Source organism: Triticum dicoccoides, chromosome 1A (genome assembly GCF_002162155.2).
Source record: "Triticum dicoccoides isolate Atlit2015 ecotype Zavitan chromosome 1A, WEW_v2.0, whole genome shotgun sequence".
NCBI classification, from domain to species: domain Eukaryota; kingdom Viridiplantae; phylum Streptophyta; class Magnoliopsida; order Poales; family Poaceae; genus Triticum; species Triticum dicoccoides.
This window is the reverse complement of record NC_041380.1, coordinates 502,868,758-502,940,846: the sequence shown is the minus strand read 5'-3', so window position 1 is coordinate 502,940,846 and position 72,089 is coordinate 502,868,758. Positions and strand designations below refer to the sequence as shown.

The 72,089-nt window shown below is 42.6% G+C and overlaps 3 protein-coding genes and 1 long non-coding RNA gene across 17 annotated transcripts; 3 read left to right on the top strand and 1 right to left on the bottom strand.

Annotated features, from left to right (window-relative positions):
• Window positions 1–41,757: 41,757 nt before the first annotated feature.
• Window positions 41,758–48,068, top strand: LOC119283264. Of its 14 annotated transcripts, none has more exons than XR_005139040.1 (6): window positions 41,758–42,130; window positions 44,345–44,543; window positions 44,631–44,745; window positions 45,596–45,643; window positions 46,648–46,806; window positions 47,633–48,068. XR_005139040.1 is itself a non-coding variant. In XM_037562928.1 (4 exons), the coding sequence occupies exons 1-4, from the start codon at window positions 42,042–42,044 to the stop codon at window positions 46,139–46,141; spliced, it is 477 nt and encodes a 158-aa protein (XP_037418825.1). In that variant the 5' UTR covers window positions 41,758–42,041; the 3' UTR covers window positions 46,142–46,640. The 14 variants fall into 14 exon arrangements, 4 of the variants coding, with proteins under 4 accessions (XP_037418825.1, XP_037418826.1, XP_037418823.1 ...); XR_005139035.1 differs by having other exon boundaries at window positions 44,631–45,298; XR_005139032.1 differs by having other exon boundaries at window positions 44,631–45,315.
• A 22-nt stretch (window positions 48,069–48,090) lies between these two features.
• On the bottom strand, window positions 48,091–54,283 carry LOC119283248. Its single transcript, XM_037562925.1, has 4 exons — window positions 54,169–54,283; window positions 53,030–54,085; window positions 52,401–52,869; window positions 48,091–48,301 (listed from the first exon to the last, which is right to left on the bottom strand). Exons 2-3 carry the CDS (start codon window positions 54,006–54,008, stop codon window positions 52,706–52,708), a joined length of 1,143 nt encoding a protein of 380 aa, XP_037418822.1. The 5' UTR covers window positions 54,009–54,085; window positions 54,169–54,283; the 3' UTR covers window positions 48,091–48,301; window positions 52,401–52,705.
• On the top strand, window positions 48,131–49,172 carry LOC119283357. Its single transcript, XR_005139041.1, has 3 exons — window positions 48,131–48,242; window positions 48,741–48,951; window positions 49,026–49,172. It is a non-coding gene; the product is annotated as an uncharacterized LOC119283357 (long non-coding RNA).
• On the top strand, window positions 49,751–52,187 carry LOC119354114 (protein FAR1-RELATED SEQUENCE 5-like). The gene is made up of 6 exons (XM_037620821.1): window positions 49,751–50,753; window positions 50,832–50,951; window positions 51,026–51,091; window positions 51,202–51,389; window positions 51,463–51,594; window positions 51,676–52,187. Exons 1-6 carry the CDS (start codon window positions 49,751–49,753, stop codon window positions 52,063–52,065), a joined length of 1,899 nt encoding a protein of 632 aa, XP_037476718.1. The 3' UTR covers window positions 52,066–52,187.
• Window positions 54,284–72,089: the final 17,806 nt, after the last annotated feature.

Below are 72,089 nucleotides of genomic sequence, written 5' to 3'. Positions count from 1 at the left end.
AACTTCTGGTAGGCCAACCCAGAGTTGCCCCTGGTGGCCACCGGCGGCTAACAGGTTGGACCAACACTCAGAGGAGCACTGGCCCGAGGGGGTTAAAATAAAGATGACCCTCGGGCTCCGGAAACCCAAGGGAAAAAAGGCTAGGTTGTTAGTGCAAATGTAAAACCAAGGTTGGGCCTTGCTGGAGGAGTTTTATTCAAGGCGAACTGTCAAGGGGTTCCCATTATAACCCAACCGCGTAAGGAACGCAAAATGAAGGAACATAACGCCGGAATGACAAAAACTACGGCGGCAAGAGCGGAACAAAACACCAGGCATAAGGCCGAGCCTTCCATCCTTTACCAAGTATATAGATGCATTAATTAAATAAGAGATATTGTGATATCCCAACAATAATCATGTTCCAACATGGAACAAACTCCATCTTCACCTGCAACTAGCAACGCTATAAGATGGGCTGAGCAAAGCGGTAACATAGCCAAACAACGGTTTGCTACGACAAGGTGGGTTAGAGGCTGGGCATGGCAATATGGGAGGCATGATATAGCAAGTGGTAGGTATCGCATCATAGCAATAGAGCGAGCAACTAGCAAGCAAAGATAGAAGTGATTTCGAGGGTATGGTCATCTTGCCTGAGATCCCGCAAGGAAGAAGAACGATTCCATGAAGCAGACAAACAGACGTAGGCGAATGGATCCTCACAAACATGATGTTATCAAAACTAATCCGAAGAAGCATCACCGGAAAGAAGCAAACAACATGGTAAACAACCATCACATAATCATGGCATGATGCACAACCAAGTATGATGCATGTCCGGTTTAATGAGGCATGGCATTGCAAAGTGCACAAACAAATACTACAAGTTAAGTGGAGCTCAATATGCAACGAGTTGCATATTGACGAAACACCACGTGACTTATTTAGTTCTCTCCCGTTTATGTACTCAACAATATTAAATGTTGGTTAGTGATACGTCTCCGTCGTATCTACTTTTCCAAACACTTTTGCCCTTGTTTTGGACACTAAATTGTATGATTTGAATGGAACTAACCCGGAATGACGCTGTTTTCAGCAGAATTGCCATGATGTTGTTTTATGTGCAGAAAACAAAAGTTCTCGTAATGACCTGAAACTCCACGGAATATCTTACAATAAATAATAAAAAATCCTCGCCAAAGATGAAGACCAGGGGGCCCACACCCTTCTCACGAGGGTGGGGGGAGCCCCCCCTAGGGCGCGCCCCCTACCTCGTGGGCCCCCTGGAGACCTCCCGACTCCAACTCCAACTCTATATAACTGTTTTCGGGGAGAAAAAAATAAGAGAGAAGAAATCATCGCGTTTTATGATACGGAGCCGCCGCCAAGCCCTAAAACCTCTCGGGAGGGCTGATCTGGAGTCCGTTCGGGGCTCCGGAGAGGGGGATTCGTCGCCGTCGTCATCATCAACCATCCTCCACCACCAATTTCATGATGCTCACCGCCGTGTGTGAGTAATTCCACCGTAGGCTTGCTGGACGGTGATGGGTTGGATGAGATTTATCATGTAATCGAGTTAGTTTTGTTAGGGTTTGATCCCTAGTATCCACTATGTTCTGAGATAGATGTTTCTATGACTTTGCTATGCTTAATGCTTGTCACTAGGGCCCGAGTGCCATGATTTCAGATCTGAACCTATTATGTTTTCATAAATATATGAGAGTTCTAGATCCTATCTTGCAAGTCTATAGTCACCTATTATGTGTTATGATCCGTTAACCCAAAGTGACAATAATCGGGATACTTACCGGTGATGACCGTAGTTTGAGGAGTTCATGTATTCACTATGTGTTAATGCTTTGTTCCAGTTCTCTATTAAAAGGAGGCCTTAATATCCCTTAGTTTCCATTCGGACCCCGCTGCCACGGGAGGGTAGGACAAAAGATGTCATGCAAGTTCTTTTCCATAAGCACGTATGACTATATTCGGAATACATGCCTACATTACATTGACGAATTGGATCTAGTTCTGTGTCACCCTATGTTATGATTGTTACATGATGAACCGCATCCGGCATAATTATCCATCATTGATCCAATTCCTACGAGCTTTCCATATACTGGTTTACGTTTATTTACTTTCCCGTTGCTATTGTTACAATCACTACAAAATACCAAAAACATTACTTTGCTTTCGTTACTCTTTTGTTACTGTTACCATCACTATCATATTACTTTGCTACTAAACACTTTGCTGTAGATACTAAGTTTCCAGGTGTGGTTGAATTGACAACTCGGCTGCTAATACTTGGGAACATTCTTTGGCTCCCCTTGTGTCGAATCAATAAATTTGGGTTGAATACTCTAGCCACGAAAGTTGTTGCGATCCCCTATACTTGTGGGTTATCAAGACTAATTTCTGGCGCCGTTGCCGGGGAGCATAGATCTATTCTTTGAGTCACTTGGGATTTATATCTGTTGGACACTATGAAGAACTTGAGAGATCCAAAAACCAAGATCTATCCCTCAACTACGAGGGGAGGTAAGGAACTGCCATCTAGCTCTGCACTTGATTCACCTTCTGTTATGAGTAAGCTTGCGACACCTAAACCTGCTTCTGCTATTCGTTCTGATATGTCGCAATGTTATTAATGATGCTACTTCTGCTATACATGATACTTATGATGAAACTACCTCTATGCCTGACACTGCTATGCCACTTAGTGATTTTCTCGAGGAACGACTTGCTAGGGCTAGAGAGATTGAAAATATTGAATCTGATTATGAAGATGAAAGTGATGATGAAGAATCACTTGTTATTCCTGAGGGTTATTTATTTGATCAAGATGCTTCTTTAGCTATTTTAGCTTGCAAAGATAGATATGAACTCAAAAGGTTATTAGCTAAATGGAATAAGCAATCTCTAAATGCTAGGATGAGACTTGACCCTGCTTTTCCTACTTCACCTATATGTGTTACTGATAATGTCGTGGAATTGTCACGGCAGATGTCCTAGTGTAAGGACTTAGTCGCGAGGCCAACGCATCTATGTGGTAGCTTGAAGGGGTTGAGCGGAATCAAGAGGCGCAACACACAAGACGAGGATTTAGACAGCTTCGGGCCCCGGGAAACATCATCCGGTAATAACCCTACATGCTGTTTGTGGCTAGGTCTCATTATGATTATGAGGGAGTCGCCGTAAGCCGGCTCTCCTCTTTGTGTCTAGCCCTAGATATTGTTTCTTGTTGCTTGTCCCTCTTTGGGGAGCCCTGCCCCTCCTTATATAAGTTGAAGAGGCGGCTTACATATAGAGTCCTAGTAGGATTAGAACTAACTTATTCTCTATTACAAGTCGGATACAAGTATGGGTCTTACTTCCTTGTAAAGGAAATATTTCTCATGCCTTCCGTCTTAAGCCGGCCCACAATAACATGAGTCGGCCTACTGGGCCTTGGGCCCTTGTCATCCGTCTGACCCGCCGGGTCACCAATGAGTCTTCAGGCTCGTGAGTCGTCACACCAGTGAACCGCCAGACACGTAAGTCTCCAATTCTCTGGCGGGTTACCAATGAAACGCCAAGTCTGGCCGGGTCATATATCCGGCCGGGTCATACCGCGGGGTATATCCCCGACATTAGCCCCCAGTTTAATTTGGATTTATCCATGTTAAACTGATCTGCAATATAAACACAAGAGCAAATTTGACAGGTTGTGATCCGGGTTAAATATTCTTGTAAGCCGGCTCTTGATCATCCTTAAGTCTTTGTCATTTCTAGAAAATCCGGGTCAATAGGACGGCTTCATAATCAACTTGCTTGTAGAAGAAATATTGTAAATAAAGAATCCATTTGAGTCAGTCTTCAATGCTCTTACTTGACAAAAATATTGGTCTTCAAATATTCAACTGATATTAGCCGGCTTGTAGAACTTGCTGGTTTATCATTGCCAAAACATCCAGTTGTAAATATTGATAGCACCGGGTCATAATTGTTGCCAGCATCGGGTCATAGTTATTGGTGACGCTGGGTCAATCTGGTTTACTCAAAACTGAGAATTTGAAGATGTTTCTCCCTTATATCCATATTACCTATAGCCCCCAAGTGTCGGGTTGTCATGCTTGCATCAACCTGGGACTTGTAATTGTCTTATGCTCACAAAAACTTCAGCCGGTGTAGCCCCCAAGGGCCGGGTCATTATGCAATAATGAGCAGGGACTTTGTAGATGTAGACTTGAGCAGCAATATGTAGCCCCCAAGGGCCGGCTCAGTAAGATAATATTGAGCTGGGACTTTATATATGATTCATTGATAATAACATCATATGATGTAATCTCCACCATGGGGCTTGAACCCACGTCCACAAGGTTAAGAGCTTTGTACCCTACCAACTGAGTAGTGGATCTTTCAATATAATTGATTAAGGCTTGTGTACCTTGAATTTCCGACAGGAGCAATTGGTAGCCCCCAAGGGCCGGCTCATTACAATGTGATGACTCGGGTCTTCAATAAGGCCAGTAAAAATGACTTTGCATTAGCCCCCAAGTGCCATGGTGCATGCTGGCAGTGACATGGGACTTGCATATTTGATGTAATCTCAACTTGAATAATGTAGCCCCCAAGTGCCGGGTCGTAAGCCTGCAGCGACTCGGGACTATTCCTTCCATTGTAAAATAAATCATATCCATTGATAAAAATAATAGCCGTTGCGCTAAAGCAAGTTTGAAAACCTCAATCATAACACTGGTTATTGATAATCACAATAGAAATCCAGCCATGTTGGCTATTCAAGATTTGAATAATATAATCCGGTATGAAAACCTCAATCATTCAATATCATCATGAAAATCCAGCCAATTTTGGCTATTAAAGATTTGAATACCTCATCGGTTGACAAGTAAATCCGGAGTTTAAATACTTGGCGGCTCTTGGCCGATGATGACCTAATGCGCATTCATTGTAAGCCAGAATTTTTGTAACCCTATGGCCTATAGCCCTTGAGAAAATCAATAATTGATAACCCTTTTGAGACACCAATTTCAGTGATGAGCTTGGACTGAAGCATTTATATAAGTCATAATTCTGCAAATCATGCACAGAGTTTAAACAACATATGCCCTGGCGACTAAACGTCAAGAGCCAGGGCGGGTAACCACCCAAATGTAGTCTTACCCTGCACACAAGTAGATCACAAGAACCCTTGGTGGTTTACCGCAGGGCGGGTCATAATACCTCACATATAACCATTGTGATATTTAATTTGTACTGCCGGTTTACATGACCTGTGCAGTAAGGGTGATAACCCAATCCTTAGAAGCCAATACTTCCAAATATATGATGATTGTCATATGCTGGCGACTTATCGTCCAAAGCCAAGCAGGGTTTAAACGAAACCACACTTATATGCTTCAGATATGAGCAAAAAGTCTCAAAACCCAAAAGATTGTTTGAAAAAAATTTAAACCAAATAAAAATCGAGGTTTCTGATTCGAATACGATCAGTAAACCGTTCCAAAGGGGTTAAGCTAGGATTCTAATATGATCATGTAGCCCCCAGTGGCTTTGGCGTTGCGCCGATCAAGAGGGTACCGACAGCTATGTTCTCTTTGGTTCGAATACGACCTATGTTTGAACAGGAAGCCCCTAAATGACCTTGAGAGGTTTTTAATGACCCTGATTCGAATACGATCCAAGTGGGACCCAAAAGGGGTTAAGCTATGATTCGGATACGATTAAGAAGCCCCCTAGTGAGTTTCGCTTTGCATCGATCAAAAGGGTTACGACAGCTATGTTCTCTTTGGTTTGAATACGACCTATGTTTGAACAGGAAGCCCCCAAGTGACCATAATAAGGTAAGCCGTAAGGCAGGTTACCTATGTTTGAACCGCGCATCATGGCAGCAAGTTCTTTTTGGCAACCTTTAATTTTTTTTAGAACTCGAACTTGCGAGAGATTAATTCTTTTTGAACCAGAACTTTAAACCAGATTTGAAAGCTTCAAAAATTTGTGAGGGACAAATTTACCTTGAGCCAGATTTTGAACCGGATTTGAGAGCTTCAAAAATTGTGAGGGACAAATTTACCTCGGGCCGGATTTTGAACCGGATTTGAGAGCTTTAGTGCTTTGTGGGAGAAAGATGTCTCTTGAACCGGATTTTAAACCAGAATCCTTATTTTGAGCCGGAAATCTTCTGATGGCTTTTAAATTTTCATCGATCTAGCAGTAATCTCCGGGGCCGGGTTTTTTTCCTTCAATGACCCGAGTTCTTGAATTTATTTAAACCGGTTAATTTTGTCGAGTCATACCATTATAGCCCCCGAGTCTCAAGACGACTCAAGGAGTTGGCTTGAGATTCTCCATATTTGACCATAGCAGAAGGTGTATATCATTGGCGTTGATAGGGTGATGTGAATCTACAGAAGGTTGAGGTGACTGTGGCGGGTTATAAATGATCCTGTATGAGCCGTGTCAGCAATTCGGCCAATGGCTCCTTCCAACGGGCTGTTTGAAGTTTAACCAAACTGTAGTGGCGGCGACTTATGCGACTGCCCATTGAACCATCCAGTGCAGATGGTGGCTAATAATATATGATAATTTTGCTCCAAATTGTTGGAAGAAAACCGAGCTTCCCAAGTAGTGACTTGCTCATATTCAATAAACAGCTCATCCAGACAAGTGCGGCCCGGCGTGTTGATGTAGACCAGGCCGCGAGAAACGGACGGCAAAGACAACCGTAACATCAGAGGCGACACAGACAGATGAGTCGGCCGTGGCACTGTAAGCCGGTGCGGGCGAGCTAACCACGTCGTTTTGATGTAGTGGACAATTGTCTTGCATCAACAGTATTGCAGACCAAGGCAAAGATAAACCGCTATTTGACAAAAATAATATGCGCCAATAAGATATATTTTAGATGGATAACACCTGACTTGTCCGGATAGTAAATGAGTCGCATGCGGCGTTGTAAGCCGGTGCGGACGGAAGAGTCGACCGCAGTGCTGTAAGCCAGCGCGGACGAGCGAGTCGGCCGCCGCGTTGGAAGCAGCGCAGACGCGTGCGAATCGGCCGCGGGCGCGGACGATGAGTCAACCGCGTGCGTTGATGTAGCGGGGGTGACGACTCTCTCGTCCGCGCTAGTGCAAAAGATAATATTGGCGCACGTCCCTTTGCGACACCTTTGTAACGAATAATAGTCCTGCGAAAAAATTGCACAGACCAGAGTAATTGTTCTCAAACAATTTAATATGTGCTATTTAAAATAGTATGGACGGATATTACCTGATGTATTCGGACTTTATGATCCCCACCGGTGTCCGTTAGTCAACCCGACACGTTGAATAAGCCAGACCGTAGGGCGGATAGTAAAACGACCGCAGCATCAGAGGCGGCTCGGACAGATGAGTCGGCTATGGCGTTGTAAGCCGGTGCAGACAGATGAGCCGGCAACAGTGTTGGAAACGGTTTGGTCGCGGGTGCGGATGATGAGTCAATCGTGGGCGCGGTTAGCCGCACGAATGACCAGTTAATCGTGGGCGCGATCCTAGCGAGTTGATGTAGATCGAATTGCATGGGCGGCGGTTTGCGCACACTCGTCCAATGCAAACAATGAATCATTGTCCTGCATATATAAAAATACACAGACAAAGTAGTTGTTTTTTGACAAAAAAACAATATGTACTAGAAATAGACTTGGATGAATATCACCTCATATTTTTTTATCGGATGATACTGACGCACAAACCAAGTTTAGATAGCCAGACCAAACAAGCATCGAGGTTTGTGCTTATTGCCTTTGTTGAATTACTGGCTCTTCGGCGTGTTTGAAGTAGATTGTACCAATAGAATGTACTGTAGGGGCGGTGGTTTACACACCTGACCAACGTGCATGCCTGCTCGTCGGGCAGCTTTACTGACACTGACGCGAGGTCTTTGATGTAAACTCAAATGACAGGAGCCACGAGATTAAGAGAACAGCTCACTAAAACCCGTGCTCCTTTTTGTGTTTGGCATAATGGTCTTTGAACCAATCATGCGTATATGCACTTCTCCTCCATGTGAATGTTCCAATGGAAAGAAAATCAGACTTGACTAGTACTCCCTGTGCTCAGTATATAGTACGCGTAGCTTCACACACAAATACCAATCAGTGACCATCTACTCCAAGCAATGCACGCTCGACGGGTGCATGTCCTAAAACAAGTGCTTGTGAGCTGCACACAAAATACTCTGAAGAACAGCTCATGTCTGGAAATATATTATGTAGATAATGTCTTTCATTCAGACCAACCAACTTTCAGTGAGCGATACCCAGGCGGAGCACCCGGCCTTGGGCAGGGCAACCAGACGGAGTCAAGCCATCAAGCGAGCGGCTCGGGGACGGGTGCACAGGCGCAGCAACCAAGGCAGGGCAGAGCCCGTGGACAAACTGCGAGGCAGGGGCGCAAGGCCAGCCAAAGGCAGAGGCGGACTAGTGCGGTAGGTGGCCACATGGCTGGGCGGCTCACGGCGCGGGTGGCCTAGAGGCGAGGTCGCGCGGTGGCTGATTGAAAAAGTGAGGTGACGGATGCGACCCGTCGTCTGGCGGGTCAGAAACCGGTAGCAACTTGAATCAGGCACAAAGCCGGATAGTGACGTCGACTTGCCGCAAAGCTGTGGGAGCGGCGCCAGACGGTCGGCTTGACGCGACGGGGCTGATCAGAAGGCCCGTGACGGGGCGGGTCACGGTGGCGACTCGGACAGCCGCCAGCGCGGCGGACGGCGACTCGGCTGCAGAGTTGAAGACGGAGTCCAAATCTGGATCGTGTAGACCAACGTTGATCGTATGCTTGTTCTCCTGACACGGCGACAATATTTCCATCGGATGTGCTTTTTACTCCCTTTTGATTTTGACTTGCCTTGGAGGACGTACGTGTGTACATTGCTTGGCTGCATTAGTATGCATGCTTGAGATTGCATTGACTTGCTTGACTCCTCTCCATATGCCGCTGTTGGACGATACACAGGCATAGGTTTCCAACTATTCTGCAGGCTTCGGCCTTAGTACTTGGCTGATCAATGTTACGTGTTTCAATTAGAACATAAGTCGCCGTATTTGCTTTTGAGTCGGCGAAGAAAATTCCTTTTGCCTCCATGACAGAAAACAATCTGTCAAAACGCGTGTGACTGCTGCTGCTTGACTCTTGCGCCCGTATCAAAGACCCGTTGAACTGTTGAATTTCCAAGCCGGCTTCTCCTCATCCAGAAACTTGTGAACTTCTCGAAACCCTAAAAAAATCCCTCCAAGAACTCAACACCACCGTGCGCCAGCTCCACGATGGGCGCCAACTGTCGTGAAATTGTCACGGCAGATATCCTAGTGTAAGGACTTAGTCGCGAGGCCAACGCATCTATGTGGTAGCTTGAAGGGGTTGAGCGGAATCGAGAGACGCAACACACAAGACGAAGATTTAGACAGCTTCGTGCCCCGGGAAACATCATCCGGTAATAACCCTACATGTTATTTGTGGCTAGGTCTCATTATGATTATGAGAGAGTTGCCGTAAGCCGGCTCTCCTCTTTGTGTCTAGCCCTAGATATTGTTTCTTGTTGCTTGTCCCTCTTTGGGGAGCCCTGCCCCTCCGTATATAAGTTGAAAAGGCGGCTTACATACAGAGTTCTAATAGGATTAGAACTAACTTATTCTCTATTACAAGTCGGATACAAGTACGGGTCTTACTTCCTTGTAAAGGAAATATTTCTCATGCCTTCCGTCTTAAGCCGGCCCACAATAACATGAGTCGGCCTACTGGGCCTTGGGCCCTTGTCATCCGTCTGACCCGCCGGGTCACCAATGAGTCTTCAGGCTCGTGAGTCGTCACACTAGTGAACCGCCAGACACGTAAGTCGTCAATCCTCTGGCTGGTTACCAATGAAACGCCAAGTCTGGCCGGGTCATATATCCGGCCGGATCATACCGCGGGGTATATCCCCGACAGATAAGGATTATGAATTCTTTGTCGATCCTGATATAATTACTTTGGTTGAATCTGATCCTTTTCATGGTTATGAATCTGAAACTGTTGTGGCACATCTTACTAAATTAAATGATATAGCCACCCTATTCATTAATGATGAGAGATCTTGCTACTTTTATATCCTTAAAATATTTCCGTTCTCATTAAAGGGTGATGCTAAGATATGGTTTAATTCCCTTGATCCTGGTTGTGTGCGTAGTCCCCAGGATATGATTTACTACTTCTCTGCTAAATATTTCCCTGCTCATAAGAAACAAGCTGCTTTAAAGGAAATATACAACTTTGTGTAAATTAAAGAAGAGAGTCTCCCACAAGCTTGAGGGAGGCTTCTCAAGTTAATTAATGCTTTGCCTGATCATCCTCTTAAGAAAAATGAAATACTTGATATCTTTTATAATGGACTAACCGATGCTTCCAGAGATTACCTGGATATTTGTGTTGGTTCTCTTTTCAGGGAAAGAACACCGGATGAAGCTTAAATCTTATTGAATAATATGTTGACAAATGAAAATAATTGGGCACCTCCTGAGCCAGCTCTTGCTCCAATTAATGATCCTATTCCTAAACCAACTCCGAAGAAGAGAGGTATTCTATTTCTCAGTCCTGAAGATATGCAAGAGGCAAAGAAATCTATGAAAAAAAGGTATTAAAGATGAAGATGTTAAGAATTTACCTCCTATTGAAGAAATACATGGTCTTAATTTACCGCCCATTGAAGAAACATATGGTCTTGATCCTTTATTTATTGAAGAACCTCCAGACCCCGATAACCTGACACAGGTAGTAAAGGTAAATTCTCTCTATAGATATGATAAAGCTGAAATCCCTCCTACTAAAATTGCTAGTCAATGCTTGGATGAGTTTGATAATTTTATGTTTAAGCAAGAAGACTTCAATGCTTATTTTGGTAGACAATTAAAACAAGATGCTGATATGATTAAATACTTGGGTGATTATATGGCTAATATTAGAGGTGAACTTAAACTTGTTAGCAAACATGCTTCTATGGTTACCACTCAAGTAGAACAAGTACTTAAAGCTCAAAAATAATTGCTCAATGAGATGAATAGTAAGAAAAATGATTATGCCGTTAAAGTGGCTACTAGAACTGGTAGAATGACTCGAGAACCTTTGTATCCTGAAGGCCACCCTAAGAGAATTGAGTAAGATTCTCAGAGAAATAAAATTGATGCACCTAGTTCTTCTAAAAAGAAGAAAAAGAAAAATGATAGAACTGTGCAAACTTCTAGTGAACCTATAGCTGAACCACCTGATAATCCAAATTATATTTATATTTCTGATGCTGAAACTGAATCTGGTAATGAACATGAACCTAATGGAAATGTTAATGATGATGTCCATAATAATGCTCAACCTAGTAATGATAATGATGTAGAAATTGAACCTGCTGTTGATCTTGATAACCCACAATCAAAGAATCAACGCTATGATAAGAAAGACTTTGTTGCTAGGAAACATGGTAAAGAAAGAGAACCTTGGGTTCAGAAACCCATGCCTTTTCCTACCAAACCATCCAAGAAAAAGGATGATGAGGATTTTGAGCGCTTTGCTGAAATGATTAGACCTATCTTTTTGCGTATGCGATTAACTGATATACTCAAAACCAATCCTTATGCTAAGTACATGGAAGATAGTATTACAAATAAAAGAAAGATACCGAAACCTGAAATTTCCACCATGCTTGCTAATTATACTTTTAAGGGTGGAATACCAAAGAAACTTGGAGATCCAGGAGTACCTACTATACCATGCTCCATTAAAAGAAACTATGTTAAAACTGCTTTATGTGATCTTGGAGCCTGTGTTAGTGTTATGCCTCTCTCTTTATATCATAGACTTGATTTGAATAAGTTTGCAAATATCTTTAACACCTACTGAAATATCTTTGCAAATGGCTGATAAATCAACTTCCATACCTGTCGGTATTTGTGAGGATGTGCCTGTTGTAGTTGCAAATGTTACTATTTTAACGGACTTTGTTATTCTTGATATTCCTGAGGACGATAGTATGTCTATTATTCTTGGAAGACCTTTTCTTAATACTGCAGGGGCTGTTATTGATTGCAACAAAGGCAATATAACTTTTCATGTTAATGGTAATGAGCATACGGTACACTTTCCGAGGAAACAACCTCAAGTTCATAGTATCAATTCTATCGGAAAAATTCCATCGATTATATTTAGAGGTTTTGAATTTCCTCTTCCTACTGTCAAGAAGAAATATGATATACTTATTATTGGGCATGTGCATATCCCCGTTGAGGTAACCTAGTGTTATTCGAAATTTCTCCGATTTCATGATAATCGGAATGAGTTTGTTAACAAGACTTGATCAACCTTGTTAGTGGATTCCTTTTGACGAGCATGAGATGGATGAAACTAGAAGCACAACCTTCTGTACCCTCTCTATACTTTCTGTTATTTAAGTTGAGATAAAATAAAAATAAATAATTTTCTGTCTCTTATCTGATTATCCGTGCAATATAAAAATACCTCGAAAATAAAAGTTCTCCAAATGCCCTGAAAATTAAATATGATTTTTTATAGAATATTTGAGGATTTATGGAACAAAGAACACACCAGGGGGCCAACCACCTTGCCACGAGGGTGGAGGGCGCGCCCCTGCCTCGTGGGCCCTTGGTGGCCCTCCTCCACTTATTCTTTCAGCCACACACTTCATCTTCCTCCCCCAAACACGAAAAAACAACTCAAGCACGAGTTCCAGCCCTCTTTGCTGCCATTTTCGATCTCCTTGCTCAAAGCACCTCTCAGAAAACTGCTTGGGGAGATTGTTCCTTGGTATGTGACTCCTCCATTGGTCCAATTAGTTTTTGTTCTAGTGCTTTATTCATTGCAAATTTTTGCTGCTTAGGTGACCCTGTTCTTGAGCTTGCATGTCAAATTTATATGGTCAAAAGTAGTTTTGATGCATGATATAGGCCCTAGGCACTTGTAGGAGTAGTTGCTATCAATATTATTGAGTTTGGTTTACTTTTATTTTGAAGTTACTAAAAAATTTTCAGAATTTTTCAGAAAATGATGAGGAGATTATTGAGGGGCTCATCGAGCCAAAGCTCGAAGGAAAAGGCATCGAAGCCTAAGTATAATTTGCCGCGCACCGCGGAGGTTCGAGCATGTGAATGGCCTTCCGATGATTTCTTTAGAGCAGCCGGGATTTATGAAGATTTTCATGAATTGGCTCATAATGCAGGCCTCACCGCTTTCCTCCATGACCAATGCAATCAGTATCTCTTACTCACAAATACCTTTGTGCAAAACTTTCATTTTCATTCTAGGAACTCACCACCTACGGTGGAGTTTCATTTATATGATGAGCATAAGGAGATGCCACTTTATGATTTCTGTCGGATTTGTTTAGTCCCTTTTGGGGGCAAGACAGAAGAACCACATCATGATGATGTGGAGGGGTTTATTGATACTATCACTGTAGGAGAAACTAGAAAGGTTTCCGATGCATGAATCACTAGCATACATTTTCCTGCTTACGTTACTTTGCATTATTTGCTAGTCGTTGCTTAATTGGACGCGGAAACTGTGGAAACCTTAGTATCCCTGATATAATTATTTTGCTCCAAGGTTTATACAGTGATAACACTTTTAGTATGGGCGGCATTATTGCTAGACGGTTAAGTATGAACCGTACTAAGGGTCCCATCTTTGGAGGCATCTATTCTACACGCCTAGCTGCACATTTTAACATACCTATTAGGCATGCTGAGAAGGAAGAAAAAGTGTTGCCTCATGTTTATTTAGATTATAAAAGTATGGTGCACATGATTTTATTGTTAAGAATAGGGCATGAGAGCTTAAATATCAATTGTTCTTTAATAAACATCATCCTGAGACTATTACCTTGCCTGCTTTGTTTGATTTGACTGTAGGAAAGTATCTTGTTCCGTTGACGGCTATCCACGCCTACCGGAACCCTGCACCAGCCGAGGAGCCAGAACCGGAACCACAATTTGATCCTTCACGATAGTCTAACTATCAGTGGGATCCGGAGATGATTGCCAGCCAGTGGCAATCAGAGCTTTCTTCTTCATCATCACAGTACGACCCCAACAATTATTATTATGGATATCAGCCAGGCCAGGCGTGGCCATAGACCAACTTAGGCCAAAAGCCTAAGCTTGGGGGAGTGCGTATTTCTCACCGACATTACATTTATGTTCAGACACACTCATTGCTAGATGTCGGTGCTCATACTTTTTCATTGTATCACCCATACTAGTTTATTTCCTTTTATGCTTTATTCTTGTGTGTTTAATAAACCTTAAGAAAAACCAAAAAAATTAGTTGTAGCTTTTAATTAATTTACTTTCCATGCCTGTAGTAGTAATTAAAAAGAAAAGCCAAAAATATTTCCTGTTCTTCTTTTGCTTGCTGGTAGCTTTCCCGTGTAAATAGTTTTATTTCTTTTCTTTCTTTGGGGGTCAGTAGAAGAAGACTATGATTAAATTGTTGAAATGGCTCTTATATGCATTATTGTTTATCTGACAAAAGAGCCCATATTGCTTTGTCTTCTCCTGTTTACTGAATGCTCGCACATTCCAGCTTAGTCCAATGCACGTGCACTCTTATTATTATTCACATCGTTCGATCATGCAAGTGAAAGGCAATTATGATGATATATGATGGACTGACTAAGATAAGAAAAACTGGTACGAACTCGACCTCTTTTGTTTTTGTAAATACGATGAGTTCATCGTTCTTGATTCAGCTTGCTATGAATAAACATGTTTGCAGTGACAATTAGAGATCATAGTTGCTTATGCCATGCTTGATTATCTATGAGTTATAATGGTTTACCTTGCGTGCCAACATGCTATTAAAATGGTTATGATGTGGTATGATAGGGTGGTATCCTCCTCTGAATGATTCAAGTAACTTGACTTGGCACATGTTCACGCATGTAGTTGAAACAAATCAACATAGCCTTCACGATATTTATGTTCATGGTGGATTATATCCTACTCATTCTTGCATCCAATGTTTATTAATTTTAATGCATGTACATGGCTGTTGTCCCTCTCTAGTTGGTCGCTTCCCAGTCTTTTGCTAGCCTTCACCTGTACTAAGCGGGAATACTACTTGTGCATTCAAATCCCTTAAACCCCAAAGTTAATCCAGATGAGTCCACTATACCTTCCTATATGCGGTATCTACCTGCCGTTCCAAGTAAATTTGTATGTGCCAAACTCTAAACCTTCAAATAAATATCCTGTTTTGTATGCTCGAATAGCTCATGTATCAACTAGGGATGTCTGCATCTTCCATGTTAGGCGGGTTATTCTCAGAGGAGTGGACTCCGCTCCTCACTCACGAGATAAATGGCTGGTCACCGGGATGCCCAGTCCCATGCTTTATGCAAACTAAATCAAAATAATTGCAAACAAAACTCCCCCTGGGACCTGATATATGTTGGAGGCACTTGTTGTTTCGAGCAAGCCATGGATTGATGTTTGTTGGTGGAGGTGGAGTATAAACTTTACCATTCTGTTTGGGAACCGCCTATAATGTGTGTAGCATGGAAGATATCGCCATCTCTTGGTTGTTATGTTGACAATGAAAGTATACCGCTCAAAGTATTATTCACCTCTATTTCAAAACCGAGCTCTGGCACCTCTACAAATCCCTGCTTCCCTCTGCGAAGGGCCTATCTATTTATTTTTATGCTGAGTCATCACCCTCCTATTAAAAAGCACTAGCTGGAGAGCACATCTGTCATTTGCATTCATTATTGTTAGTTTACATTGGGTGTGACTAGGATTGGATCTCTTTTACCATGAATTACAATGTCTAGTCAGTCCTTGATCTTTAAAGGTGCTCTGCATTTATGTTTTGCGGTCTCAGAAAGGGCTAGCGAGATACCATCTTGTTATATCATATTATGATTGTTTTGAGAAAGTGTTGTCATCCGAGATTTATTATTATGGCTTGCTAGTTGATTATGTTATTGATATGGGTAATCACGAGACCTGAGAATTATTGCAAATATGGTTAGTCATAATCTTTGCTGAAAACTTGAATGCTAGCTTGACATATTTATAACAACAAGAGCAAACAGAGTTTGTAAAAGTTTTTCTTTATTTCTTTCAGTTTGTCAACTAAATTGCTTGAGGACAAGCAAGGGTTTAAGCTTGGGGGAGTTGATACGTCTCCGTCGTACCTACTTTTCCAAACAGTTTTGCCCTTGTTTTGGACTCTAACTTGTATGATTTGAATGGAACTAACCTGGACTGACGCTGTTTTCAGCAGAATTGCCATGATGTTGTTTTATGTGCAGAAAACAAAAGTTCTCGGAATGAACTGAAACTCCACAGAATATCTTACAATAAATAATAAAAAATCCTCGCCAAAGATGAAGACCAGGGGGCCCACACCCTTCTCACGAGAGTGGGGGGAGCCCCCCCCCTAGGGCGTGCCCCCTACCTCGTGGGCCCCCTGGAGACCTCCTGACTCCAACTCCAACTCTATATAACTGCTTTTGGGGAGAAAAAAAATAGGAGAGAAGAAATCATCGTGTTTTGCAATATGGAGCCGCCTCTCGGGAGGGCTGATCTGGAGTCCGTTCGGGGCTCCGGAGAGGGGGATTCGTCGTCGTCGTCATCATCAACCATCCTCCATCACCAATTTCATGATGCTCACTGCCGTGCGTGAGTAATTCCATCGTAGGCTTGCTGGACGGTGACGGGTTGGATGAGATTTATCATGTAAGCAAGTTAGTTTTGTTAGGGTTTGATCCCTAGTATCCACTATGTTCTGAGATTGATGTTGCTATGACTTTGCTATGCTTAATGCTTGCCACTAGGGCCCAAGTGCCATGATTTCAGATCTGAACCTATTATGTTTTCATCAATATATGAGAGTTCTAGATCCTATCTTGCAAGTCTATAGTCACCTATTATGTGTTATGATCCGTTAACCCCGAAGTGACAATAATCGAGATACTTACCGGTGATGACCGTAGTTTGAGGAGTTCATGTATTCACTATGTGCTAATGCTTTGTTCCGGTTCTCTATGAAAAGGAGGCCTTAATATCCATTAGTTTCCATTAGGACCCCGCTGCCACAGGAGGGTAGGACAAAATATGTCATGCAAGTTCTTTTCCGTAAGCACGTATGACTATATTCGGAATACATGCCTACATTACATTGACGAATTGGAGCTAGTTCTGTGTCACCCTATGTTATGATTGTTACATGATGAACCGCATCCGGCATAATTATCCATCATTGATCCAATGCCTACGAGCTTTCCATATACTGGTTTACGTTTATTTACTTTCCCGTTGCTATTGTTACAATCACTACAAAATACCAAAAACATTACTTTGCTTTCGTTACTCTTTTGTTACTGTTACCATCACTATCATATTACTTTGCTACTAAACACTCTGCTGCAGATACTAAGTTTCCAGGTGTGGTTGAATTGACAACTCAACTGCTAATACTTGAGAATATTCTTTGGCTCCCCTTGTGTCGAATCAATAAATTTGGGTTGAATACTCTACCCTCGAAAGCTGTTGCGATCCCCTATACTTGTGGGTTATCAGTTAGCATGGCAAGAGGTGGAGCAAAAGAAAACTACCTATCTAGGCAAGTTTAAATGAGGCCGGAACAACAAACAACAAGTCCGGTAAATCCCCATATGCATTTAGCAATTTGGTGCAACAACAATTAAACATTCTTGAAGTTGTTATCATGATGCGGATGTCATTGCAAGTTTTAAGCAATTTTATGAAAATGTTGGCATGTTATAAGATATGGGGCATTTTGTCACCGTGGTGGAAAGAAAGGGTGCCACGATGATGAATCCGAAAATGATGTCACGACACCATATCGGTTCCGGAAGCTCACGGAGATACCGGTGCAAAAGGAAGTGGGTGTGAGTGTGTCATGCAAGATTGATGGGGTGCTCCCGGAAACCGGGTTCCCACATGATGGTGGTAAGGAAACAAGGAACGCTATGGACACGGTGCAGACAAAGGGTGCATCTCACACAACACAAGCAATCGTTCTCGGACGGTCGTCTCGGGGTTATACCTTCGAAGCGTGCATTATCGGAACAGGTCAAGTTCATAGAGGGAAGTAGGCGTTCTCACGACAGCGGTAGTGGAAGTAGTCGTTCTCGCTTTGCAGATGTTCACACTCCATAGGTGTTCGGGGTCAAAACAAGTTACTTGATGTCCACGGGTCTTCGAGGGTCGACAGTACATGTTCTGTAGACGTTCGAGCGGTGGTAGTGGTACACGTTCACGGAGTAGTCGTACACGTCGTCAGTAGTTTGTTCACTCAATGACCTTCATCGGCGGTAGTGGAAGTAGTTGTACATGGTTGCGACGGTAACCGAACTTGGCGATCTGACGGGTTACACTGGTCGTCGTGGGAACTTAGTGAATCCGAGGTCTTCGGGGTCAACGGTAGTTGTACATCTCATAGTGGAACTTGACGGATCCGATGCCTCTGGATGTAGTGGTACATGTTCATTTTTCGGAGAGGTACTTGGCGTTCTTCGGTCATAGGTACTTGACGTTTTTGCTACCGGGGTCTTCGGCGACGGTAGTCGTACACTCTCCGAAGATGTTCCGGGTCGTCACCGATCATAGTCGATGTAGTTGAACTTGATGGTCGTCGACATCATGGTACTTGGTATCTTGGCGCCCTCTTGGGCTTGACATCGATGAAACGGACGTGACGATGGATACTCCGTGTCCAGCGACAGCAACAAGATGGTACACAGGGCAGGGGTCTTCACTGGTCATTGTTGCACTTCGGGTACCACTTACTGAAGGTGACCCCTGAGGATTCGATGAAGGCACTAACCACGGAGATGCATAGATGGTGCTTGGAGGCAGCAACGGGTGGTAACCAAACGAGCAAGGCAGGCGGCATAGGAGGTGAGGGAGAAAGCCTGCTGCTGGGGGCAGCCCCGTCCATGGCGAGGTGGAGATCGAACGGTGGTGGAGCTCGGTGCAAGGCATGCGCAGAGACAAAGCAGGCGCGGTGGTGGCCTACTGCAAGGGCACATGGATGACGACGGGGTTGGGGTGGTCCGGTGAGGTGGAGATGGGGCCGGCGACGATGTGCAGAAGGACGGCGAGGTGGAGCTCGGGGAAGGAGCACGACGCAGCAGAGGAGGGTCCACAGCGTGCGGGGTAGCTGCCTGGAGCTCGCCGGAGTAGCTGTAGGGGAGGCATGGCGGCACTCGGAGGAGGTTGAGGATGGCAGGGGCGCGCGCGAGGAAGACCCATGGGGAAGAAGATCCGGCGGGGCGCGAGGGAGCCGGGCGGCGGCCTGCAGGATCCGGCGAGGGGCGATGAAGATCGAGAGGGAGGAGGTGGTTCGAACGCGGTCCTCCTGGCGCTCGTTGGGCGTGCGTGCGGCGCTGTGAGAAGAACAGGGCGATGTAGAATCGGGCGCAGGGGCTCCTGGCGGCGAGAGGGAAAGACCGATAGGAAGGGGTCGGGCCTAGGGTTAGGTGGGGATCAGGCAGGCCTGGCTCTCTCTTCTCACTTCTCTTCTCACTTTTTCCATTTTTTAAAACAAAACAGAAAAAGAGAAAAAAAAGAAAGAGAAGGTAGGGGTGGAAACTGGGCATGGGGATAATATTCACGGACTTGCAAAAATGCGCATGTTCCAAGAAAAATGGAGTGGGCATTTTTGAAAGTTTAAATTCAAACTCATTTGATTTAAAATCAAATGGTTTGAATAGGAAGTGAGGGTTAGGAAGGTCCAAAAATGGTCGGATTATTGGTGGAGCTCCGGAAAATGGAGAAAGGATAAATAGCAAAGTTAGAGGCCAAGAGTTGTGATAAAAAATGCATTGGGATTTTGCAAGTGTGTTATGGTGAATTTCAAATTAAAGAAATATTTTAATATAGCTCCCTACTATCGGGAGGATATGTTATAAAGAGAAGTCACCCTTCCCTCGATTTAAATAGATCAAAGATCTATGCATTTTCTTTAGTTGAGTTAAAAAAAATAACATGATGCAATGCAAACAAACAAAAAAATAACACAGCTGACAGCAAGACATGGAAGGCATCTGGAGCATCGGTCTCGGGGCGTCACAAGTTATGAGGAAGGTTTTCCCTTTATCTTTGAAGGGAAAAGCATTGGCATGGTATAGGTTATGTGATGATATTGGATCTTGGAATTGGAATCGTTTGAAATTGGAGTTCTGCCAAAAAATTTATCCTATGCATCTAGTTCATCGTGATTGAAATTATATATATATAATTTTTGGCCTCGTGAAGGAGAAAGTACCGCTCTAGCTTGTGGGAGGCTTAAGTCAATGTTATATTCATGACCCAGTCATGAGCTCTCAAGAGAAATTATTATCCGGAATTTTTATGCTCGGCTTTCTTGTAATGATCAAACCATGCTTGATACTTCTTGTGCTGGTTCTTTTATGAAGAAGATATTGAATTCCGGTGGGATCTTTTAGAAAGAATTAAATGCAACTCGGAAGATTGGGAACTCGACGAAGGTAAAGAGTCAGGTATTAAAATTAAGTATGATTGTGTTAAAACCTTTATGGATACCGATGCTTTTCAAAAGTTTAGCACTAAATATGGAGTTGACTCTGAGATAGTAGCCTCCTTTTTTGAATCATTTGCTACTCATGTTGAACTCCCTAAAGAGAAGTGGTTTAAATATCACCCACCTATTAAAGAAGAAATTAAAGAACTGGTACCAGTTAAAGAAGAAATTATACTTTTTAATGTTGATCAAGTTGTTCCTTCTGCTTATATTGAGAAACCACCTTTCCCTGTTAGGATAAAGGAACATGCTAAAGTTTCAACTATGGTTAACAAAAGCTATGTTAGAACACCTAAACCTGATGAGCAAATTAAAGTTGAACCTAGTATTGCTATGGTTAAAGATCTCTTGGAAGAAGATATAGATGGGCATGTTATTTACTTATGTGAAGAAGCTGCTAGAATTGCCAAACCTGATAAAAAGGATAAACATAGACCTATTGTTGGCATGCCTGTTGTCTTAGTTAAAATAGGAGATCACTGTTATCATGGTTTATGTGACATGGGTGCTAGTGTGAGTGCTATTCCTTACACCTTACATCAAGAAATTATGAAAGACATAGCACCTGCAGAAATAGAAGAAATAGATGTTACTATTAAACTTCCTAATAGAGACATGCTACGTCTCCAACGTATCTATAATTTTTGACTGTTCCATGCTATTTTATTATCAATCTTGGATGTTTTATAATAATTTTATATCATTTTTTGGTACTAACCTATTGACATAGTGCCAAGTGCCAGTTGCTGTTTTTCCCATATTTTTACATCGTAGGAAATCAATATCAAACGGAGTCCAAATGCCAAGAAACTCCATGATGATTTTTTATGGGCCAGAAGGAAGGCAATGGGCCCTGGTTGCACCTGGGGGGTGCCCCGAGGGGGGCACAACCCACCAGGGCACGCCAGGAGGCCCAAGCGCGCCCTGGTGGGTTGTGCCCACCTTGGGTGCCCCCGTACCGCCTCTTTGCTCTATAAATACCCCAAAAATACTAGAACCCTAGAAGCGTCGACGAAATATTCATCCAGCCGCTGCAGTGTCTAGAACCACCAGATCCAATCTAGACACCATCACGGAGGGGTTCACCACTTCCATTGGTGCCTCTCAGATGATGCGTGAGTAGTCCTATGTAGACCTTCGGTTCGTAGTTAGTAGCTAGATGGGTTTCTCTCTCTCTCTCTCGCTGAATTCTCAATACAATGGTCTCTTGGAGATCCATATGATGTAACTTTTTTGTGGTGTGTTTGTTGGGATCTGATGAACTTTGAGTTTGTGATCAGTTATATCTTTTTATATCCATGAAAAATATTTGAGTTTCTTTGATCTCTTATAGCCTCGTATTTCTTCTCCGATATTTGGGTTTTGTTTGGCCAACTTGATCTATTTATCTTGCAATGGGAAGAGGTGCCCGGTAGTGGGTTCGATCTTACGGTGCTCGATCCCAGTGACAGAAAGGGAAACGACACGTATGTATCGTTGCTACTAAGGATAAAAAGATGAGATCTATATCTATCGCCATATAGATAAACTGATCTTGTCTACATCATGCCATCGTTATTATTGCATTACTCCATTTTCCCATGAACTTAATACACTAGATGCATGCTGGATAGCGGTCGATGTGTGGAGTAATAGTAGTAGATGCAGGCAGGAGTCGGTCTACTAATCTTGGACGTGATGCCTATGTAATGATCATTTCCTGGATATCGTCATAATTATTTGAAGTTCTATCAATTGCCCAACAGTAATTTTCTTACCCACCGTTTGCTATTTTTCTCGAGAGAAGCCACTAGTGAAACCTACGGTCCCCGGGTCTTCTTTCTCATATATTTGCCTTGCATCTACTTCTCCTTTGCATTTTTATTCACATCTATTAAACCAAAAATACAAAAATACCTTGCTAGACTTTTATTTATTTGTGATCTATTTATTCAATCTATTACAATTTTCCCCCATCCACGCACCAATTTCTGGCACCGTTACTCGAAAGGGATTGACAAGCCCTTTAACACGTCGGGTTACGAGGTGTTGTTGTTTGTATGCAGGTGTTTCTTACGTTGTGTTGCTTAGTATTCCTACTGGTTCGATACCTTGGTTTCATAACTGAGGCAAATACCTACCGTCGCTGTGCTACATCATCCCTCCCTTTCCGGGGAAATATCGACGTAGTTCCAGCTACCATCAAGACACCATATCACCAATTGGGATTGTTAGAGATGTTGAAGTCTTGTGTGGGAAAATAAAATACCCTACTGATTTTCTTGTTCTTGGTTCCCCACAAGATGACTTTTGTCCCATTATCTTTGGTAGACCTTCCTTGAATACAGTTAATGCTAAGATAAACTGTAAGAAACAAATTGTTGGTGTCAACTTTGGTGATGAGTCTCATGAGTTTAATTTTTCCAAGTTTAGTAGAAATCTTCATGAAAAAGAATTGCCTAGTAAGGATGAATTTATTCGTCTTGCTTCTATTGTTGTACCACCTACTGGTCCTTTAGAACAATATTTGCTATACCATGAAAATGATTTACATATGCATGAAAGAAATGAAATAGATAAGATTTTCTTCGAACAACGTCCTCTGTTTAAACACAATTTGCCTATTGAAACTCTGGGAGGTCCACCTCCACCTAAATGTGATCCTATGTTTGAATTAAAACAATTGCCAGACACTTTGAGATATGCTTATCTTGATGAAAAGAAGATATATCCTTTTATTATTAGTGCTAACCTTTTAGAACATGAAGACGAAAGATTATTGAAAGTTCTAAGGAAGCACCGAGCTGCTATTGGATATAATCTTGGTGATTTAAAGGGCATTAGTCCCACTCTATGTCAGCACAAAATTAATATGGAACCTGATGCTAAACCCGTTGTTGATCACCAACGTCGGTTAAATCCGAAGATGAAGGAAGTGGCAAGAACGGAAATATTAAAACTTCTTGAAGCAGGTATAATCTATCCTATAGCTGATAGTAGATGGCTAAGTCATGTTCATTGTGTTCCTAAAAAAGGAGGTATTATTGTTGTTCCTAATGATAAGAATGAACTTATTCCACAAAGAATTGTTACAGGCTATAGAATGGTAATTGATTTTAGAAAACTAAACAAAGCAACTAGAAAAGATCATTACCCCTTGCCTTAATTGATCAAATGCTTGAAAGATTATCTATCACACACACTTTTGCTTCCTTGAAGCCTTGGTCGTTTAATCCTCCTCCCAGGGGGATTGGAGTGGATTGGAGAGGATTTTGGCTTGTAGGGGATCTAATCCCCCTCAAACCCTGCCATTCCCCTTCAAAAACCACCTCAACCGAACAAGGCCTGATGGATATTCTGGCTTTTCACAAATTCTTGTTTCTCAACCTGATCAAGAAAAGACCACTTTTACTTGTCCCTTTGGAACCTATGCTTATAGACGTATGCCTTTTGGTTTATGTAATGCACCTGCTACCTTTCAAAGATGTATGACTACTATATTCTCTGACTTTTGTGAAAAGATTGTTGGGTTTTCATGGATGATTTCTCTGTTTATGGGAAGTCTTTTGATGATTGTTTAAGCAATCTTGAGCGAGTTTTGTAGAGATGTGAACAAACAAATCTTGTCTTGAATTGGGAGAAGTGCCACTTTATGGTTAATAAAGGCATTGTCTTGGGTCATAAAATTTCTAAAAGATGTATTAAAGTGGATCAAGCTAAGGTTGATGAAATCGAGAAAATGCCATGTCCTAAAGATATAAAAGGTATTCGTAGTTTCCTAGGTCATGCTGGTTTCTATAGGAGATTTATCAAAGACTTTTCTAAAATTTCTAGGCCTCTTACTAGTCTCTTGCAAAAGGATATTCCCTTTGTTTTTTATGATGATTGTTTAGAAGCCTTTCAAACACTCGAGAAAGCCTTAATTTCTGCACCTATTGTTCAATCACTTGATTGGAACTTGCCCTTTGAAATTATGTGCGATGCTAGTGATTATGCTGTTGGTGCTGTTCTAGGACAAAGAGTTGGTAAGAAACTGAATGTTATTCATCATGCTAGTAAAAATCTAGACAATGCTCAAAGAAATTATGCTACTACTGAAAAAGAAGTCCTAGCAGTGGTGTTTGCTTGTGATAAATTTAGACCTTACATTGTTGATTCCAAAGTAACTGTTCACACAGGCCATGCTGCTATTAAATATCTTATGGAAAAGAAAGATGCTAAACCTAGACTTATTAAATGGGTTCTCTTGTTACAAGAATTTGATTTACATATCATTGATAGAAAGGGAGCTGAGAACCCAGTAGCTGATAATTTATCTAGGCTTGAAAATGTGCTTGATGACCCACTACCTATTGATGATAGTTTTCCTGATGAGCAGTTAGCTGCAATAAATGTTGCTCACAATACTCCTTGGTATGCTGATTATGCTAATTACATTGTTGCTAAATATTTACCACCTAGCTTTACATACCAACAAAAGAAAATATTCTTCTATGATTTAAGACATTACTTTTGGGATGACCCACATCTTTATAAAGAAGGAGTGGATGCTATTATTAGACGTTGTGTACCTGAGCATGAACAGGGACAAATCCTACGGAAATTGTTGCGAGTCGATTTTAGAGCGAGAGACAAATGAATCAAACTATTGATCTCTCTCATTAATGATTAGGCTTATATACAATCTGAGAGGACGCAACAGAGGGACGCGTCCATTCCCAAATAGCGCATCGAGGGATGCGGTTGTTGCGGAGGGACAGTTAGGACAAGGGGAGATTTCCCTTCAATTAAGTGTATTAATTAAATCCTAACACTCCTCCTAATCTACTCTTGTCCATGCCATATCATCATGTTGAAAAAGAGCCTCCTCCGAAAACCCTGTGGAAAAAATGTGAGGAGTATAATATGTTGCCAAAACTCCTTCAAACCCAGTGGGAAAAATAAGGAGAAAATTATGCAACATATAATGGTTATTGTCTCCTTTAACTCAATACGAGAGAACTCGTAGAATCAAGAGAACAATAAATATGTCGTATATACTTTCCTAAAAAACCCGGTGGGAAAAACTGAAAGTATGACATATGATCTTAATTATGTTGATATTACCTCATTAAAAACCTTTATGAGAACCTGTATAGTAAACTCATGAAGGGAAAAAGAGTATAATATGATGCATTGAACAGGAACGATTCAGGAAGATACTCCCCCTGATTCTTGCAAATTTCGAAGCCGTCACATACCAATTCCAAGAACATATATCTGGAATGTAGAAGTTGGTAGAGACTTCGTGAACAAACTAGTCATATGGTTTGACTTGCAAGATATGCAATATAGCAATATTGCTTATTATGTAATCTATTTGCATCCGAGCAACACAAGAAACATTATCGTTGAGATAATGGTTGGTGGATGTAGCCATGAGGTCTGTTTCGAAGACTCTCCATAAAAGGGCTACCACACGTAGTAGGAACACTAAGCTTGTCTACAACCTGACATAGTGGGGATCTGATCAATGTATCCAATGATATCGGTGTTCACATTTCTGTGAGACTGAAAAACCAAGATAATTTGTTTGATGCCTTGGAGATATCGAAATATATTCTTGAGTACCAACCAATTGTGTTTGGTGGATCCAATGGCATTATGGAACGTTGAGTCCCAATATCTCATTTCCATCATCTCTTGGTCTAAATAGATCTTTCTCTACGTCTAGAGAATGAACTACCATGAGAGTTATGGATGGATAAGATTTTTCCACAATGAATTTCTCCAATATATTATGGATATAGACAACATAGTATACCATAATGTATGAATGAAGGTCCTCAATTTGTAGTAACGAGCGGTATTTTGGTTTACCCAAATCCTTCATTTTAAACTCCGTCATTTAGATGATTACATGTGTCGTCATTGCACACACACAAACATGGATAATCATCATTGTAGGAGTAATCCTTGTGTATAAGGATCTCACTACGTCAGTTGTACCATATGTACCGACAATAATAAGTCGTATGGTGACTTAATGAATTTACACAATGTATGTTGCATTTTGTATTTCGATTCAGAATTGAGATTCCATCAGGAATCAATCATATATGTCTGAATCTAGTGATCCACATGGATATGTAATCACTACATCTACCAACTACAAAGATAGACGATTTTGTACTGCCAATGATATAAGTTATCGGAAAGAGATTCCACCTCTGGAGAATAGTTGGGTATCTGCGTGAACCCTTGTGCTACAATACTTGCTCTTTGTTTCACCACCTCGTTGTTCTCAATTCCGTTTCCAGAAGAAAACTGGTGTAGGTATTGCTTATGAACACCTTCCCATTATTGAGCAAGATCATTTCTACCTAGATTATACCCTTTGCTTGAGTTCAGTCTGAGTGTTGTTCACACTTTGCCATGGCCATGGTCTTTGGATCTGAATCACTTGAAAGGTTTTTTCAATCTAGTTGAGAAATGTATGTCGACAATTGTAGACTTCCGGTTATATGATTCTCCGGAATCTATATATCAATATATAGTTGATGGAAATATCGTTACCCATGGTGACTGCTCGTGATTTCCCAATGCGATTGAGTCAGGTATTCTGATGTCCCAGTCATTGTGTGCACTATGACCTGGATTGGTGGAGGTTTCCCGTCCACTGGGTGTATACTACCCATCAGGTGTCTCTCAACGTGAAGTTGACTTGCATTTACTGATTCACAGGCCTTGATATCCTTGCTTGCGAGAAGCTGAATCCTGATGTACTATTGCCGTACTTCTCCCCCTGTTGCTTTGAACGGGGAGTTGAGTGGTTTTAGTTGGTACCTCCACTCTTTCCGACATATTTTCCAGGATTGTAGGATTGTATGACACCTTTATATTCAGTAAATGAATCTGGTAGGTTATTTGCAATGTGTTGCAAATCTTCTGAACGCATGGTTCAGATCTTTGAGTACGTGGATTTGAGGCAGAAATGTGTTGAACATTCCACTAATTTCCTAGCATTCTTTATGGTACTTGAAATCTCCCCCTAATGCCTGGAAATGTTCCTCATTGAATCAGCATACTGGCCTTGAATAACTCCCCATGCGAGGGGCTTGAGGTATTGACGGAAATACGGTTATTCCTCACATAGATCCCAACTATATGTTGAGGGGCCAATGATGTATGCCGGGTGGTGATATCCGTATGCAACCAAATTACCGCAGATAGGAAATACTTGGTAGATATCCACATATCAAAGATAGAGGGGTATAAGATTATGCAGTTCTGTCATGAGCATGTCAAACTGCATGACTCCAATGTAAAGTTGGTAAGTTGCAATTCCAAAGTAAAAATAATGCAATGAGCTTGACTCTTTGGATAGGATTCTACCAAACCATTTTGAGTCTAGACATTAGGACAAATTGCTAAACTTCAATCCAAGGGCCATAGAGAAAGGCACTCAAGGAGAATTCTGCAATGTTATCCATTCAATTTGCTTGAAATCGATGTCAGGATAATGAACCAATGGTTTCGTGTGAATAACGCACACACTTAAGACTATCATGTAGATATGTCTTTTAGAACCATGGAATACCTGAATAGTCTAATAAATGCATGGGAAGAGCCACTTACCTCAACTTGATGAATTCAAGGAGTCTAAGTGGTCCAGCGTAGACTTTAAGGTGTGTGAGCCTTAAAATTAGCTTCCCTATGTCACTTGTAGTGCACATAAAATCCAAATGTTGTTAAAATTTAGCATCATAATAATCATAAACTATTGGAATTGCTGATAGTTTCAGTTTCAACCCAATGTCTCGATGACCAAGGCGAGTATGCCAAGTTTGTCATGTACAAGACACTTTGGAAAAAACTATCTCATACGCAACATGTGCTACGGGTTGTATTGTATGTGTAGTACAATCCAGATGATACACAAAGAATGTGCTTGCCATATCCGTGAAAGAGAAGTTGTTTCTCTTTGTTGTCATCATAAGTTTCGCTATGGAAACTATTTTGACGAATACCTCCATAGTTTAGTAGGATACGAGTTAAAACCGGAAGCAATAAAGCATCCTGACGTTACTCGAGTACCCATAGGGACAGTAAATATGACTCGAGTTGAGCCAACAAATACCTCATCGCGTCTAGCAATTTTAAAATATCTCCTTTTTCTCAACGAGAGTGGAAACATTTCACTTCCCTGAGTATAGAGTTCGTGGTGCGTATGTCCACATGGCACAAATCATCTTTCATCAGATTGACCCCCGTAGAAATCTATATATAGACATGAACATTCTCAAGAAAATCACTGTTAGATATATAGAATACATACAAATGAATATGTACCAAAGTGCTGATACAATATATGATGACAACAATACTTACGTTCTTATTAGAACATAAGAAATGGACGTAAATAATACTGACCACTAAGGAGATTGAGAGACTAGACGAAGTCTTCAAACATGTTAGTTGAGGCATATTCAACCTTCACGTTCTCCATGCCCATAGGATCCCGTCACCGCTGGTGATGTCGGGTTAAAGGGTGAAGTAAGATTCAAACCTTTGCCCTTGAGGTTCATTGTATCCCAGAGATTGCTGATACAGAATAACCAGATACTGAGATCTGAATCTAATGCCTTATGATATATAAGACATCATTTTTCTATTAGCGGTGTGATCCTGACTAGAGGTGAATCCAGGATTGCACAGATTATCCCACGAGACACAAGAGCGATCATGATGTCCATGGCCCAGATAGGGTAGTGGTGGCCATTGAGGGTGAATGCCTCAAACTCTATAGCCATATGTTACCTCTATGGGTAAACCAGAGACAATTAATTTACAACTAGTAAATTAAAGACCATCATGGTTGATGTTGTAATGAACTTAGCAAAATCAATGGGTATTTCAAGAAGTTATCTTGAAACCATTAGTGTGAATCTCAAATTGCTAAATATGACACCTTGAAGATAATCTCCAAAATGGAGTAGATCTCGCGGCACTAGAGAGTATAATCTGATGAAATTAGTAGATACTCACTCGTAATGCCTTATGTCATGACTTAGTAAAATGTGTGGGAGAGCACTTCGTAAAGTAATTATAATGGGTTTAACAGTAGTCATTGATAATGTGCGAAGGCAGTAGATCTACATGACTACCTTGTGATCCCAACACATCAATTTGAAGAAATCACTTTGAATTTTGCATTCTTATTTGCAAGAAATAAAAAAAATCTCAATTGCAAAATAGACGTATTAATCTCGACATGTAGCGAACATGGAGATACATACATTCTGGAATACATCATACTGATAACGTGTTGCGAGTCGATTTTAGAGCGAGAGACAAATGAATCGAACTATTGATCTCTCTCATTAATGATTAGGCTTATATACAATCTGAGAGGACGCAACAGAGGGACGCGTCCATTCCCAAACAGCGCATCGAGGGATGCGGTTGTTGCGGAGGGACAGTTAGGACAAGGGGAGATTTCCCTTCAATTAAGTGTATTAATTAAATCCTAACAGAAATGTCACTCTGAAGCTTATGGAGGGCATCATGCTGGAGATAGAACTGCTCATAAGGTATTGCAGTCTGGATTTTATTGGCCTACTCTCTTCAAGGATGCCCGTAAGTCGTCTTATCTTGTGATGAATGTCAAAGAATAGGTAATATCGGTAAGCGCCAAGTAATGCCTATGAATTATTCACTTGCTGTTGAACCATTTGATGTCCGGGGATTTGACTACATGGGACCTTTTCCTTCCTCCAATGGGTATACACATATTTTGGTTGCTGTTGATTATGTTACTAAATGGATAGAAGCTATTCCAAAGTTATTTTCCCAAGGTTTGGAGTCCCTAGATATTTAATGACCGATGGTGGTTCACACTTTATTCATGATGCTTTCCGTAAAATGCTTGCCAAGCATGATGTTAACCATAGAATTGTATCACCTTATCATCCTTAGTCTAGTGGTCAAGTTGAGCTTAGCAATAGAGAAATAAAATTAATTTTGCAAAAGACTGTTAATAGGTCCAGGAAGAATTGGTGTAAGAAATTAGATGATGCACTTTGGCTTATAGAACAGCATATAAAAATCCTATGGGTATGTCTCCGTATAAAATGGTTTATGGAAAATCTTATCATTTGTCTCTTGAGTTAGAACATAAAGCACTTTGGGCAGTTAAAGAACTCAATTATGATTTCAAACTTGCTGGTGAAAAGAGGTTATTTGATATTAGCTCTCTAGCTGAGTGGAGAACCCAAGCTTATGAAAATGCAAAATTATTCAAAGAAAAGGTTAAAAGATGGCATGACAAAAGAATTCAAAAGCATGAGTTTAAAACGGGGATCGACCGGAGGAGCGGGTTCCAGGCCCAGCCGGCCGAGCTGCGCGAGGGGATCGGCGGAGACACGGGATGCGGGTGAAGAAAGCCGCCCCGTGGTCTCCCAGATCCAGCCGAGAGGCTCGCGATTCAGGGCGGGCGGCCGACCAGGTGGCCTTCCGGGCGATGCCACGAGGCAGTTCCCAGGGCAGCAGACCGTCCGTTGTCGATTCGACTCTGTCGTTTCAGTAATTGAATCACGGTTACAAGAGGCCAGTAATGGCAATCGATGTGTTCGGGTCAGTTACGTTGTCGGTTCACGCTCCTCCTTTAATCTCGCGTCCATATAATGTCCACTGTCTACCCTCTTTGCTCCTTGCTTCTGCAAAACCTTAAACGATAGCCATGGTTGACACCCAGGTCGTTCATCTTCCCTCTTCTGCCAATGGCCCCTCCACCATCCCCCCCCCCGAATTCTGCATTACAGATTATATTTCTATTGATATTGTTCTTTGTGCTCTCAAATAAACACAGGTTCTCTAGCTTGACCAATTAGACCTCAGTTCCAATTGGTTGGTTGATTCTGCTGCATTGCAAGGTGAGTCACTGCTTTCACCTTCAATGATTTCTTGGCTGAGATTAATATGCTTAAACACAGCATCTTCGAATTGCTCATAGTTCTAATCGTTACAATGTGAGATTATTTACTCGGGTCTAATATTCTTTCACACAGTGCAGAGTTGACTTAGAGTAACCACCATCTATTCAGCTTTTCTATTCTAAATGAACGACGTGAGGACGGTGCATATCAGAGTCATCTATTTGAAGGTATTTCTTTCATCACAGATCAATTCTTGTTTGTCCTATAATTTTCAAGTCCTCTCTGTATTTGGGCATGCCTCACTTTGTAGGAATGCAAATGTGAAGGTATGATACTTTTCTTAGTTCTCATTTGATGCATGTATTTTGATTGATTGTAGCGAGTGATTTTCAAAATTGAATTATTCATCAGAACTAAATTATAAGCCCATCGTTCAAAATGAGGAAATAGAAAAACCATAGAGCAAAGCACCTGTTAATGGTATTTATGATGGCGCGCGTTGCTGCGCCCGTCTATTTGTAGAGTAACATAGAATGTTACCAAAATCATCACAAAATAATAATGGTATATATGATGGAAAAAAGTAAGTGGCATGACTCACAGAATCTTATCCCTTGTTAGTCATAAATCATGAAAGCCATATATTGTAAATTTGTAAAACATTGTTGTTCTCCTAAGCTTCTTATTTGGAACTGACATTCAACTTCAGAGCATGTTTGGGAGGATATATATGAACAAAGCCTGACATACCACATACATGATCATGCATGATTGACTTGAGAATTTCAATTTTGTTGAGCTTCTAGCCACAAGAATGCTTCTTGATAATATTATATGTATGTAGAAATGATCAACTTGGGATGTCTATGAGCAAAGTCGTTGATACATAAGCATACATGATCTGGGTGTTCTCACAACTTTGCCTCCGTTATCACACTTTTCACAAGAACAACAAAAAGAACCAAAAAGGTTTAGACCAATTACACAACTCAGGAGCTCAACCCTCACATATTTCATTCATTCTAGTTATATCTACTACCATTACAAAAGCACGAGAGGGCGGAGAACCAATTCATCCTATCCATTAATGCAGCAGATCATAGGGCTCAAAATCATCCCGTGTTTAACGCTAAACAAACGCCGGTCTCCCCGCTGCCCACCTCCACTCGCCCTTAAAAAAAGAAAAAAAACCGCTCCTGCCTCCTCTCTCGCACGACCCCCACGCGCCCGCCGCCGCCGCCCCTCCCTCGAACGAAACTCATGCGGCAGGCGGCTCTCGCATGCCTCCCCCTCCCTGCGTCTCACCGGCGAAGAGGGATACGTGCCGTGCCCGGCCGCCGCCCCGTGCGGTTGATTCCAGCGAGGGTGCTCCCTTAGTCTGGTCGACGCTGCACTCTCACGTCTCCTCCCTGACCCTTTCTTCCTCTTCCTCGGCACAGGACGCTGGGTCGCTGTATTGCCGTATTGGGAAGCAGTTCGCCGCTACACCGCATGAGGAGGGCGATGCTTGGGCCGCCACTGAGCCAGGCGAGGTCTCCGTCCGGGTCTGCTGCCAAGCTTGTGGCCGGCCACTTGGCTCGCCGCCCGTCTCACCTTACAGCAAGCACCACTAGGAGTCTGGGACTCCCCATCCAGCTCGCTCTTTGCTACATCTTGCCGCTCCCAATCCAGGTCGCCACATGCCTCTGGACCAAGTATTTAATACTACAGGATTAATGTCTTGCAACTGCACATAGAAATTGATATTGCTCGATCTGGTATTTAAGGAACTCTCACTGATGCGTACAAAATATTCAATTGGTAGCTACTAGCTACCTGAAATAGAGGTTGAATCTTGTGCACGAGTTTGGCTTATTGGGTTTCATTTTGTTTTGCTTTGTACAATTCTTCCAATGGAAATGCTGAACATTTGTAGATGGATAGATTTTCACCTAATGTTTTGTTGTAGCATACACATTGAAGCAAGCTAACATCGACAAGCAGAAATCGGATGCCTCAAGTTCACGAAGTTAATGGCAAAAAAGAGAACTTACTAGACTTGATGACTGCACAATGGAATTATTGTTTTTTATGTGTGCCATTCAAAAGATGTTGCGGCTTTAACTAAAACATATCTGTAAGCCTTGGAGCTTGAACATTGGCTTATCCCAAGAAGAATCAAGTTTGATTGTACAGTACATGTTATTTCTCTATGCAGAATTCCAAAGGTACTTCATATACGACTCTTCATGATGCAAAAAATAATAATATTTATGGCTGGACCACTAATTTTATAGTTTGGTTAAAAATCATTTAGTAGACTGTAGCAACCTTGATTTTAGGTTTTGAAGTATCCTGACATTGGAAGCACATTGTAGCAACCTTGTACTAACTTGTTGATAAAAAATGATTGCCTTTCAAAGTTTCAATGAACTTCTCACTGGACATTTTGTCGCATTGGCCTGAATCTGTATGTTGCATCATTTGTTCACAATGAAAACTATATGTACCTGCATTGGATGGTGTATTTGTAGGAAGGTTATCCTTTCTTCAAGGACTGTAAGTTTCCTGGGAAGTGCTCCTTTTTCTGAAAAACTCTGTGTTTGTCCACTGTAATATTTTGTTTACATAAGGTTTCTCTTTCCTTTTGTGGGCATAATGTCGAGACAATAATATTCAGAAAGTTGTTGTTTTAGGGAAACTGCTAACTCCATATGTCAGACCCATATAATTGTTCAGCATGCATAGTGTTCCTATGTCTATGATGTTTTTGTTTCCTTTTATATCACAGTACTCTTCATTTTGGCCATGCCTTCAAACTGAACCAAAAATGGTTTGTCTGATGACATGTTTCAGGAGATTGTTGATATCAAACAGTAGATATGAGGGTGACCATTTTTTGCAAGTTTTGCCTGAGGAATCTTTTTGCAGTTGATAAGACATGGGCTAGACTTACTTCCGTCTGCAATATTTTTGCTAAAGTGATTCAAGGTATGTTCGATTGCTTACTTAGGATGGTTATACTGAACCTCTTCAGGAACCAAGAAAGACATTATGTATGTACAAATAACATGGGCATAAAGTTCGTTTTTACATTGAAAATCTATATGTGCAATTTTCTGTAACAATCGAAAATTCATTCATTCACTTTGTGAGATGTCACACAACGCCATGCTCCAAATTGTTGTCTATTTGATCCTTGTGTCAGAATCATAGACTCGTGCTTAATTGCATATATACTATGACTGGGCGCCAGTACATTTGCAACATTCTAAAGGTAGTTTGTTGTGATTTTTTTACCAAAACTTTTCTTCTACAATTTATATGCATGCAGAGGATCTTCAATTGGTTTCATCATTTATCTAGGCTATATATGGAAGGTTGCGTAATCATAGATGGTCTTACTTATGGGTAGGGGAGTTTCTAAAGGGTTAATAGGGCGTGCCAAACCCCTTTTTGTGGCCATGTTCATGTCTGAGCATGAAAAAGAAACACCAAGGCCCTATTTTGATTATCGTTTTTCTTTTAAATACACAGTTACCATGGCATGAATGTCCTTGTGATGACGGTGGTGTGTGTGATTGCATGAGGACTGCAGGTCTGCAACAATGATGATGGCAATGCCAATTCAGTTGTGGTTGCAGAGTATTGATCTAATACTCATCTGAGTTTTTTTCTTAAATCTAATAAGCAAATAGATGATCATGAAGGGATGTTTAACTATAAACACGTGAACTCATTTCTTGGTATACTGAAGTGTTATTCTGACAGGTGACTATGTGGAGCTTTTGAAGGAAAAGGATAAACCAAGAAGCCTGGGCGATCGTCTATTGGCGGCAACCTGGTATACATGACCTCATTGACCTGCCTGAATCTTTTGATGATAGATCATTAATATGTCATAGAGGTAAAAAAAGAAATTCTGCACTCGGTACAACTGAGCATTTTATTATGGAAGTGATGGACAATCTCTTGCATTGTCTTGTGGCTGGCCATGTACGTATTTCACCTATAAGCATAACACATAGGCTGGCATAATTCTAGAGAGGTTATTTTTAGTCTAAAAGCATATGTATTTTTTACACTCCTAACACTTACAATTCATGTTTTTTGTATTTATAGTAGTCAAGATGTGCATTTCGTGTGCTTAACTACTGTATAAAGAGTGCTAGCTTGCTCCTACGTTTTGTTCAATTTTGGTTAGAACATCTAGATGGTGATAAAAAAAGAAGAGAGTACTTTTTTTCCGTGAATATACATGTTGCGTACTATTCCATTGATAGAGGCAATTAAGAGGGTTGTGTTCCTTGAGCTGAGCTGCGTACACTGCATGGCGCAGACAAGGACACGGTTAAGCAGAATGCATGGGGATGCTCAGCCCCAAGAGTCATAGAATCAGATGACAGGCAAGATCATGTTCAATGCTTCTATGTGTAAAATTGAATGACATTGTGATCAGTTAGATTGGTGAGTTGTTTCGCGGCCCCGCACAATTATAACTGATGATTCATGTAGTATTCAAAGCCTTCACGTGACATTGTTCTGCTTATTAAGGTTGAAGTTTATTTGTGAATCTGCCGTTATTCTCATCCATGTATGACATGAGCTTGTTCTTAAATCAGATAATATATTATCCATTTTTCCTTATATTTTTGGGAAAATTTGTGGTCCACGTAATAACTATGAAGAATCATATTATGATTTTACTTCTTTTGTTCACTGCTTTAAAAGCCAGTGTTTATCTCATGCCACAGTATATGGCCTTTATGAGTTATACCTCTGAGAAACTTTACAATTTTGTTCCAAGTTTGCATCTCGGCCATGTTCATTTGGACAATTCTTACATGTTCCATAATTACTATGAAGTTTGCATTATAGAATATAGACATTCTAGGATATTTGACTCTTTTTTTACTATGCACTAGACTAAATAGCCTATGCCTCTATCTTCTCTATGGAGAAGTTCAACCAGTTGATTGTCGTTGATGTGTGACATATACATTTGATTGCGAGACTTTTTTTTATTTTACATAGTTCCCTGCCAATTGTGACAAAGGACGAAATTCTTTCCTATGATTATACGTGTGTTACACATGCACGCTTACTAGTATTATTTAAAAGAAACAAAGCACTCACTTCTTGTTTCCGAAACAGGCACACTGCAACAACAAAATAACTATGTCGTCTTTTTCTCCTGAAAGCCAGGCTATTCTGATGTTAAGTTCCACTAATAACTCTGGGCTTTGTCCTTACCTACGAAAAAATGAGATCTTTGGCCTACTAAGAAGAGAGAATTAACACAGCAAATCTCACTAACTGGTAACTGGATAACAGATGGTACAGTTATAAGAAAAAGGATGGAAGTCGCTTGGAAGAAAATGTGGTACGCAGTTATTGAAGAATAGTAATACCTAATGGTAGCTGCAGGGACCAAAAACATAAGTCCATTGAGCACCTCCATAGGACAAACAGATTGTCTCTCAAACGGCAGTTTGAAAGCCCCTCATATTGTCCCTTTGCTATGATGTAATCGGTACAATAATTCACGCAGTGATTGTTGCTACTATAGTGTAGCAAAACTATTGACATGCAAAGCACAAAGTTAAATATTATTTTTACTCTAGCACAAAATAGCAAATGCCTATATAGGGCATACAGAGGAATAAAAAACCATTATACTACTGTTTGTCGCAGATCTAGTCGAACAAAATGGGGGGATCAAACGATAATAAACTTCTAGGCATCTTAGCTCCCACTCTCTCTATATATATATATTGCTCAAATTAAAACTGGCAGTCGCCAAAGGAAATATACATTGCTAGCTCCCAGAATGAGTCAATTTAAAACTACATGAGAATTTTCTTACCAAATTAAAATGCATGACAAAAAAACTGAAGCATGTTGTAAATTAGATCGTCTATTTTATGCAAGCGGGTGACAACTACTCAGTTCTTGTAAATTTTAAGCAAATTGACGAACTACCTTTTCCCCAAATTAGAAGGAATACAGTTCTCAGTTCTCACCATGACTATAATTTGGATTGCAGCTTGCAAACTTACATTATTATGTATCGTATTGTTAGTCAATGGTAATGGAGGAGGCCAGGAGTGGAGGAACACACAATGGCATAAGAAGGGTCTGTAGAATCAAGAAATTCAGACTGGTAGAGTTTAATGCAGTGAGATGAGAACAAAACTAACTGCTAACAGAAATGTTGAATTAAACAATAAACTTAGAATTGTTATTGTGGTAAGTTTACAAAATACGACTTTTAGAAGTGTGCATACAAATCCAATGAAAATTGGGGTAGTGCTAATAAATAATTAAACCAAAATCATGTTTCTGCAAAAGCTAAGGAATTTTTTTGATGTAAATACATACTTTGTTGTGCAGGGAAATTCCCTGTGCCAGGAAAATAAAAATTGTTGTTCCGTTTGCCTTTGATAGTTCAAGCAATCCAGAATCTTGCTCCAGCAGAAGGTTCACTACATCGTGGTGGCCTCTAATCACCGCAGTTATTAGAGGAGTCACATTCTGATTGGCCAGATGTTTTCCCAAGGGATCGATCATGGTCCAGGAGTACCTTCACAATATCTACAAGCAGTGTCAGATGTCCATCTTTCTTGCTCATTAGCTTGTGTAGGCAATGGTACACTGCAGTTATCATACAGATCAGGTAAATTTCAATCGGGTCCATGGAGATTGATCAAAGACCCAAAAAACCATGGCAATCAATTAATCTAGAAATCCATGAACCCCTTTCTTCATGCAAACTATGGGATTCTAGTCTAGACACAAGGTCCAAAGCTACCCTGTTCCCATGTAATCAAAAGTGGTTTAGTATTGAAGTGTTTGTCAGTGTTCACCTCCGTGGCCTTCCTTTGCAGTGATGTGCAGAGCATCGAATCCTGATTTGTTCTTCCTCGCAAGGCTCTCCTTGTCAGAGTTCTTGAGCAACTCGACAACGATGTCGACGAACCCTTTCTCAGCGACGATGAGTAGCGTGGCCTCCCACCTCGTTGGGCTCGTTTGTTGACCAAGGCAGCGCAGATCTCTGCCTCGCTGTCGAACTCCTCCCTGGTCAGGCCGGTCATCTGTTTTGGGTAAGATTTAATTCAACGGCGATAGTCCAAACTGTATATACATAGCCAGCAGCATCAACCGTATAAATCATGGACGTAGATGCTTGGATAATAAGATGAAATGTATGAGAACATGGAAGCTAACGTGGCCAGCAGACATTGGAAATCGTGAGCTTTAGGATTAGAATACCTCAACTGAGATCTAAGAGCAACTGCAGAAAAATTACAGAGCCAAACCCGATTGTATGGATTTTTTTTGCAAATCAGCCTTAGTCCTTAGGATTTCCTAAACAAATACACCAGAACTAACGCCCTGTGGCCGATTGGAAGGAAAAAATAGAATCAATCAGAAGGGATCTAACCATGGCCGCCTCCACCGGCTAGGGTTCCGCCTGCACCTCCCACGTCACTCACCCTTGAGTTGGCCTTCACACCCTAACCAGCTGCAGTATTTGAGTTGGCCTTCACACCCTTGTTCTCTCCCACCAGGGATGTCGCCGCTTCAGCCCATCCTCCATGAGGAAGGAAAGAAAGGACGTGAAGGTCCGGCCACCGCATCTCTTTCCTGGCCTGATCCGCATCGATGGGATAGGATGATTTGCCGTCGTCCCCGCTCACTTTGCCTTTGTCGGTCCGGACCTCCAGGTTCCAGCGGCGGCGTGGATGGGGGATGACAAACGTCAGCATGGGTGGGGGATGCAGGGGCGGCAGCGTGGGCGATGGTGCAATTGGGGGGCGATGCTAGGCAGGGCGGTGTGGACAATGACACTGGGCAGGGGCACTGGGAGGCGCGACGACAACAGGGATGGTGAGTACGGCGGCTGAGACGAACTCATTGGGACTGGATGGTCGACGCAGACCATCGCTCCTCTGAATCCCTCGTCAGCTAAAATGGGCTGCCCGACGGCCCAGTTAACCACAGGGCTTCCTTTCGGCCCCGAGAGCAGCTGCCCAAAGAACGTGATCCGACGACCAGAAATGCTTAGATCGTGAAAATGGACGGTCAGGAACGTGAATTGCTGAGAGTGCTCGCTTTAGGTTCAGTTTCAAACATCACAACGTAACTGGGTGATCATAAAGATGTTCTACATGTATCTCCGAAGGTGTCTGTTGAGTTGGCATAGATCGAGATTGAGATTTGTCACTCCGTGCATCGGACAGGTATCTCTGGGCCCTCTCAGTAATACACATCACAAGAAGCTTGCAAGCAAATTGACTAAGGAGTTAGTTACGAGATGATATATTACGGAACGAGTAAAGAGACTTGCCGGTAACGAGAACCGAGCCTAAACCGAGCTCTCTCCCACCCTCATCAATTTTAGCCGTCAGATTTTATGTTTGAATGGATTCTGGCCGTCAGATACGCCTCCTTTCGCTCATGGGCTGCTCTTGGGCCGACTGTCCCGAGGGCAGTTGCTCTGTCTGGAAGCAAAATCGAGGCCCTCTCGTTTGCATGTACGATGGAACGTCCGATCTGGGATGGACGGTCATTGAGCATTTCCTCCCATTCCTGATTCCACCCCGACCTCTCCTCTCTCTCGTTCAGTTCCCACTCCCATATCTTCTCTTTCTCGCCGACGCAGAGGTTGCGCTGCCACCATCATCGCTTGGCCCTTCCTCTTGATCTAGCCATTCTTCTCTCCCCTGCACATCAGTTTGTCCCCTCTCGAAACCTCCCGTCCAAGCGACCTGGAGGAAACAGCCGCCCTGACAGCACCGCCGCTGTAGGAACCTCAAGGAGCGCCCCTCCCCCTTATCTAGCTCTCTCCACGCCGGGCCACCTTGCCCCGGCACCAGCGGGCGCGGGCCCCCGGCGGCCTCCCCCTGGAGGATCGGGCCGAACGCCGTGCCGAGCACCTCAGGGACGACGACGGTGGAGCGCAGGGCCAGGCGAGGCGGGGAGGACGACGCCGATGAGGAAGCAGAGCCTGAAAGGGAAACCCTAGATGCCATCGAGAGGGTGGGCGCCGGCACCAGAGCGGTGGACAGAGCAAGGAGGTTGCCGGCGGCGCAGAGGAAGGGAGAGGCGCTAGATCTTTGTGGACTAAATGTTGCATTCTTTGTTGATGGCATAAAAACAAAACACTTGTTTTATTTAATTGAGCTGAAGCAATGCCAGTTATGTTGGAAAAGCCATTGGATCTATTGAGTACTCAATGTAACGGAAATGCTAATCAGCTTGCTATCTTACAAACACATATTTCTTCTGTTTAAAAGTCATTTATGTGTCTTGCAGCAGTTTTTCATTGTCATATGATCCTCCACCCCCGTTGTTTTGTTCAAACGAACTGATCTTGATGCAGAGGAGGCAAACCACATGTAGAGGGAGAGAGGAGTTCCTCACGGGAGGGACATGTTGGTCCCTGGCACCTGGGAGAATAAGCGTTCAAGCTTGACTCCATAATTGGTACCTAACTAGTTTTGTTCTGTTGTCAAAAAGACAAAGCAATAAGGGTGATTTTCTTAAGTCAAGTTTATAGACCAGCCCCTTAGCTATAGATAAACTAATCCATGTTTTCTAATGAGATCTTCATATCAACTTCTTTTCTTGTCGTCATACATGTTCCTTCATCAAGTAACTCTTGAAATAACGAAGATGTATCTTACAGGAATCTCCATGGCACGAGGAGTACAACTTGAAAATGCATCTCTTATTTCAATTTGGTTCGTTGTTTCATGTCAGCACTATCTTATAAAGCGCCATGGACAGATTATGATATTGTATTGAGTTTGATTTGATGCCACTCACTGAAGTCCATTCATTCCATATTTGTACTAGCTTATGGTCTATGTTCTCATTACCAGCCGTTTCAAGCTATATATAGCAATATCATTGTACTAAAACATGTTTCCCGTATATTTGCGAGGGCAACATGTTTCATGCTCCCAACACTTTTGCAGATTTCTATAATTTTTCTGAAATAGTGGACGGGCGCAGCAACGCGCGCCGGCCTGGTCTAGTTATTATTAAAACCAAGCCTAAACCGAGCTCTCTCCCATCCTCGTCGATTTTAGCCGTCAGATTTTATGTTTGAATGGATTCTGACCGTCAGATGCGCCTCCTTTCGCTCGTGGGCTGCTTTGGGCCGACTGTCCTGAGGGCAGCTGCTCTGTCTGGAAGCAAAATCGAGGCCCTCTCGTTTGCCTGTACGATGGAACGTCCGATCTGGGATGGACGGTCATCGAGCATTTCCTCCCATTCCTGATTCCACCCCGACCTCTCCTCTCTCTCGTTCAGTTCCCACTCCCATCTCTTCTCTTTCTCGCCGACGCAGAGGTTGCGCCGCCACCATCATCGCTCGGCCCCTTCCTCTCGATCTAGCCAATCTTCTCTCCCCTGCACATCTGTTCGTCCCCTCTCGAAACCTCCCGTCCAAGCGACCTGGAGGAAACAGCCGCCCTGACAGCGCCGCCGCTGAAGGAACCTCAAGGAGCGCCGCTCCCCCTTATCTCGCTCTCTCCACACCTAGCCAGGTGGGGACTCAATAATATGAGAGGATGAGGACTGGAGAATGGGAAGAAGAGTCGATCTAGAACAGGGTTGGATGCCATGGTCTGTTCGATCTGGAATCGTAGGACGAGAGGATGGGGACTTCTACAGGTTCGATCTTAGTTTGTACAGTATTTACTATCCTAATTCTGCAACGTATGTTCACATGTTGCACTGCACATATTTGATAATTTGCTCTCCTGAGGATCGCAAAGACATGTGATGACGCTGCTGGTCGGTATTACCATTATTAACATGCACCCGTATATAATATAGTGTTTGTTAGGTGATAGCTATTCTTAATTGTTTGTATGGATTAGATGAACATGTACTAGCATTGGTTAATTGGTGGGCAAAAGAAGAATTAAGGACAGTACGTAAAACTGTCATGCTAACAATGTTTCACATTTCACATTATGTTGATTCCACCATAATCTAATTCTGGTTGTGATCTTGCTTTAAACTTCTCATTTACCTCCTATATTCTCATTTTTGAGGTGTTCTAAGTACTGCAAAAATTATAAATTATCCTTTTAGTTCTTGCTATCAATTTTTAATTTCTATCTATGCATAAGACTGAATTTTAATAAATAAATAATGTGTTGGTCCTTGATTCATTTTGTATTCTACAATTGTTCACTCGAGATTCTTCTGAGTGTCTTATACGAGTTCTCTATTAATTTTGCTACCGTTAATACAATCAAAATGAATGTGTAACCTGTGTCGTTGTTCTGCTTAGGAAGGCTTCACCTTGGCCAAGGATGATGGCCGTCCGTCTGTATGTATGGGCTAACTTTTAGTTTTGATACTGCAGGTGCATGATGCTGATATACCGAGGCTCTTATTTTTTTTTAAAAAGGAGGATGACCCCCGGCCTCTGCATCTGGAAGATGCATACGGCCACTTTATTGGTTATTCTCAAGGACCTTACAAAGTATTACAACAATGTGCCTGAATCCATCATCTTGGCAGCATATGCCACTACTCCTATTCAAAATGATGAAGGGGTGCTAGTTGGGCCACTACCCAAACCACTCACCTAAGCCTAACATCAAAAGCCAGAAGCCGAAACTCATTCGGAAGCCCCAGCCGAGCCACATACCGGGTCTGGGACACAATCCGGGCAGACGCACTCGTGTGTCGTCGCCGCCATCTTCCACAGGCCCGTCTTCAGATCATATTGAGGCTTCTACCCTGTCTGGCCACTCTGCCATCGACGTCACCATGACGCCGGACAGCAACCTCCTCCTGCGCGAGTCCATCTCCGTGCATCGGACGCCGAGCCTCCACAGCGCCATGCCGCCGATATCCGCCGCCATCAATGTGTGAGATGAAGCACCGCTCCACCATCCCCCTAGCCAGCACTTACTCCAAAACGATGCCCCTAGGAGGGAAAGCGATAAAACGCCATCATCGTCTGATCCGGAAGACCCAGATCTAGGGTTTCCCTCGGAGCATCCCGAACCTGATGACGCAGACTGCAATGACGATGCCTCGACAAGGGAACGACATCTAAGACGCCGCCATCGTCCGCCATGACCGTAGTCGGCGCGATTTTCATCGGCAGTTGCTCCACCAGACGTGCGCCGCCGACGTCGCTGGTCCCTTCAACCGGAGCAAACTCCAAAACAATGCCCTATAGAGGGACTACGACGCAAAAGCGCCGCCATCGTTCGATCCCAAAGAGATCTAGGATTTCCCCCGGAGTTGCCCGCGCTGTCAAGGACCAGACAAGGGTAGAATCCCGTGGATCTGCCCAGCTGCCGATGAGTCGCACCCACCATCGTGCCGACGGCAGACCAGCGATCAAGGCCCACGCATGGGCATAGATCCGGCCGCGCCGCCGCGAACCGATCCGGTCACGCCGCCGCCGTCCTTGGCGGCCGCGACGCACCAGATTGCGAGACCTCCTGCCGCGGGGAAGCGAGGTCGCCGATGCGCCGCCATCGACAGCCTACCGTGCGGCCGATCTGCCGCCGCCTCGAACCGCCGGCGTGCGCCGTGCTGTGGTGCCCCGTCGCCGCCGCACCACACCTCGGAGTAGCCACGTCCGCCCGCGAAGAACTGCTGCACGAGGAGGCAAAGGGGGCCCCGCCGCCGCCGCCGCCGGCCGGGCTTCGCCCGGTCGCGCCCTGTGGCGGCGGCGAGGGAAGGGACGGGAGACGGGAAGCCTGCCGGCGGGGATTTGGGGGCGCCTCCCGGTCGCCTCGCGGGGGCGACTCGGGAGGGCAGTTTTCTCGGGCTTTTATTTCAGAGACAGACGCTCTTATTTGTATTTCAATACAACAAGACATCCTATGGAAGATTGCCTTTTCCTATTTGCAGTTTAATCTTTTGCTACTTGGAGGCGAGCAGAGGGAAGGCATCCTATTTTATGGTTCAGAGGACTCGTGTTATGTACTTTATTGTCATGCAACTGCTTCTGGTTTACATCTCGCTAATTGGAGGCAAAGATGCCTATGGACAACTGACTTCTTCTATAGTTATGCTCAATCAACGGATGCTCCGAAGCTCTGCTTTCAAGGTACACCCTTATAAACTTTTGGATCCAAGGAATTTCATAAGATATTACTCTACAAGAATTCTTAGATAAAGTTGAATTTTGTGCAAGATTTCAGGAGACCGATCAGCTAGAAGACTATCAACTCAATATGTGTCTGTATGATTTACACCGAAAAATGACCAGAACTATCAACTACGAAAAAGGATTCATTCTAACATCTCAGGTACATCCTTGCCTTTAGGTTGCCCATGATACGGTGTAACTCCGATAAGGGAAACTGCTACTTTTGACAAAATAAATAAATAGGTGCCATAATATCAGTGTATTGTTAGCCAAAAAAATCAATCTTGAGCTTATAATTTCTAGATATTTACAAATTCAATTTGTGTAACACTTAGTGGGAGGCACCAATGATAAACCTGGTCATTGCGGGACTTCAACTTAGCTAAAATTTAGGACAAAGGGCTAGGTGATGCTACCTGTTGGTGTTGAATGCTTGAGGTAAGTGTATCATTACCGCACATTTTCAACTGGTCATGTGGGTTCTAAGATGGACCAGATTCGACTATAAAGTTTTGCACAGTTAACTTATGACATATATGACCAAGCAAATAACATAAATGTTGTTGGGCTGCAGGCATCCTCCTTCTGCTGTGGTGATGCATAGTGCATTTTGATTTTATAATGTTCCTTTTACACTGATCTTCTAAAGTTAAACATGTAAATGCAGACATGAAGTGTTTTTATGAGAGCAGTACAACAACAAGCATTTTTAGGTGGTTTACAAACTTCTGTAAGATGTTCCCTTTTGTGGTGTTCAAGTTGTAAAGCAAAATCAATATCTTTTGCTGGCTCATCTTTTTTAATTTATTCTTTCAGAAAGAGATAAGATTTTTTTTTCACTTTTCATATTATAAACCTAATTATGTCTCTTAGTTTTTGTAAAATTTATCAATAACTATCCCTGCTAATCTTACAATGTCACAGAAATGAACATTTAGTTGGATAGATTATGTAAATTACATGATAATAAACAAGAGCCATACTGATATAATTGAGATTATGCATTGCAGGTTTTTCTCCTAATATAGTGAACATTAATCTAACATTTCTCAAGATGGGTAAGAATGAACTTCCCAGTTTTTTTTTGAAAGTTCACTTCCCAGATATATTGAAGTGATGATCCGTTTGATTACATATATTTTTGTTCTCTCTTGTGAACTTACGAGAACTAGAAAAGCCAACCTATTTTGTCAAATTTCAAAAGCATGGAGCTGTTTTTTCTTTCTTTGTGTATGCTTCTTCTGTTGTCCTTATGATAAGCACTTGTTGCTAATTTGCATTTCATGACCAGATGCTTCTTGGCTAATAGTATTCTTAATAAAACTTTAAGAGAAGGGGTTTTATGATACTTAGTATAATGGTTTGCGATGGTCTGCTGCTCAATATAATTGTCTGTTATCAAATAAATAAAATACTTTACCTTCACCAATTTATCATCCCCATTTAAAATATTTATATTGTTAACTCTAAAATAGGTCAAATCAGTTCATGAGCAAGGACCAAGGTTTACAAAACGATCAGTTGATAAAACTGCCAATGAGATGTCAATGCAGTAAAATGAAGAATAATCGGCTTATGATGGGCAAGAACAATTAGCAGCCATCAAGACCAAATAAGAAAAACCAAGATCAAACAAGTTGGTGTGTGTGTTTCCGATTTCAGTGCTAAGGGAGATTGTTTAAGGCTGATTGTACAACGTCTTTAGAGCTCTCTTTTTACCTTACAATATGATGTTGTAGCCAAAACTCCTAGCAGATTAGAATCAGATTAGTGACTGATCTTACAAGTACAGTACACACATTACACTACCGTGCTCTGTTTTGCTAATGCAATATATTCAGTTCGTTGTCCTTAAATTGTAAGCAACTTATTTCGTATTTAACAGATACATTGCGTGTCATCATATATTTGGCGCGCAACACTTGTCTGCCCCTGTCATTTCCTGCTCTGGTTCATTATTCTTTCACAAAGTGCAGAGTTCACTTACTGTAACTATGCCCTTTTCACCTCTTTTTTATAAAAAGAAGGATATGTACTTAAACTTGTAATTATGCTTCTGCAGCAATTGTGCTATAGAACATGGTGTATTTCTGATTGCTTTATGCTAATATTCCAAATGAATGCGATTGCTCGAGGATGATGAATTTGAGCTTGGTACTGTTGGGTTTGTGTTGGCTTCTCCCATGCATTAGATTTTATCACCCTCCAATGGCTAACACAGGTTAGTATTTTGTATTGTTTTACCCACAAGTTACTTGTACGGTTGTAGCTCATACTACTATGTATGTATATGTACCTTTTTTTCGTACAACATCATGCCACATTCTCTGTGTTCGATCTTACTCCATCTTGAAGATACAAAGATAGATACATTCCTCTTGCTGCGTGCCTATATCACATACGCACAAGGTTTCTTGCCATGCTTATAGTTTGATATTTGGGGACCATTGTTCATTCTGGAGATGGTTGTTGCTCTATTTGATTTCTGGAAAAAAGGATGCACCTGTTGATTGATGATAGTTCCATGTCAAATGAAAAGCTGATCATGGAATTCATATGGTTCATGCGATAAAAAAATGTAATGCCAAACTTTTGCTGATTGCAAAATATAGTTGTTAGATTGTAGAAGAGCGTGTCTATACTGTATTGCAACGATCAGATTTCAAAATATTTAAAATGATTGATGTTGTTGATTTGTTATCTGGCAGTCAAAAAGCATAAATAAACATAATGATCAGATTTCAAAAGAATGGGATTTCTACAATGATCGTAAACCCCTTAGATAGAACCTGATAATAAAAAACTCAGAATAAAATTAATTTTTGTAATCCAACAATCAATCTTAATTAAGATCATAAACTGATTTATCACAAAAATTATGCTGATACATTCGAATCGAATAATTCACAAGTACTCCCTCCGTTCCGAATTACTCGTCGCAAAAATAAATGTATCTGAATGTATTTTAGTTCTAAATACATCCATTTCTGTGACGAGTAATTTGGAACGAAGGGAGTGCTAGTGAACTAAATTTCTTGTTATTACAGCCAACCATCTCCACACGTTCAACACAGACTTGTATCACTGCTGATGGCGAAACCAGCAGCAGCTGTGGTGAGCACATCGTGTATGACCTGCAGCGGGGCCGGCAGATCGGTCCCATATAAGCAGTGGAAGCACCTTCACGTGTGTCAAGAGCGTAGAAAACGTTGAGCAGCTCGTCCGGTCCGAGGTAATAGACATCGCCCTGCGTCAGACGCGCGAGGCTTGCCTGCTCCGCGAAAATGCTTCCATCCGTGCTCCGTGGTACGTGGCGCTCATCCAACGATCACATGCTATTGCCTTTTTTCGATTAAAAACCCCAGCAATTAAACAAAACCGGCCAGCCGCGTCTTTTAATTAAACCGTCCGCTCTAAGACTTTTTTCAGCCATCGTAATTAACGCAACAGAATAGAGATTTGGAGGGAAATAAATCACTCTTGCGCGCCAAAACATTGGTGGTGAACTTTTCCCGTACACAGTTACTCCAAACAGACCACATCATACACCTCCATCAAATCTATCTACAAATATAGATCCAACAGAGGGATACGAGGAACTTGATGGCGTCTTCACCAATTCTTGCCGGGACCAATGAGGAATCAGATCCCCCAAATGTAAGCTATGTCTTCCATTGCGTTCTTCCCTCTCTCTGATCCAATGTCTTCTCCCAGTCCTGCAATTTACGGATCTATGGCTTTCAGGTTTTTGTGATTGTTGTCACTGGTAGGGCATAGCAAAATAAACCTATACAACAGAAGCGAATATTTCGTACTCCCTGTGCGTAATATTCAGTTAACAATATGTCTTGCACAGATTACACAATACAAAGTTGTATTACTGATGGGTATATATAAATGAAAACTGACAGTGATGCTGGACATATAAGAGAAATGTAATGGCTCAAGGGGAAAAGACATATAAGAGAAATGTAATGGCTCAAGGGGCAAAGACATACCTCTGATTAGTTGGGAATGCCTACTCCTTTTCATTCCATCGTGAAATCAAAATAAATAGACATAGCAAGGTTATTTGTTGATTTACAACACGGACATGTTTCTTCTCCTTTTCCTTGTATTTGAACCAATTGCTAAAGTGACTACTAATTTAAACAGGGATTCGAAGAAACTACAGCTAGCAATGCAACAGAGCAAATTGAAAAAGGGGTGCCAAAGCTTGGCATGCGGTTTTTATCTGAAGAAGAAGCTTATTCCTTCTATAACAAGTATGCTTATTCCATGGGTTTTAGCATCCGAAGAGGCAATCAACATAAAGTAAAAAATTCTAGTACAATACAACAACGGACGTTCACATGTTCTCGTCAAGGTATGGACTAGTTCTAACTTGTTCTGGTCATATGCATTTTTAGATGGGACTAAGAAAAATACTTGAACTAATAGGAGTTCGTGCGGAAGATAAAAGAGAGGAGAAATTCAGTTATAGTAGGCCTGAGACACGATGTGGTTGTGATGCACGTATGAAGATAAGTCTTAATAATGGGATTTATTATGTATACGAATTTAAGGAAGCCCACAACCATAGTCTTGCTACTGAAAATATGTCGCAATACTTAAGATCACACAGGAAAGTAACTGAAGCTCAACTAGCCAATGCTGAGGTCGCAAAGTCAGTGGGCATTTCAAATAAAGCAACTATTGATCTAATGACGAAAGAGGCATGTGGACCTGAAAACCTTGGCTTTATAAGCACAAACATGAAAAATCGTTTGTACTCAAAGAGAACACTAAAAGCAAAGGTGGGTGACACCGGTGGAGTGTTAGAATATATGGAGAAGAAGGTTTCAGAAGATGTCAAGTTTTTTTATTCAATTCAAGTTGATGAGGATGATTTGATAACTAATATATTTTGGACGGACTCCAAAATGGTCTCAGACTATGCATTATTTGGTGATGTCATATGTTTTGACACCACATACAGGAAACTAGACGACGGCCGTCCGTTTGGTTTAATTGTTGGTGTAAATAATCACAAGAAAACAATTGTGTTTGGTGCTGCACTTCTCTATGATGAAACATCAGAAAGTTTTGCTTGGCTTTTTAGAACATTTTTAACAGTAATGTCTGGAAAGCATCCACATACAATTCTGACTGACGAAGATGCGGCAATGGCTAAGGCGATCCGTTCAGTCCTGCCTCACTCTCACCATAGACTTTGTGTGTGGCATATGAATCAAAATGCTATCAAACATCTTGGTGGAGTTGTTACAGATTACAAGAAGTTCAATGCTGATTTTCAGCATTGTATCTATGATATTGAGGAGGAAGATGAATTTATAAGTGCATGGAATGAAATGCTTGACAAGTATGGATTCCGGGACAATGCATGGCTCCAAAGGTTATTTGAGAAAAGGGAGCATTTGGCCCTAGTATATGGCAGGAATACTTTCTCTGCACACATGAGCAGTACCCAAAGGAGTGAAAGCACAAACAACGAACTAAAACGTTACATTAGTTCTAAGTATGCCATGCTTACTTTTTTTGAGCATTTCGAACGTCTAGTTGTAGATAAAAGATTTGAAGAGGTGAGATGTGACTTCAAAGCAACACAAAGTACTCCTAAGCTGAAGGCAGAAAGCTATATGTTAAGGCAAGCATCAACTACATATACTCCACCAATATTCAAGATGTTTCAGGAACAAGTGCTTCGGACCTTAAACTATGATACATTCCTTTGTGATGACAGTGACACCGAGGAGAAGGTTTACAAAGTAAAATTTCATGGTACAGAGCGTGATCATGTTGTTAAATTTTTTCCAAAAGAAGAAAAGGTCAATTGCAGTTGCAAGAAGTTTGAATTTGCTGGAATTCTTTGCTCTCATTCCTTGAAGGTACTTGACATTAATAATATCAAGCACATCCCTCAACAGTACATCTTGAAAAGATGGACAATTGATGCAAAAGTTTTGGATATAACAAGCAACTGCAACCTGCATGAAGACCGCAAAACAATACTGACAAAACGCTATAAAGAGTTGTGCAGAATGTTTATCCAAATAGCTGCTCGAGCCGCAGAGTCTGAAGAGTCATACTTGATGGCTGCTAATTATGCAGAGAAATTAGCAGAAGAGGTGGAGAAATGTCTAAAACATAGATCTGATCCGGATACAGGTAACTCTGTTTGTTCACAAGGTATGTACATTCAGTTTTATGCTCTCATCAAGCTTAAATTTATATTTACTTTTATAGTTGGAGACTCAAACAATATCACGACTACAAGTTCAAAACAAAATGAGAGGCCTACCAAGCCAAAAGGAATGAAGGTCAAGGAGAAGACGGCTCGAGGATCAAACAGACATCCAGATATATGTAACTCCCTTGGCACAAGGTCTGTAAGTTTAGTTTTATGATCTCATCAAACTAACCTATGTTTGCTTTTATAGTTGCAGACCCGAACATTAACTCGTCTACAAGTTCAGAACAAAATGAGGGATTTGCCAATCCAACAGGTAACAAGGTTAAAAACAAGACTGTTCGAGGATCAAGTAGACCCGCTAATATGGGTGTGTAGTTTTATAATGTTATCAAACTTGAATTTTATTTAAATATATATTTGCAGAACCAAACATTAACTCATGTACAAGTTCAAAACAAAATAAGGGGCTTGCTAAGCCAAAAGGTATCAAGTTGAAGGAGAAGACTATTCAAGGAGCAAGTAGACCTATTGGTGGCTTAGAGAAAGCAAAATCAAAGAGGAAAAGGAAAGTAGATAATCCTGTAGCACTGCAACCTCATGGCACCTCAATGGTATAAATAAATTCACACTTGATCTGACATAAAAACTTAAGTTATACAAGATTTATCACACCATGTTTTATAGGGTCATTCGGAGGTTTTTACGAATCAAATGCCTGCATATCTACCACAGTACAACCCAATCCTAAATCCTATGGCGATGTATGGACAAGACCAAAGATTGCCAGCTGAATTGCAACATTACAATAGCTTAATGGTATAAGCTACCTACACTCAGATTTTAGTTTTATCGTTTTAAAGATTTATGGACACTAACCTTTGGTACTACTACTCACAGGGTCATTTGGGAGTTCCGACAAATCACATGTATACCTATTCAGAACAATGCAACTCAGCTCTGGATGCCTCACTATTGCCGTCTCTTGGTACGATGAGAGGACACCCAGCTCCAAATTTCTCGCTGCAACCAACCATTGGTACAATGAGAGGACACCCAGCTCTGAATGCCTCACTGCAGTCGTCCATTGGTACGATGAACCAAGCTCCAAATGCCTCACTGCAGCCATCCGTTGGTACGATGACAGGACACCCAACTCCGAATGCCTCACTACAGCACCCCATTGGTATGATGATAAGACACCCAGCATTAAATGCCCCACTGCAGCCATCCGTTGGTACAATGACATGTCAAAATCAAGTCTTCTTCCAACAACAGAAGCCAACTTAATCTGTCATCGTTATCAAAGACTCATGTTTTTTTTCTACTTTACTAAAAACTTGTAATATATTATTGGATTTATGGGGAGTCCGTGCATATTGATCGAATGCACTACTTAATTAAGTGAGACCAATGCATACTTGCTGTCCAAAAGCATAGATTTAAGAAGGCGTATGTATATTAGTTCATTGACATGCGTAGCTTAATCAAGTCAGACCAAAAGCACAGTTCTTGTCCAAAAGCATAGTTGCTTGCATCTCACCGACCTCACACGGACAAAAATAGCATTTGATTCAGAAATTAGAAGAACAGCGGTCATATACTTCAGTAATTGGACGACGTACCTTCAACCACGGCAAGTCTTCGCAGCCATGTTATGGTACGTGCTGGACGAAGCTCAGTAGCTGGGGCGCGACAAACGCGACAAACAGGGCCACGAAGGTGACCGCCGAGAAGGAACGGCGCGCAGCTCGCCGACGAGCGCCGCGCCCGGCGACAGGAGGCTGCAACCTCAGGAACGGCGCGCAGATCGACAACGAGCGAAGCGCCGAGCGACGGAGGCTGCGGCCTCAGGAACGGCGCGCAGCTCACCGCCGAGCGCCGCGCCGGGCGACGGAGGCTGCGGCCTCAGGAACGGCGCGCAGCTCGCCTACGAGCGCCGCGCGGGGCGAGGGACGTCGTGGCCGCAGGGTTGGTGCGCAGTTCGCTCACGAGCGTCGCGATGGGACGAGCATGGAGCAAACCCTCCCGCTCCGACAAGCAAGCAGATCAACATCGCTGTGTTCGCCGGCCGTGGAGGAGCTACTGCTTTGCCTGTGGGGAAAGTGAGTGGATAAGAGAGGAGACGAAACGAGCGGCTGGTCTTTTCCTGTGTTTAATTAAAAGACACGACCGACCGGTTTTGTTTAATTGCTGGGGTTTTTAATCAAAAAAAAGGGCAGCAGCGTGCGATCGTTGGATGAGCGCCACGTACCACGGAGCACGGATGGGAGCATTTTCGCAGAGCAGGCAAGCCTCGCCCGCGTCAGACCAAGCTCCCACGCAGAGCACGACGCCGTGAAACGCAGCCTGCCCAGGAAGAAGACCTGATCGTAGACGCGATCCACCGGTGACCACGCGAGCTTGGAGAAATCCATCTCGTAGAGTTCCATGCTGGACAGAGCACTCCCGGTCATAGCCAGCAGGTAGAGCCTCCCTCGGGATTCCACCAGGTGGGAGAAGGCCAGCTCCCAGCAGCTCCGCTCGACTCGTAGTCGCTCCGTGTCGAGCGTGGTGAACACCGGGCCCGGGAGGAAGTCGAGGACGCCGAGCTTCGAGGCGGACACGTCGAAGTAGAACCTGCCGTCGACGGCGGCGATGCTCCGTATCTGGAGCCTCTCCGAACGGCTGCCGCCGGGATTACCACTACTCGACGATACTCTTACTCCTGTCCAGTTGTGTTTCTCCAGGACGAATACCGATGGCACTGTTTCTCCGTCACGAGAGAAGCGCGCGAGTTCATCTTCGTCTTTCAGCAGGACGACGGCATGAGAACCCCGTGGCTTTTCGACGGTGATGTCGTACTCATGCCTGCTCCACTGCGCGCCTCCGACGCGGCAGAACCAGATCACTGGCTCGTCGTCGTCGACGACCAGCACCACGCAGCCCGCCCGAGAATCGGGCTCGCGCGACAGCAGGCACTTGCAGTTCTGGGGCAAGTCCTTGTCCATTGATGGGAGGTCGACCTTCTTCTTGGTCGAGGGGTTCCACAGCGCGGCGCGCAGCGAAGTCGTGTCTAGCGTGAGTAGCCAGCGCTGGGGAGTCGCCCAGCACCTCGTCTTTGCGGCGTCAGGGTCGTCGGTCTGGGTCGCCGCCGTTAATAGATGTTGGAGCGTGCTCATGAAAACCTGAGACTCTTTTACACCCCAGCCACCGCAGAACAGGGCGTGTGCTTCCTTCATCAGTTCTTCCATGGATGGATCTCGACTTACCACAAGTAATGCAAGGAAGTGGTAAACTGAGATGGATCTGGACGCAGAGAGATCTGATTCTGTTCGTATTCAATTTCGATTCGATTGTTCAGCAACAGCAGCAAATACCAACAACAGTCGCGAGGAGCTAGGGCTTCCTTACCAGATACTAGAAGAAATCGCGAGGGGGACGGGACACCTTGGAGGCGGATCAGGATTGCCTTGGGCGCAAGGGGGAGCCGCCTAGCACCTGCCGAAGAGAACCACTATTATTTGTGGACGCCAGTAAACAATGGGTTTGGACGTGAGAGCCGGAGAGACAAAAGGGGCGGGCTTTAATAAGAGGGGACGGGCCACGCGGGCTGGGGCTGACACACACCGTGTCGGACACCAGGTCTTATCCTATACGAAATAGGAACACTTTAATGTAGTCCTATTAATTCGGGTTTACTATTTTATATCTAGATGTAAAATAATTATCTCATATCTAAATCTTCCACCGTTGGATCGGCGTTGATCTTGTGGTTATCCTGCGTCGTATTTGTCTCGCCGGTCTAGTACGCCGATATTGGCGGGCCGTTAATCGTTTTGTTTATCTCGGACGTGTCTCAAGTCTCTGTCCGTCCTGTATGTAAATCTCAGGCAGCTTTTGGTCGGCCGTTTGTTTGTCACATGCAGCCGCTTATCGTTGGTTCGTTGGTCCCTTCTTCCATTTTTCTTGCCAGCCTGCTATCATGGGTTATTTTTCTTTTGAGGATCGTTGCTTGTATTTTCTGGATCGTGGACAATAGGAAGACTTAACGGACACCATATACAAAGGATCTGGTGTTAGCTTATGCTCTCACTCATTCTCTATTTGGGCACTTTGTCTCCCTTCATCTGTCCCATTTATTTGAGCTGCTTTTTTCCTTTTTGTTGTTATTCTCCTTTTTAATTTTTTCCCATTTTCCAAATTCATGATATTTTAAGTACATGAACATTTTTCGAAGTGTGTGACCACTTACTAAAATTCACAAAATTTTAATTTGTGAACACTTATTTGAATTTACATTTAAAAAAATTATGAATAAGGATGTGTGAGTTTGTTTGGGTCTGGAGTTGCATGTCAATCATCGACTCGCAACTAAGTGTGTGTGTGTGTGTGCGCGCGCGCGCGTTTGTTGGGACCCCAGTTGCAAGCCGATCATCGACTCACAACTAGGGGTGTGTGTATTTGTCAAGGGTCCCCAGTTGCATGTCAACCATCGACTTGCAACTAGGTGGTGTGTGTGTTGTCGGTGCCCCCAGCTGCAGGTCGAGCATCGACTTGCAACTAAGGGTACTTTTGTGTGGTTGTGTAGAGTCCCCAGTTGCACGTCGATCATCGACTCGCGACTAGGTGTGTGTGTTTGTTGAGGGTCTCCAGTTGCAAGCCGACCATCGACTGGCAACTAGGGGTGTATGTGTTGGTTGAGGGTCCACAGCTGCATGTCCACTATCGACTCGCAACTAAGAGTGTGTGTGTTTGTAGAGGATCCCCAACTGCATGTCGACCATCTACTCACAACTAATGGTGTGTGTGTTTTGTTGTGGCCCCAAGGTGCAAACGACCATCAACTCGAAACTAGGGGTGTGTGTACTTATCCGTGCCCCCAGTTGCAAGCCGACAGTTGACTCGCAACTAGGGGTGTGTGTGGGTTTGTCGAGGGTCCCCAGTTGCAAGTCAACCATCGATTCACAACTAGGGGTGTGTGTGTTTGTCCGGGCCCCAGTTGCAAGACTATTGTCGACTCGCAACAAGGTGTGTGTTTGTTTGTCGGGGCCCCCAGTTGCAAGCCGACCATCCAACTCGCAACTTGTGTGTGTGTCTGTGTGTGTTTATCACGGCCCCAGTTGCAAGCTGACTTTTGACTCGCAACTAGGTGCATTTGTGTGTTTGTCGAGGTCCCTAGTTGCATGTCAACCATCAATTCACAACTAAGGATGTGCGTGTTTGTCTAAGGCTCCCAACTGCAAGCCAACCATCGACTCGCGACTGGGGGAGGGGAGGGGAGTGTCTTTCTACGGGTCCATCGACTCAACAACCAAGGGCGCGTGTGTTTTGTCGAGGGCCCCTCATTTGCAGGCTGACCATCGACTCAACAACTAAGGGTGTGTGTGTTTTGTCGGGGCCCTAGTTGCAAGCCGACCATCGACTCGCAACTAAACTCATAGTTTTGTAGTTGTCCCAGTTGCATGTTTATCATCGGGTCACAAATGAGCTCGTAGTTGTCCTAGTTGCAAGTGCACTAATATGTCTCCAATGTATCTATAATTTTTGATTGCTCCATGCTATATTATCTACTGTTTTGGACTATATTGGGCTTTATTTTCCACTTTTATATTATTTTTGGGACTAACCTATTAACCGGAGGCCCAGCCCAGAATTGCTTTTTTTTGCCTATTTCAGTGTTTTGAAGAAACAGAATATCAAACGGAATCCAAACGGAATGAAACCTTCAGGAACGTGATTTTCTCACCGAACATGATCCAGGAGACTTGGACCCTACGCCAAGGCATCAGAGAGGCGGTCACGAGGGTGGGGGGCGCCCCCCTAGGGCGCGCCCCTGCCTCGTGGGCCCCTCGGCGCTCCACCAACGTACTCCTTCCTCCTATATATACCTACGTACCCCCAAACGATCAGAAGGGGAGCCAAAAACCTAATTTCACCGCTGCAACTTTCTGTATCCACGAGATCCCATCTTGGGGCCTGTTCCGGAGCTCCGCCGGAGAGGGCCGTCATCACAAAGGGCTTCTACATCATCATAGCCCCTCCGATGAAGTGTGAGTAGTTTACCTCAGACCTTCGGGTCCATAGTTAGTAGCTAGATGACTTCTTCTCTCTTTTTGGATCTCAATACAAAGTTCTCCCCCTCTTGTGGAGATCTATTCGATGTAATCTTCTTTTTGCGGTGTGTTTGTTGAGACCGATGAATTGTTGGTTTATGATCAAGTCTATCTATGAATAATATTTGAATCTTCTTTGAATTCTTTATGTATGATTGGTTATCTTTGCAAGTCTCTTCGAATTATCCGTTTGGTTTGGCCAACTAGATTGGTAGTTCTTGCCATGGGAGAAGTGCTTAGCTTTGGGTTCGATCTTGCGGTGTCCTTTCCCAGTGACAGAAGGGGCAGCAAGGCACGTATTGTATCGTTGCCATCGAGGATAACAAGATGGGGTTTATTTCATATTGCATGAATTTATCTCTCTACATCATGTCATCTTGCTTAAAGCGTTACTCTGTTTTTAACTTAATACTCTAGATGCATGCTGGATAGCGGTCGATGAGTGGAGTAATAGTAGTAGATGCAGATTCGTTTCGGTCTACTTGTCACGGACGTGATGCCTATATACATGATCATGCCTAGATATTCTCATAACTATGCTCAATTCTGTCAATTGCTCAACAGTAATTTGTTCACCCACCGTAGAATACTTATGCTCTTGAGAGAAGCCACTAGTGAAACCTATGGCCCCCGGGTCTATTCTCATCATATTAATCTCCATCACTTTAATATTGCTTTATTTTTTACTTTGCTTTTACTTTTTACTCTGCATCTCTATACCAAAAATACCAAAAATATCATATCTATCAGATCTCACTCTCGTAAGTGACCGTGAAGGGATTGACAACCCCTAATCGCGTTGGTGCGAGTAGCTATCGTTTTGTGCAGGTACGAGGGACTTGAGCATGGCCTCCTACTAGATTGATACATTGGTTCTCAAAAACTGAGGGAAATACTTACGCTACTCTGCTGCATCATCCATTCCTCTTCGGGAAAATCCAACGCAAGCTCAAGAGGTAGCAAGAAGGATTTCTGGCGCCGTTGCCGGGAGTCTACGCAAAAAGTCAACATACCAAGTACCCATCACAATCCCTATCTCTCGCATTACATTATTTGCCATTTGCCTCTCGTTTTTCTCTCCCCCACTTCACCCTTGCCGTTTTATTCGCCCTCTCCCTCTCTATCCTCCCTCTCTTTTCCGCTTGCCTTTTTGTTTGCCCGTGTGTTGGATTGCTTGTTTGTCACGATGGCTCAACCAAGATTCGGTGATCTTCACCTTAAAAGGTTAGAGGAGATCAAAAACAACGTTAGGAAATTTATGGTTTGTAATTTGAGCATAATAATTTCTTTAGAAACGAGCTTAAGGAACAAAAAGGTTTTATGAGTTATATGAATAAAGAGCTTGATGATATGTCTAAAGAATTTGATGGTATAAGATCCCAAATTGCTCGTCTAGAGAAGATGACTGCTGAAATTTCGGATATGCAAGCCACCTTAGTCAATAAGATGGCTGCTAAACCGAATTCCTATGAAAATCAAGATGAAGATCTAAAAGTTATTGATGTGTCCCCTATTAAATCTTTGTTTTGCAATATGAATCTTGATGAAACTAAATATGATCTTCCTTTACCTAGAAGGCATTCTAAAAATTTGAAGTATTTAGATCTTTATGATGAAATTGATGAAAGTGGGATTGAAAGAAATAAAAATCTAGATGTTGCTAAACCCACTATTTTGGATTTCAAGGAATTTAATTACGAAAGTTGTTCTTCAATTGATTGTATTTCCTTGTTGCAATCCATGCTAAATTCTCCACATGCTTATAGTCAACATAAAGCCTTCACCGAACATATTGTTGATGCCTTGATGCAATCTTATGAAGAAAAACTTGAGTTGAAAGTTTCTATCCCTAGAAAACTCTATGATGAGTGGGAACCAACTATTAAAATTAAAATTAAAGATCATGAGTTTTATGCTTTGTGTGATTTGGGTGCTAGTGTCTCTACTATTCCCAAGACTTTGTGTGATTTGCTAGATTTCCGTAATTTTGATGATTGCTCTCTAAACTTGCATCTTGCGGATTCTACTATTAAGAAACCTATGGGAAGGATTAACGATGTTCTTATTGTTGCAAATAGGAATTATGTGCCCGTAGATTTCATTGTTCTTGATATAGATTACAATCCTTCTTGCCCTATTATTCTTGGTAGACCTTTCCTTAGAACGGTTGGTGCGATTATTGATATGAAGGAAGGGAATATTAGATTTCAATTTCCATTAAAAAAGGGCATGGAACACTTTTCAAGAAAGAAAATAAAATTGCCATATGAAACTATCATGAGAGCCACTTATGGATTGCCTACCAAAGATGGCAATACCTAGATCTATCCTCGCTTTTATGCCTAGCTAGGGGCGTTAAACGATAGCGCTTGTTGGGAGGCAACCCAATTTTATTTTTATTCCTTTCTTTTTGCTCATGTTTAGTAATAAATAATTTATTTAGCCTCTGTTTTGGTTGTGTTTTTTTGTGTTTAATTAGTGTTTGAGCCAAGTAGAACCGTTGGGAAGACTTGGGGAAAGTCTTGTTGAACTTGCTGTAAAAAACAGAAACTTTAGCGCTCACGAGAACTGCTGTAATTTTTATTTGAAGAGTGATATTTAGTTAATTATTTTTTCAGATGATTAATAGATAAATCCCTCACGTCCAGAAATTTATTTTAGAATTTTTGGGGTTCTAGATCTTGCGCTAGCTACAGATTACTACAGACCGTTCTGTTTTTGACAGATTCTATTTTTCGTGTGTTGTTCTTATTTTGATGAATCTATGGTTAGTAAAATAGTTTATAATCCATAGAGAAGTTGGAATAAAGTAGGTTTAACACCAATATAAATAAATAATGAGTTCATTACAGTACCTTGAAGTGGTCTTCTGTTTTCTTTCGCTAACGGAACTCACGAGTTTTCTACTTTAAGTTTTGTGTTGTGAAGTTTTCAAGTTTTGGGTGAATTCTTTTGATGGATTATGGAACAAGGAGTGGCAAGAGACTAAGCTTGGGGATGCCCATGGCACCCCCAAAATAATCCAAGGAGACCAAAAAGTTAAAGCTTGGGGATGCCCCGGAAGGCACCCCCTCTTTCGTCCACTTCCATCGGTAATTTATTTGGAGCCATATTTTTATTCACCAACATGATATGTGTTTTGCTTGGAGCGTCTTGTATTATTTTGTCTTTGTGTTTTAGTATGCCACAATCATCCTTGCTGTACATACCTTTTGAGAGAGCCATACATGAATTAAAATTTGATTGAATAATCTATGTGCTTCACTTATATCTTTTGAGCTAAGTAGTTTTGCTCTATGTGCTTCACTTATATCTTTGAGCATTATAATTTTGCTCTATGTGCTTCACTTAGATTTTTTTGAGCACGGTGGTGGATTTGTTTTGAAGAAAATATTGATCTCTCATGCTTCACTTAAATTATTTTGAGAGTCTTAATAGCATGGTAATTTGCTTAATAATAACATGCTTGGTATGCAAGATTTGTAAAACTTTCTTTTGAGTGTGTTGAATAATAAGAAAAGTTGGATGCTTGATAATTGTTTTGAGATATGGAGGTAATAATATCAAAGTCATGCTAGTAGAGTAATTGTGAATTTGAGAAGTGCTTGAGTTAAAGTTTGCAAGTCCCGTAGCATGCACATATGGTAAACGTTATGCAACAAATTTGAAACATGAGGTGTTATTTGATTGTCCTCCTTATGAGTGGCGGTCGGGGATGAGCGATGATCTTTTCCTACCAATCTATCCCCCTAGGAGCATGCACATAATACTTTGGTTTTTGATGGCTTGTAGATTTTTGCAATAAGTGTATGAGTTATTTATGACTAATGTTGAGTCCATGGATTATACGCACTCTCACCCTTCCATCATTGCTAGCCTCTACGGTACAGTGCATTGCCCTTTCTCACATCGAGAGTTGGTGCAAACTTCGCCGGTGCATCCAAACCCCGTGATATAATACGCTCTTTCACACATAAACCTCCTTATATCTTCCTCAAAACAGCCACCATACCTACCTATTATGGCATTTCCATAGCCATTCCGAGCTATATTGCCATGCAACTTTCCACCATCCAGTTTATCATGACACATTCATCATTGTCATATTGCTTAGCATGATCATGTAGTTGACATAGTATTTGTGGCAAAGCCACCGTTCATAATTTTTTCATACTTGTCACTCTTGATTCATTGCATATCCCGATACACCGCCGGAGGCATCCATATAGAGTCATACTTTGTTCTAGTATCGAGTTGTAATCATTGAGTTGTAAATAAATAAAAGTGTGATGATCATCATTCAATAGAGCATTGTCCCAAAAAAAGAGAAAGGGCAAAGAAAAAGGAGGCCCAAAAAAAAGAGGGGCAATGCTACTATTCCTTTTTTCCACACTTGTGCTTCAAAGTAGCACCATGTTCTTCATATAGAGAGTCTCTTGAGTTATCACTTTCATATACTAGTGGGAATTTTTCATTATAGAACTTGGCTTGTATATTCCAGCAATGGGCCTCCTTAAGTGCCCTAGGTCTTTGTGAGCAAGCAAGTTGGATGCACACCCACTTAGTTTCTTTTGTTGAGCTTTCATACATTTATAGCTCTAGTGCATCCGTTGCATGGCAATCCCTACTCCTTGCATTAACATCAATTGATGGGCATCTCCATAGCCCATTAATTAGCCTCGTTGATGTGAGACTTTCTCCTTTTTTTGTCTTCTCCAATAACCCCCATCATTCTATTCCACCCATAGTGCTATATCCATGGCTCACGCTCATGTATTGCGTGAAAGTTTATGAGTTTGAAATTATTAAGGTATGAAAAAATTGCTTGGCTTGTCATCGGGGTTGTGCATGATGAGAGCATTCTTGTGTGACGAAAATGGAGTATGACTAAACTATATGATTTTGTAGGGATAAACTTTCTTTGGCCATGTTACTTTGAGAAAACATAATTGCTTTGTTGGTTTGCTTGAAGTATTACTATTCTTTATGTCAATATGAACTTTTGTCTTGAATCTTCCTAATCTGAATATTCATACCACAATTAAGAAGATTTGCATTGAAATTATGCCAAGTAGCACTCCGCATAAAAAATTCTCTTTTTATCATTTACCTACTCGAGGACGAGCAAGAATTAAGCTTGGGGATGCCTGATACGTCTCCAACGTATCTATAATTTTTGATTGCTCCATGCTATATTATCTACTGTTTTGGACTATATTGGGCTTTATTTTCCACTTTTATATTATTTTTGGGACTAACCTATTAACCGGAGGCCCAGCCCAGAATTGCTATTTTTTTTTTGCCTATTTTAGTGTTTCGAAGAAACGGAATATCAAACGGAGTCCAAACGGAATGAAACCTTCGGGAACGTGATTTTCTCACCGAACGTGATCCAGGAGACTTGGACCCTATGCCAAGGCATCAGAGAGGCGGTCACGAGGGTGGGGGGACGCGCCCCCCTAGGGCACGCCCCTGCCTCATGCCCCCCTCGGTGCTCCACCGACGTACTCCTTCCTCCTATATATACCTATGTACCCCAAAACAATCAGAAGGGGAGCCAAAAACCTAATTCCACCGCCGCAACTTTCTGTATCCATGAGATCCCATCTTGGGGCCTGTTCAGGAGCTCCGTCGGAGAGGGCCGTCATCACGGAGGGCTTCTACATCATCATAGCCCCTCCGATGAAGTTTGAGTAGTTTACCTTAGACCTTCGGGTCCATAGTTAGTAGCTAGATGGCTTCTTCTCTCTTTTTGGATCTCAATACAAAGTTCTCCCCCTCTCTTGTGGAGATCTATTCGGTGTAATCTCTTTTTGCGGTGTGTTTGTTGAGACCGATGAATTGTTGGTTTATGATCAAGTCTATCTATGAATAATATTTGAATCTTTTTTGAATTCTTTTATGTACGATTGGTTATCTTTGCAAGTCTCTTCGAATTATCCGTTTGGTTTGGCCAACTAGATTGGTAGTTCTTGCCATGGGAGAAGTGCTTAGCTTTGGGTTCGATCTTGCGGTGTCCTTTCCCAATGACAGAAGGGGCAGCAAGGCACGTATTGTATCGTTGCCATCGAGGATAACAAGATGGGGTTTATTTCATATTGCATGAATTTATCTCTCTACATCGTGTCATCTTGCTTAAGGCGTTACTCTGTTTTTAACTTAATACTCTAGATGCATGCTGGATAGCGATCGATGAGTGGAGTAATAGTAGTAGATGCAGAATCGTTTCGGTCTACTTGTCACGGACGTGATGCCTATATACATGATCATGCCTAGATATTCTCATAACTATGCTCAATTCTGTCAATTGCTCAACAGTAATTTGTTCACCCACCGTAGAATACTTATGCTCTTGAGAGAAGCCACTAGTGAAACCTATGGCCCCCGGGTCTATTCTCATCATATTAATCTCCATCACTTTAATATTGCTTTGCTTTTTTACTTTGCTTTTACTTTTTACTCTGCATCTCTATACCAAAAATACCAAAAATATCATATCTATCAGATCTCACTCTCGTAAGTGACCGCGAAGGGATTGACAACCCCTAATCGCGTTGGTGCGAGTAGCTATCGTTTTGTGCAGGTACGAGGGACTTGAGCGTGACCTTCTACTGGATTGATACATTGGTTCTCAAAAACTGAGGGAAATACTTACGCTACTCTGCTGCATCATCCCTTCCTCTTCGGGGAAATACAACGCAATCTCAAGAGGTAGCATGCACTCCCGTATCGCAACTGAGCTCATGTGTTTTCATCTCAGTTGCAAGTCCACGCTCGATTCGTACTGGTCTTGTTTTTTGTTGTTGTCCTAGTTGCAAGTCCACCCTCGACGCGTAAATGGTATCGTAGTTTTGTGTAGTTGTCCAAGTTGCAAGTCTGTCCTTGACTCACAACTAGGATCGTAGTGTGTTTCATGCTAGTTGCAACTCCACCATTGACTTGCAACTCGACCTACACATATGTTAAATGCGTAGCGGACATTGTTTTAATACTATGTGATTTTTTTTGAAAACAGTGTTATACAATTTTAAACGCATGGTGAACATCTTTTTTAAACAAGTGATGAGCAATTAATTTGTGAGCTTTTTTCAGTTTCACGGACATTTGAGGTTTCACGACTTTTTTTTAAATTTACAAATGCTTTTATAAAGTTTGCAAAAATATTTTTTTTGTATTTAAATACTAACATTTTTATGCGGAGAATTTACTAACATTTTGTTGTTTAGCATTTTTTCCCATTTTAATTCAATTTGTTTTCTGTGTGAGGTGTTTGTAGAAATAGGCCTTACTATATCTATGTTTTTCGTGGGAGATGTTGACAACCAAAATGAGAAAAGCTAGACCTATATAGGTACAATCACAAAAGAAAAAGAAAAGGGACACTGCTCACTGTAGTAATGCCTAACAAGTAAGCAGAAAAAAAATAGCTGATGTGCTATCGTAGCGAAAGGTAAATTAGGCAAACTAGTCTACTCAGCGTTGTAGCACACTGCTCACTGTAGCTGGACAACCACACATGCATGTAGTAGTGGTACACGGCACACACAAAATGCCACAGTGCGAGAAGAAAAATCGCAGCTTGTTGCGCCCCGCCACAAGTCACGATGTATAATTTTCCGACAAACAAACAATATAAGAGATCGTTTAGTTATTACTTACAGAAGGTAATGTTATGTTAGATGTGAGATATTATCTCACATCTAGATGAGATATAGTCAGACCCCTATTAATTTATCCCAAAACCTAACGTTTTCACACCGCGCCCGAACGTCCGACGCGTTGGATCGAAGCAAAGCGTACGCTCCTGGTGCGCCCGTCCCAAATCTCCTTTTTTTCTTCTCACTCCCCGACGAACCACCACTTGCCAGGTGAGCTCGCGCGGCCGCGCTCCCTCGCCCCGCCGCTGACCAGCACCCTCTGAACGCTGCCGCCGGTGACAGCAAGAGCTACGACCCCACGACCAACATGGAGGCGGCCAGCCTAGGAGCTGCAACCAGTGTCAATGAGAGTTGCGACCATGGATGGCGAGTGTGGTGACCGCGAGGCGGCGAGGATGTGGCGGCACTGCTCCAGGGAAATAACGGGCATCAACATTTTGCTGCATGCTTCGACCGGCATCACAATTTGCTACAATCGCTGTCCGTTTTTGCTACTACAACTCATGCTTTTGCTACATCTATCACGACGGAGCTGTGACCCCTGCAACGGTGGCGACATATTTGCTGCAAGAGTCGTCGGATTTTGCTACCACCGGCAAACGTTTTTGCTACATCCATCATGGCGGAGCTGTGACCCCACGATCGATGGCGGCTTTTTTGCTCGAACCATTGTCTGTTTTTGCTACTACCGGTGAGGGATTTTGCTACATCCATGGTAGCGGAGCTACAACTCGCGACGGCGGCGACCTTTCTTTGTTGCAACTGTCGGTTTTTTTTGCTACTACTGGCGATGTATTTTGTTACATCCATTTCAATGTCGTTTACTGGTGGTCGTTGGCCGTGCAATCCATGCAGCGAGCGTTGACGACGAGTGCGAGGCGGTGCATCATGGGGCTACATCCATGGAGCGAGTGGCTGGCGGTCTTACCTTCACGGATATGCGCGTAGAGGTAGGGGTGCATGGGGTAGAGGAGTGGAGGCGTGTGGGGGTGGAGGTTGAAGACGAGTCAAGGTGGGACCATGGGGGGATGTTAGATCGGACGGCCAATTAACGCCAGATCGAACGGCTAGGGCGCGACCGGCCTAAATTTGGGCCGGTGCTCTGGCGCCTAGCGTTGCCCAAAATCTAATTAGTGCATCTACACTATAGCAGACACCCTTGAGGGCCATCGGATTGGGATCCAAACATCAGTTGTGGCACGGCCGAGGTTGTGGAGAGAAACGTCTGCAGGATTACCGACGTGCTACCGACAAGTCTCCCGTACCTTATCCACTTTACACAAGCGTGCGTCTCCTGCTTGATGTGCGGTCACCGCCCTGCTCACTCGCCTCTTCGTTGCGCTCCTCCTCCCAGCTACACGCTGCACCGTCCTGCTCCTCCAGCCATCTCCGGACGACGCGCGGCGTGCCAAGCGCACCCATCTCGTCTGTGGCTGATACGTCTCCAACGTCTCTATAATTTTTTATTGTTCCATACTATTATAGTATCAATCTTGGATGCTTTATATGCAGTTATATATCAATTTTTGGGACTAACCTATTAATCCAGTGCCAAGCGTCAGTTATTGTTTTTTTTTGCATGTTTTTGGTTTTCTAGGAAATCAGTATCAAACGGAGTCCAAATGCTACGAAACTTTTTGACAATTTTTTCTGGACAAGAGAGACCCTAGAAGCTTCGGGAGGAGAGCAGAAGGCAGCCGAGGAGCCCAGGGGAGCGCCCTAGTACACTGTGGGCCCCTTGAGGCTCCGTCTGACCTAATTCAACCTCAATAAATTCTCTGAAAGTGCGTTAAGTCGACTAGAGGGCAGTGAATAGGCGAATTTTATAAATTCGTCACTGAGGAATTTCACGATGAGGAAATTCCTAAGTCACGACGACTAGCAGCGGAATAAGTACTCAGATGCAAACATAACAGAACAGAAGCACAATCATCATGATGAAATGAAAATAAGCATAGAGTACAGAAAGCGTAAACACATGATAAGCAGGCTGAAGACAAATTGACTGAAGAAATTGGATTGAGGAAATTGAGGAAGTCTTCAGTCAATGTCTTCAAACAGTAACGATCAAGTACACAACACAGTAATGAGGAAATGAAAGGGTTGAGGAAATAGAACCAGTTAGCTCGGTGAAGACAGTGATTTGGTAGACCAGTTCCAACTGCTGTGACAGTTGTACGTATGGTTGGAGCGGCTAGGTATTTAAACTTGAGGACACACAGTCCTCACCGTATTCTCCTTGAGTTAAGGTCACACAGACCTCACCCAATCACTCGTGATAAGTCTTCAGGTGACTTCCAAACCTTCACAAACTCGGTCACTCGGCGATCCACAATTTCCTCTTGGATACTCTAGACCATGACGCCTAACCGTCTGGAAGATGCACAGTCTTCAAAGGTAACAAGCGTCGGATCCACACAGGAACAATCTCTTCAGTGATGCTCAATCACTTTGGGTTTGTAGGTGTTTGGGTTTGGGTTTTTTCTCACTTGATGATTTTCGCTCAAAGTCCTCGGAGGATAGGATGCTCTCAATGACAAGTGTCAGTTTCTCTTGGAGCAGCCAACCAGCTAGTGGTTGTAGGGGGCGACTATTTATAGCCTGGGGAGCAGCCCGACATGATAAGACATAAATGCCCTTCAATGATATGACCGTTAGGTGGGTAAGATATTTTGGGACAGCTGACACATAGCACAGCAACGGGCGGAAATTTGAGGTTCAAAATCCTCAGGGCTATCATGTTCCTCACTTGTAGGCAATCCGCACTGGCAAATTCCTAAGTCCTTAGTCAGAACAAATTCCTTAGAGACCAGAAGATCTTCGTCTCTGTCACTGAAGAAATTGACTGAACTGTATGAGATTTTCAATGGCCTCACTTGAAGGGATTGGTAGGTGTAGGATTTTGAGATGACCATCACTTGGAAACTTTTCCTTAGTTTTTCCTTGACCCCCTTTAACAGTATGGTGTTTCCTATGACTCAATAAAGAGAAAACGAAACTACGAAAATAAAAGTCTTCACGCTTCATATTCCTCGCATGAATATAGAGTCTTCACGGTCACACTGTTTTCTTGACTTTCAAAGTCTTCAGAAAGCCATAGTCTTCAGTTGAAGACATTAATTTTTAGGGGTCGACTTTCTCTGTAAATATCAAACTCCTCATAGACTTATAGACCTGTGTACACTCACAAATGCATTAGTCCCTTAACCTATAAGTCTTCAATACACCAAAATCACTAAGGGGCACTAGATGCACTTACAATCTCCCCTTTTTTGGCGATTGATGATAATATAGGTTAAGTTTTCAACGGGGATAAACATATGAAGTGTAAATACTGATTTGAGGAATTTGATAGCAAGATATAGAAGAACTCCCCCTGAAGATGTGCATATGTGAGGAATTTGCTTTTGAAGCATTGCACATTGAAGAGTAGTATCATGGAGATCTCCCCCTATATCTTGTAATTCATACACGCATTTAACATATGATATGAAGAATTTGAAATGCATGATGAAATGTGGTGACTGATGTAATTCAGCATGCGTGCATTAACATATATGAGGAAATAGCATGCAGAAAAACATAGCAAAAGTATCAGACCACCATCGAGTTTAAGTTTACAACTCGATCCAATAAAGACTTCAAAAGAACGAGAGTGGTAACTTAGCAAAAAAAAAAACGCCCATATATATAGTAGATCTGCTTGAAGACTAACTCAAATTTCTCCCCTTTTGTCATCGAATGACCAAAAGGGATGAAAATGAGGACTAACGCCCCTGAAGAATATCATCACAAAGTTGATGGAGGAGCGCAAGCGTTGTTGGGGTCGGTTGTTGAAGTAGGGCCTGCCGCAGTGTCGTCCAAGTCTTCATGTTCATCAGTTTCGCGCGATGAAGAATAAGAGCTGGCCACCAAGTGAGGAATTTTGACCTTCTTGAATTTCTTCGAAGGTGGCTGAGACCAGTCAAAGTCCTGCTTGAAGCCCATCTGCTTAAGATCTTCTTCACCGTAGAGATGAGACAGAACAACCCAGGTGCGATCAAATACTTCATGCAGATAGTAATGGTTCTTCTTCACTGAATTTTGAGTTACGGTCATATTCTGAAGAATTGAACCAAACTGTCGCTTGACCCATTTGTGGTTGCAATCGACCTTCTAGTGAAGACTGAGGAGAAGTTTATGATCAGTCATCACCCTTGGAGATGTGCCTTGAGGATTTTGCTTTGAAGCATTAGCGGCAGAGTCATGAGTGGCAGAGTCATAATTGGTGGAGTAGGATGCAGCTTTGCGGAACTGTCCATCAATGGACGAATGCCTTCATCAATGATAGTGGCCTTGCCCTTCTCATCAGCTGAGGAAAATGTCTGCTTGAGGACTTTAATAGGGTGCAAGTAGCTGCCATGGTTAAGTGTGTCAGCCTTGTAGTTGATTGAAGACCTTGACCTGATGAATCTCATGATCCAGGGAGCGTAAGGCTTCAATTCAAACGGTGAAAGAGCAACATTGGCCATAGTCCTCATGAAGAAATCATGATAGTTGACAGGAACTCCATGGATGATGTTGAATAGTAGATTCTTCATGATGCCAACGACCTCTTCTTCATTAGAGTCATGGCCTTTGATAGGACTCAGGGTCTTGGTTAGAATTGTGTAGATAGTCCTTGGCACATATAGTAATTCCTTCATGAGGAATTGGGTCCTTGGGGCTTGACCAAGCTTCAGAGCCTTCATCGAAACTTGCATGTAGTGATCAGATAGCTCAGGTTCATGGTAGATGAGCCGCACACCTTCAAGGGGAGGACTGGCAGGAAGGGCCTGAAGCAATTCAGAGGCCGGTGCTTTGTAGTGTGTGTTATCTGTCATCCAGTCCAACACCCATGAATTCACATCTTCAGCGTTGCTGGTGATGTGCAATGTAACATAGAACTGAAGAATTAGCTCTTCATTCCAGTCGCATATATCAGTGCAGAAGTTGAGCAGCCCAGCGTCATGAAGAACACTGAGGACTGGGGTGAAGCAAGGCAGCGATTCCATATCCACATGAGGAATATGCTCATGGTAAAAGATCTTGTCCTTATCAAATAACAGTGAAGAGTGGAAGTTCATCTGACTTGCCGTCCAGAAACGCTTGCGGCGAAGACGAGTAGAGTCATATGGGTGGTAGTCAGTGAAGAATACATGCTCATGAAAGAAGTCACCAGCTTTGAACTTCTGCTTCTTTGAGAAGGGATTCTTTGGCTTGGGCTGAGGAGTATCAGTCAATGTCTTCACAGCCTCTTGAATCACAGTCTCAGGGGCCACATGCTGAGGAATATCAGTTTCAACATCTCCAGTAGCAGTTTGGGTCTCCATCTCTTCAGCAGCATTAACATCAGCACTAGTGGCTAGAATTTCTTCAGGGATGGTAGGAAGTGAAGCTTGAGGTTCATCAGAGCCCATTTGAACTTCTTCAGTTTGGACTGGGGATTGAGGAATCTGTTGCAGTGGGATGAACATGGGTGAATTGGGGTGATGACTTTCCCAATAGTCATCATTCAGAACCGGAGTGGTGCACCCAATGTCCACGTATTCATCTTCTTCATCCATTTCTTCAATGACTGCCTCTTCAGCCGTGAACTGAGGCATGGGTGATGATACCAGTGGGGTTGAAGGGATATCATCCACTTCAATTTCTTCGTCCAACTACTCTGACGAAGCAGTAGAAGGAACATCTTCATCTGATCCGCTTGGGATCTCATAATCCTCACCAAAGGGGACAATCTCCTTTGATGGCATACTTGAAACAGGAATAGCATCGATAGGATTGTCATAGGAGCTTGTCAAAGTCCTCGCCTTCTTGGGTGCAGAAGACTTTGTGGAAGTAGATGAATTCCTTTTCTTCACTGTTGCTCGCTCCGCAGCCTTGGTTTTCTTCGCTTCTGATGTAGAATGAAGGGTAGGACTTGGTGTTGGTGCAGAAGGAGCAGAGGAAATTGGTTCATTTTCTTCAGCTTGCCCTAGCTTGTTCAGTTTGTTCAGGCTTAGCGGTAGATGCTTCAGCTGGCCTGGCTGGATATTCAGGCGCAACACTAGTGGTTGCCCTGGCAATTTCATTAGCGGCTGGAATATCTTCAGTATCCCTAGTGCTCTCATTTTCTTCAGCAACTTGATATTCATCAGCGGTGCTGGCATATTCTTCAGTAGGCTGGGCAGATGTTTCAGCCTGAGGAATTTCAATGTGCGTTTGAGTAGCAACATTTGGTGTAAATCCCTTCGCCATTCTGACGAATCTGACTTTGGCTCCCAACCATTCTGCATGATATGCATCAAATTCATCACTGAGATTCTTAATTTCTGTTTGGAGAGCAACAAGTTCATCAAGTGACAACTTCAACACATTTTGCTTCAGAAAGCGCTCTTTCTTGTACTGAGCTTTCTTCACCTTCCCGGCTTTCTCAAATTTCCATTTTTCTTCAGCGATGAAAGCCTTCAACATATGACTTTGGCCAGGTGTGAGATTTAATTCTGGCAAGGGAGTGTTTGGATCTTTGTGCCATAGATCAATGAAGTCCAGGATCTTCTTTGGATCCAGGAAAAGTGACACATTATTGCCTTTGGCTCTAGCGGCCCTTTGTTGTCTGTCTCTGATGATTTCAGCGAGTTCTTCATCACCAGCTTCGTCTTCACTGGATGGTACTTGGAAGACAACCTGCTTCTTGTGAGGACTTGGTCTAGTGCCTCGTGCAGCAGTGGCCTTGGTCTTTAGCAAAGTGGGGCATGTTGAGGACTGTGGCTCCTAAGGCAATTGAGATGCCCGTTGTCCTTTGACACGAGGCGAGATGCACAGGTGCTGAGGACTTTGCCGGAGGAGCTGAGGAATTTGTAATTGGAGGAACTGGAGCAACTTGAGGAATTTGTCGTGAGGGCATTGATGAGATTGGCCGTTAGGGCATTGCTGAAGAACTGGGCTTGCGAGCTGGCTTATTGAGCATATATAGCCTTCTTGGGCTTGCTAGCAGAGGTCTCAACAGCGGCACCAGCAGAGTCTTTGTTGAATTTCCTCACTGCTTCCTTAGCCATTTTGGCTAGTTTCGCTTGCCGCTTGGCCATTCATCAGGATAGTCCTCACCGCGCTTGAGGCTAGTGGGATCAGCAATTTGGCCAGGTGCCAATGGAGGTCTTGGGCAAGGAGGGTGAAGAGCGAATTTGTTCATGTACTTTGGAGTGACATATCTTTAATCCCTCCATTCCCATGCCCATCTCCTCTCTATCCTTTGTATGCGCACCTTGCGCTGATTCTTGTTCTCCTTGACATGTTTGGCTTCATCAGGAGTGCAATATTCCTCATAAATGTCATCAGGGATCTCAAATGCCGTGTTAACTTCTAGTTTCTTGCCATCTGCCATTTTCTGCAGCTGAGGATTTTTAACAATTGAGTTCTTGAAGAGGTATGTAACTTGCCTTCGAGGAACGCTTCAAACGAGTTAAGTTGATGAGAACCTAGTGATTCAGCAGTGGACATGTGTACCCGTGAATAGAGTATAGGTGTGAAGAATTTGGAGAGGTCATATGCATTCTCAGAA

What these genes read in the sequence shown, in the direction of transcription:
- LOC119283248 (XM_037562925.1), bottom strand. Translation starts at nt 54,008, where the DNA reads ATGGAAGAACTGATGAAGGAAGCACACGCCCTGTTCTGCGGTGGCTGG. An exon ending in GCTCCCATCCGTGCTCCGTG is followed by an intron (nt 52,870 to 53,029) that starts GTACGTGGCGCT and finishes CTTTCCCCACAG; the next exon opens with GCAAAGCAGTAGCTCCTCCA.
- LOC119283264 (XM_037562926.1), top strand. Translation starts at nt 43,955, where the DNA reads ATGCGCCGCCATCGACAGCCTACCGTGCGGCCGATCTGCCGCCGCCTC. An exon ending in TCCGAAGCTCTGCTTTCAAG is followed by an intron (nt 44,544 to 44,637) that starts GTACACCCTTAT and finishes GCAAGATTTCAG; the next exon opens with GAGACCGATCAGCTAGAAGA.
- LOC119354114 (XM_037620821.1), top strand. Translation starts at nt 49,751, where the DNA reads ATGGCTAAGGCGATCCGTTCAGTCCTGCCTCACTCTCACCATAGACTT. An exon ending in GGGATTTGCCAATCCAACAG is followed by an intron (nt 51,092 to 51,201) that starts GTAACAAGGTTA and finishes ATATATTTGCAG; the next exon opens with AACCAAACATTAACTCATGT. An exon ending in AACATTACAATAGCTTAATG is followed by an intron (nt 51,595 to 51,675) that starts GTATAAGCTACC and finishes TACTACTCACAG; the next exon opens with GGTCATTTGGGAGTTCCGAC.